Source organism: Pleurodeles waltl, chromosome 5 (assembly GCF_031143425.1).
Source record: "Pleurodeles waltl isolate 20211129_DDA chromosome 5, aPleWal1.hap1.20221129, whole genome shotgun sequence".
Classification (NCBI taxonomy): Eukaryota; Metazoa; Chordata; class Amphibia; order Caudata; family Salamandridae; genus Pleurodeles; species Pleurodeles waltl.
Genome location: NC_090444.1, coordinates 1,303,344,408 through 1,303,416,496, shown reverse-complemented (window position 1 = coordinate 1,303,416,496; position 72,089 = coordinate 1,303,344,408).

Here is a 72,089-nt window from a genome sequence, read left to right as displayed (position 1 = left end):
TGAAACACAAAAGAGATACAAGACAAGTTTTCAATACATTTATTGAAACAGTTGGAGTCTAGATTAGAGAGAATTAACTGAGATAATTAGGCAGATGAAACAGAGCAACGTTACCAGCATTATGAACAAGATAAAGATAATGAACAATGCAACCATGGTAAATGAATTCTAGAGGTTATTGAGGTTCCTATCTAATCCTAAAACTATGTTGAAAGCCTTGCTTGTGTACCCCTCTGCCTGGCCCAATCTAAGGAAATAACCTTAACCCAGTACCTTCAAATGCATCAGGTGTCAGCCTTTAGTGTGGATGGCAACCCTCTCAGGAAGCTGGTAGATTAACCCCAAAAGAGCTGCATGTCCTACACAGAATTCGTCCTAGGATTGTCGCGGCTGGAGTATAGTCAATTTAGTGTTGAAAGGTTGCATTAAATAAAAACAAATACATTTATATTTTTATAAATGAATACATATTTTATCAAATAATAATTACATTATAATAAACGTTTAATGCACATTCCATATTAATTTAATTTAATACAAAAATACATATCTTTTATTAATTTTACTACATAGTAATAAAATGTGAAAATACTAGTGACGATGGGATTTCTAAATTTGATAAAAAATTATACATTTAATGAATATATTTGAATAATTTAATATACTTTCAACCTGATTAGTTTGTGATGTAATATTTTACTTTTTTAGTTCTTAGTCAATAATAGGTATTTTAAAATAGCTTGCACTTGTATTAGACAGTAATTGTTTTTGAAATTCTATTGGATACTAAATAAACTTTATTATTTTTCTCCACACTTTAACATGGGGAGATCTGTGCCTGGTGTTGGAGATCTCTGTGACTAGTAGTAAGTCTACACCTAGGTGTAAATCTATATTCATAGATCTACACTTGGAAATGGTGAATAGCAAAAAAGTGCAATCTTACTCCTGGGTGCAGGAGTAAATGTACAACTGAGTAAATCTACTCATGTAAATTACGTTTGTGAATAAGGGCCCCTTGTGACCCTCCTTGGAGGGAGGCATCTTCTGTACACTCTGCTGTCACACATAGCTATTGACACTTGCCTATTGGCTCTATCTCATCACCCACCTTTAGGGTCCCTCACCAGATGCAAGGGACTTTACCCCGAACCAATCCCATTCCTTCAGTGACGTTGCCTAACTTGCCATGTGGAACATCTCTCCCCTTCAAACTCACCCTGACTCCACCATCTTTGCTAGTATATGGGCAAAGCTGCTCTTTCCAGTGCTACAGCTGCCAGCGCATCGGACCTTAATGAGTAAACTTACAATGGGACCTGTATAGGTCAATCGTTTAAGATGTTCTTACCATAGTTCCAGAACAGAAAGAATAATCAATGCACAATAATTAATATCATTAGTCAAATCAATAATCGGTGGAGTCAGTAATTATCACACACCATGACCTGTCAGCCATGAATAACCACACCTTCAGAAAAGTTTAGTAAGTTTATTTCCCTTATATTTTCAATGCTAAAGTCATATAGATTAATCTAAAAATCAAATGAAACACATATAAACACAATACTAGTTGCCCAAAACGATGGAAGAAACGCAATCTAATCAAAGCCTGAATCAAAACACATTCTAAAGCAACAGTACAAATCAATAGCAGAGTCAGCTGAAATAGTGATCTATGATACATAGAATTCAGCAATATAACTCTTCAAACGGTTGTCTCTGTAATTCGTCCGTCGTCATATGAATAGCCTCAACTAACCCCAGATTAGCATCAGCATGTTGGTCTTCATGCAAAACAATTTAGAACACAAACTTAGGAAAACATCTAGCTAGGGAACTATCTAGACAGTGCAGTTGGTACATGGAAAGGAAAGGCCTAAAATTCATAACAGTCACATTGTCATATCTACCTATCCATGGTATGGGTCAGCAAACAGAATCGGTCTTCGTCCTCAGGTCATCAATCGATCAGCAAAACATCAGGCTCTCAGTCAGAGAGCATGAGCCCAATCATAGAATCTCGTGTCTCTTCTTCTTCTCAATATCGCATCACAAATCGGAATAATGTCTGCCTAAAATCTGAATAATTCTCCTCCGTCGTGTTGTTATATCAAATTCACCTAAACTGTCGGCTAATTTCCTATTGGTCAATTAAACACTGATTAATAAATTTCTAATTAAGACACCTGCTTCAGCAATCCCTCCTCTGATGACTAAATGTGTCATCACACCAATTACCACTCACAACTTTTATCATTCAATTTCTTCAAAACGTTGTCTTCTTCTTGAATTTTCCCTGTAAATTCTTTCCCTTTTTATTTTCTTCCCTCCTCTGATTATTCTTAGACTTTTTCAATTGAATTCTTTTACATAATTTGCATAATCCCCATATCCCTAATAGACAACCCATGACAATTAATATTTCCTGTAATATTTTCAATAGTACCCCATTCCAAATACTACTATGCCAATTTCTCAATGAGGCAAACCCCTTGCCAACCTTTTCCCGAACACCTGGTTCTTTTAATTCCTTCAAATCACTACTTGCATTAGTCAGAGTAAGTAAGTCTCTTATCTCTTTACTATTGTTAGAAATGTATGAGCAACAATGCCTAGAGTTAATCATTTTACAGACTCCGCCATCCTTTGCTAAAAGAATGTCTGAAGCAAGATGATTTTGAAGCTCTATCCACAGCCAATTCAGTATCTATCAGGAGTATAGCCCCTGAAACATTTTTCAGCATGTTATCCACACTAGTAGACAACTTTCGAATCTTGATCAAATTCAGAATGACTCCCACTGAAGAAATCACCACACCACTTATATCTCCCACTATCGCAGAAGAGGACTCCCCCCTCCGTCTCTTATGATGCAATTCAGTCACTTTCTGAAACTTTTTCAAATCCTCCATCTGGTAAATCTTTGGAAAAACTATACCCAAATAACATGCCCCATACCATCCTATTGGAAGACGGTAATAAGCATTAAGTCCACAAATATCATATATCCGTGGAATCGCAGGGTCCTGCCCATTCAATATAAATGTCCATTTACTCTGAAACAAAAACACATGCCTGCCTTCACTTGTACCCACAAATAAAGTGTCAGTGCGTGATTTTGGCCTATATATACAAAGCTTTCCTACATGTAGTGCTTCTAAAGCTAATTTCCCTTGTGTTTTAATTGCGCTTTAAGTATAATCATTCTTGTAAGTCCTTTTCTCTATGCCTTTTCCTAATTTCTCCTTCAGCGCCTTTCTTCTATCATCAGTATGATATAAGAAGCTTTTCTTTAAAGGTGTACGCAAGCATGTTAGGTTGTTCTTATGCGGATATGCTGTACCAAACATTAATATAGGTTCAAATGATCATCTAACTAATACTATGTCATTATCCTTAGCTACTCTACTCAAATATCTAATAATAGGAGCAAACAAAAACACAAGATCATGATTAGAGTAGAAATACTGAATATACTTCTGAATATAGAATCTTGTTAGTAACAGACTACAACTCATTCCATATGTTAAATGTAAGCTATGACAGGTGACTGCTTCTTCAACTGATGAAGGAATCTGCGTACACACAAAACAATTCTTCGCATCCATCGTCTCAACATACTCACTCAATGAGTGATAGAAAACATTAGAAGAAAGTATAATTGTATAATCATGCAAATACTTTTCATCTAACTTAAACCTCTCTAAAGCCGATAGTGTAGTAGTCTCAAAAGCAGAAATATGGTTGGCTCCTTTCGCATCAAGAACATACATACCCACAATCAATACTGTAAACAAAATTCCACACATAATTGCCAAACCAATGCTCATATATTTACAGCACCTAGCATCTCTAACCTGCTTATCAAAATCAGCCATGATCTGTAAAGAATCATGAAAGCAGAAGTATGTCAGAAAACGTGCAGCAAAAAATAAAAAATAGACAACTCTTCTTTCAGCAGTTCAGTTTCGTTCCAGGAACCCTTCTTCCTTGTCAAAATTGGTTAGCAGCTTGTCAAAATCAGGTTTCAAAAGTCAAATCAGGTTATCAACGTCTTTTCCGGTTACTTTCAACAGTCTCTTTCTCAAAAATATTTTTCTCAAATTGTTTCAACAGTTCAGTTCATCAATCTTATTCACGTCACCTCAAAATATTGACTCGCAACTTCCCTATCAAAACAAAAAGTCACAAACTATTCCTGTTATTCGTTTGTAGTTACATACACCCATTCAGGCCTGCGTATCTTCGGCTTGCTATTCTCTTTCTTTTCAACTTTCGATCACCATTCAACTCTCCTTCACTTAGTTCTTCTTTCCTTGTAGTATCTACTTCTTCCTCTATGGTTGATTGGACAACCACCTCTTTCCTTTTCTCCACTTGTGATTTCTGCCACTTATCTCCCTTCAGTGAACCTTCTGTCAGTATTCTCTTCAGGATTGAACTCAAACCCTTTTCTTTTTCTGTGGTGTTTTGTCTTGACGGGCCTGCAACCAGTACAGAAGGAGTCGTATCACCTTGACTTTGATCCACCTCAACTCCTTCCCCTTCTGGGTCTGGCAATTGCTCTGTTTGTCTCTCTGAATCATCTGCTTCTGGGAGAGCCCCCTCTGTATTAGGCTCTCCTGCTGTTTCAGTTGAGATATGTTCTCCAGCACCTTTCTGGAGGTCTCCACCCTCATCTCTTACAGAAGTAATGGAACCATCTTCAACGAGCTCAGGTTCAGCCTCAGTTCCTCCCTGTTCCTTTTCCGGTGCTGTAATTTGTCTCACAGTTGTTGGCACTCTCAACAAGCTTCTTCATGATCCAGTGGACATGCCACTTTCTTCGTGTGACTCGCGTGAATCCAGTTCGGGATCCCAGCACACTTCACAGCTGTCGTAGTCATTAGGACCACTTGGTACGTTCCCTTCCAATGAGGCTCCAAACACTTCTTTCACACGTACTTTCAGACAACAACCCAGTCTCCGGCTCTCAGGTTTTGCCCTGGGTCATGAATCGGTGGCAGTGCAGTAGCCTCCACCTGCTGAGAGAAACAGCGGACTACAACAGCCAGACCCTTGCAGTAATCACACACCATATCATCTGTAATGTTGACAAGTGCATTTGCTGGTACTGCTGGCAATCTCATTGCTCTGCACATGAGAATCTCATTAGGCAACAATTCTGTCTTCCTGTCAGATGTATTTCTCATTGTGTCAACACCAGGGCAGTGCGCGCTCTATTGGCGACTAGAATGCAAAAACCCAGCACTCTCAAAACAACGTAATTTATGCATTGTGCTGATATGTTGTTGTTTAACCTTTTGCATTGCAGAGTTCAATCCTGAAGACTTATTTTTAATGTGCTTACAAATGCTGTTCATTTGCAATGTATTGCTGCAGGCTTGCAGAGTGTGTTAGGGTGTGGTCCCTTTCCAGGGCCTTCTAGAGACTTTCCCTGCAACATGCCTGGGTGTGGGCTGGGCCAAGACTCTATAAAAAGGAGCCATCCCAGCTCCAGGTGTTCACTATTCAGAAGTCCCGGTGCAGAGCAGCAGCTACTTCCTGAGCTCCTGTCCCGGTGGCCTATTTGATCTTCCAGACATCTGACTTTCATTCTTCATTTGGAGATCCTTGTTGTGGGCGGTAAGACGGTGGTTGGGCTGGCCTCCCGACGCCGTTATCGAACTCTCATGTTCTTGGGCCTAATTCTTTTATCATTTGAAAGAGTATTTTGCGCTTGTGAAATATGCGCGTGAGTGTTTGTGACATTTGCAGGGTGACTTGCGAATCGGCAGACCCGCGATTCGTTTCATGATAATTTAATCTTGTTAATTATTGCGCGCTACCATTTCTTGACATTTACATGGTTGCTTAAGAATCGGCAAGACGCGCGATTCGTTTTATGGTGTTTTAACTTTGTTGTTCATTGAGCACTACAATTTCTTGACATTTACATGGTGGCTTAAGAATCGGAAAGACGCGCAATTCGCTTTATGGTGTTTTAACCTTGATGTTCATTGCGCCCTACCATTTCTTGACATTTACATGGTGGCTTAAGAATTAGCAAAAGACACGCGATTCGTTTCATTGTACTTTGATCTTGTTATTCACTGTGAGCTGTTATTTCTTGGCATTTACATCGTGGTTTACGAATCGGCAAGACGCACGATTCTCTCCTTGAGTTTAATTCATGTTGTTTATTGTAAGCCACTATTATAAGATATTTATCATATACTATTCGAGTTGACAAGTTATGTGATTTGTTTTTCCTGAATCCATATTGTGTTATTCATGGTGCACAATCCTTTTATGGTGTTTACTATATATATATATATATATAAATCTACAATATGCGCAATTTGTGTTGAAACATTTTAAGAGTACACAGAAGATCAGAGTGTCTAGATGCAATATTGTGTGGTCCTAGTATGCATTCTCAAAAAAGGATTTATATGACTGGTTTAAAATTTAGTCAGAACGTTTTTCTGATTCTTATGTAAAGGAAAGTACTTGAATAAGAAAGTTTTCATTTGATCCATCTTGATTCCCTTACAGGTATCCGGCCATCTTGAAACTTAGGGGGTCATTCTGACCCTGGCGGTCCATGACCGCCATGGCGGTGGGCGGCGGAAGCACCACCAACAGGCTGCCGGTGCTTCCTGGGCGATTCTGACCGCGGCAGTAAAGCCGCGGTCAGAAAAGGGGAGCCGGCGGTTTCCCGCTGGTTTCCCGCTGGCCCAGGGAATCCGCCATGGCGGCGCTGCTTGCAGCACCGCCATGGGGATTCCGACCGCCTTCCCGCCAGCCTGTTTCTGGCGGTGTCCACCGCCAGAACCAGGATGGCGGGAACGGGTGCCGTGGGGCCCCTGGGAGCCCCTGCACTGCCCATGCCACTGGCATGGGCAGTGCAGGGGCCCCCTAACAGGGCCCCATACAGATTTTCACTGTCTGCTTTGCACCCGTCGCACCCCTGCAACTCCGCCGGCTTCATTGTTGAAGGGGCTTTCCCGCTGGGCCGGCCGGCGGTCTTCTGGTGGTCGCCCGCCGGCCCAGCGGGAAAGCCGGAATGGCCGCCGCGGTCTTTTGACCGCGGAGCGGTCTTTCGGCGGGAACCGCTTGGCGGGCGGCGACTGCCGACCGCCGCAGTCAGAATGACCGCCTTAGTCATTTCAAACTTAATTCTTAGATTGTACATGTTTTCAGAATTACTATGCTTAGAATCATAGTCTAGTATTGATTTCAGGAGATATAATTTTCATATTGTGTGTTCTAACCTTTTTCTTACTACAGGTCTCTTTCCCAGCTGTTTCCTTTCCTAACCCCCTCTTCCCCTCTTGAACTCTCTTAGCCTCTGTGATTTATCTATCAGAGTCTTGGAGCTGTTCAGTGATGGACGTGTTGGGAACGTGCGCAGACCCCGAGGATCTGGTGACTCTGACAGAATAGTGAGCCCACAAATTATTATCCTCCTGGTTTGTGTATGTTCTCAGCATGGCCAAGCTGGACGAGTTAGTCAAGGCTATCACCCAGCTCCAGGCAGAGGTGGTATCATCCAAAGAATTGACAACTAGCTTAGCTGAGAGAGTGAGTAGGTTGCAAGATAAGGTAGAGAAGAAGGAACAAAGTCCCACAGGTGTGTCCTGGCCAGGTACTTCTTCTCAGGCTTCTGGAAGTAATCCGACAAACATTTCCCTAAATGTTCCTTCTGCAATTCCTTTAGCTCCCCCAGAACGTTTCTCAGGTGACCCTTTGAAAGCTCAATCTTTCCTGGTTCAAGTGGGACTACACTTCACCTGCAGACCACATACTTTCCCCGATGCCCAGTCCAAAATAGCTTTCTTGTTATCATATTTGGCTGGGGATGCAGCTACTTGGGCAATTCCTCTTGTGCGTAAAAATAGCCCCTTGTTGTACAACTGGAGAAATTTTGTTCATGAGTTTGAGAGAGTTTTTGATCGTAGAACTGTAACACAGTCAGCAGATCATGAATTATTAGATTTAAGCCAAGGGAATCAAGACCTAGTGTCGTATTTAGCCAACTTTAACCGGCTGGTTGCCGAGACATCCTGGCCTGAAGAAAAACAAGCGGTCTTGATTTACAAAGAACTCAAAGAGGAACTAAAAGATATCTTAGCGCAAATCGACCCACAACCTACAGACTGTCAAGAATTAATAAACCTTGTCTTGAGGCTTGATCATTGTTTAGCAGAATGTAAAGGAATGCGCAATAAGATTGAAAAATATTCATGGCGTGTTCATGATACCAGAGACTCAAGAACTCCGAAAGAGAGAACGCCGGAACCAATGGAAATTGGAACCACCAGAAGACCTTTGACCAAAGATGAAAAGGACTTACGCAGAAAAAATAGACAATGTCTTTATTGTGGTCGGAAGGGTCATTTTGCCAAAGATTGTCCAATCAAACCAAAGAACAAGCAAGGTCCAGTTCAGAAGGTAGCAGCCAATGCACCAGTCGAGTTGGAAAACTAAAACACCCAAGATGCAGAGAAGGGTTACTCTTGGGTGTCACCGTGGACCCTTCACAATCTAGACATCTTAAACTGGAAATAAGAGTTCAGGTCAAGAAAAAGATCTATTTCAAAAAGGCTCTAGTTGATTCTGGGGCTACTGGGAACTTTGTTGATGTCCAATTGGTTCGTGCATGGGGGATCCCATGTATTGAAAAGAAGACCCGAGAAATCATCCAGGCAGTTGATGGAAAACTCTTGACTGGAGGTCCAGTAACTCTTCAGACTATCCCCTTGTCGATGATTTGTGAAGATAAGAATCAAAGAAAGAAACATAAAGAGAAAATCATTCTTGACGTGATCCATGCTCCCCAATATGGGATTATCCTCGGCTTGCCATGGTTAACTCATCACAATCCAGAGATCAATTGGGCAGAATGAAAAATCGTGTTCTCATCTGTGCTATGCAACGAACAATGTCTCCAAAAGATTCAAGTACCAAAAGTTTGTAACTCTTACATAGCCACTGCCGCGGAGAAAGAAATTCAGCTGCCCAAACAATATTCATTTTACAAAGATGTATTTGATGAGAAAGGAGCAGAGACTCTACCTCCTCATAAATCTTATGACTGTCAAATTGATCTATCCCCAGGTGTGATACTTCCCAACTGTCGTGTATATGCCCTGTCAGAACATGAAAATCAACATTTACGAAAAATACCTAGATCAGTTTTTGGAGAATGGCTTCATTCGCCCCTCTAAGTCTCCTGCAGCTTCACCTTTGTTTTTTGTTCCAAAGCTAATGGAGAACTTCGAACTTGCATCAACTATAGGGGTTTGAACAAAGTCACCATCAAGAATAAATATCCTTTACCCCTAATTCCGGTATTATTGGAACAAGTAAAGAGAACAAAAATCTACACAAAGCTTGACCTTCGAGGTGCTTATCATTTGGTCAGAATGAGAGAGGGTGATGAATGGAAAACAGCGTTCAATACAAGATATGGCCTTTTTGAATACACCATCATGCCTTTTGGTCTGTGTAATGCTCCAGCAGCATTTCAATTTTTCTTGAATGACGTTCTAAGAGAGTACCTCGGCATATTTGCCATAGTCTACATCGATGACATTTTGATCTACTCTGACAATGAAAACGAACATGTCCAACATGTCAAGAAAATTCTTGCAGCCCTTCGAAAGCACCATTTATATTGCAAACTAACCAAGTGTGAGTTTCATGTTACCACAGTTGAGATTTTAGGGGTTATTCTTACCCCTTAAGGTTTTGTGATGGCAGAAAAGATAGTAAAAGCCGTATCTGATTGGCCCATCCCAAAGACTGTTCGTGATGTACAATGTTTCCTGGGTTTGCAAATTTTTACCGGAGATTCATAAATCATTTCTCCCAGACAGTGGCTCCAATCACTAAGCTACTAAGAAAGAAAGAAAAGTTTGTATGGTCCCCAGAAGCTGATCAAGCCTTCTCGACTTTGAAGAAAGCTTTCTCCACTGCCCCAGTCTTGACTCATCCTGATGCGAATCGACCTTTCATAATGGAAGCTGATGCTTCAGATGTAGCAATAGGAGCCGTCTTATCACAACAAAATAAAGACACTGGTCAACTTCATCCTGTAGCTTATATGTCTCGGAAGTTGAACGAAGCCGAACAGAACTATGTCATTGCTGAAAAAGAGCTTCTGGCGATTTGTGACGCCTTTAAAGAATGGAGACATCATTTGTTGGGTGCCAAATACACTGTCACAGTATATACTGATCATCGTAATCTTCAATTCATGAGTTCCGCCAGACTTTTGACCCCTCGGCAATTACGCTGGATGCTGTTTTTTGCCGAATTTGACTTTTTAGTAACCTTCCGGCCTGGTAAAGATAATCGCAAAGCTGACGCCTTGTCCCGTCACATTTTTTTGTGTAAATCCCTCCCTACCCGACTTTTATGACACATCGTTTAACTCTGAGAGTATTATATTTTCCTGTGTAAAATCCCCCCTTACTTTGATAGTTGTCCCTTTGGTCTTCTGTTATCGCTCCACGAGAAAGGCATGTCCTTTCTTAGTGTTGATGCCCTTGGCACCATTAGGTCAACCCCTTTTTTGTTCCTTACTCTGATTGGACGCCGAGTTTCCCGGAGTCCTTTATCTCCTAGTTACTGTTTCTCTGTTTTACGTGGAGCACACGCAGCACCCAGAAGACGAACGAGGTCTCAGAGGAGCAGTGCTGTAAGTTACACAGCTTTCTACATTGACGATTCTGTCTGTTTCATCACACGAGGGAGACTCGTCCCCCTCGTATTTCTACAGTCATGTGGTGGGGTCGGACGGCATTGTAATTATACTAACCGGGTCCTAGATGGGTATTCTCCGGAAGTGCAGCTTCAGGCTCAGTAGACACTGTCTGCCCAAGCTTGCGCTCCCGTGTTTCTAGAATATCGCGACCCTTCCCCTGCTTGCACCGTCTAGTAACCACTGACTTTGATTTTTTTAGTATCCTCAGGGCTTGACATGTGCCATATAATATTAGCATTATATACGACTTGTTACAACGTGATCTGTTCGGGCGAGGCAGCATTACCAGCCGCATTTTAACAACATCGCTTTTTTCCTGCTTTATTTCCTGGCTTCATCACTGTATACAGTTTGAATACAGACACTATTCTGAAATCCAGCCAAACAGCGTTTTTGCTCATAGCTATACCATTTTTAGTCCTTGCTGAGTAGATGGCGAGATAACATGTAATTTTGTTATTGCCATGATTTTGTCTTTAATATATCTTTCTAGAACCAACAATTGCGTGCTAGCTTGCGCATCCCAGAAAATGTTTGCACAAAATATTAGTGGTAAGCATTTCTTTCAATTGTTTCTTCCTTAATACTGCCATGATGACCTTGAACATGCAGCACTAATTGTGTAACTCTCCTGTAATAAGGTGGGCAATTGATTAATGCACTATTTTTGTATTACATTATTTTGTATCATATACATTTTTTTTCTTTCAATCTGTTTTGACTACAGGTATGGTTCAGTTGTAGGAGCCTACTGAGCATTGTTGTGAGTAAAGTCTCACTATCAGATGCTTGGTTAAAAAAAAAATTTTGACCGCATAATATTGTTTTCTTTCTATATTTGTTGGAGAAGATTTGACTTAGTCCTGTTGAAGCGCCAGTAATTCCATGTGGACATTGATAGGCGCGAAACATGTTGACTATTAGAGTGGTGCAATAGACATTCTTTTAACCACCCATCTTTAAAAGTAAAGGATCATTGTTTCCCTTAACACCCTTTTGTTTTTAACTTTGACCAGTGCCCCTTGACACAAATAAAAGAGTTTTTTAAAGGAGTGTTAGAGCCAATTTTAACACACTTTTTCTACCACTCCTTCTGTTTTTTCACCCTATATCTAATGTATAGATTTTGGCTTAGTGGCCCCATTAGGGTCCCGTCAGGCATTGCAGTACCAGTCTGACGTGGAGCAAGCCCAATGATGAGGCATGAGGGCCTTTGCTTCTGAAGTAGGACATACCTCAAGACAGCCAGAGATTTTCTGGGGTTGTCATGATAGTACCTCGCCATCTGGGACAACAGGCTATTTGGCAAAACCATTTGACCCTCCTCAGAAACCCAAGATTCATCTTGTCTTTGAACACATTTCATTTTACTCTATGAACGTTTCTCCTCTTTGTCAACTTTACTCTGCAAAGATTTTAACTCTTCCAGAGTGTCAACCACTTTTAATGCATAACTCGTACATGTTGTGTCTTCTTCAGATAACAATTCCCACTTGTCTTTGAATGATATACAGTTCAATGCGCAAAACCTTGCGACTTGATCTGCATATCCATTCCCTAAGGACATGTAGTCCTTCGACTTTAGATGTGCACTGCATTTCACCACGGCAATTTATTCAGGCAGTTGAATTGCATATAACAGCTCGTTTATTCTCTCACCATTTCTCACTGGTGATCTTGTAGAGGTCAGAAAACCTCTCTGCGACCACAATTGATCAAAATCATGAACTATTCTGAATCCATGTTGACTATCCGTATAGATAGTGACTCTCAATCGAGCAGAAACATGGCACGCTCTAGTAAGAGCGACCAATTCCACCACCTGAGCAGAATACACTCCTCGAAGCCAGGAAGTTTCTAAGGTACCTGTAATTGTGCACACAGCATATCCTGCTCTCAGTGTCTCTGTGTTGTCTCTCAGACAAAAACCATCAACAAAAACAATTTGGTCATTTTCTTCCAATCAGGAATCTCTAATGTCAGGTTGCGGTTTTGTGCACAACTTAGTTACTTTGCGACAATCATGTTCAACATCTTCCTCCTTTTCAATTTCAACAGTATCACTTGGTTCACTGGGTTCAGCACTGTACATCTTTTCGGGTCACATTTGGTGCTCCCAAAATATTCGTCTCATACCTAGCTAACCTAGCACCAGTCAAGTATTGGGTTTTTATCCTTGTCAGTAAAATCTCAATCAAGTGAGGAATCTTTACAGTCAGGGGATATCCCATCACCACGCCTTCACACTGTGAAAGACTCTAACCAACTGCGGCAACTGCACGCAAACAACCTGTTAAGGCTGCTGCAACTGGGTCCAAAGTAACTGAAAAATATGCTACTGGGCGATGAGCACCTCCATGGACCTGTGTCAAGACAGACAATGAACAGGCCTCACGCTCATGACAAAACAATGTGAAAGGCTTCATGTAGTTACGTGTACCCAATGCTGGACCTCTTCATAAACTCTCTCTCAACTCAGTGGATGCTCTCATTTAATCCTGATCTAACACTATGCGATCTGTGACATCCTGATGAGTCAACTTCTGCAATGATCTTGAAATCTCTGAAAAATTCGGGATCCATTGGCGACAATGGCCCACCATTCCCAGGAACATCCTGACATCTCTCCATGTAGTCAGGGGACTCATCTGCAGTATCATTGTAATCCTCTCTCTGGATATTTTCCTCGACCCTTTCTCTATTTGGTGACCCAAATGCTTCACTACCTTCTGACAGTACTGCAATTTCAGTGGAGACACTTTATGACCATACTTCCCCAAATGATTCAAAAGGGCAATCGAGTCATACTTACACTTGTCCCTTGTCTTGGATGCAATCAACAAGTCAACAATGTACTGCACTAAAGTCAATTGAAAAGGTAATTCTAATGACTCCAAGTTCTTTTTCAAGATCTGGTTAAACAAGGAAGGTGATTCTGTGTACCGTTGAGAAAGTCTACACCAGCAGTAGACTCTATCCAGAAATTTGAAACAAAAGAGAAATTGACTATCCTCATGAAGAGGCACAGAAAAGAACACTTGTGACAAATCAACGACTGTGAACCACTCTGCATCTCATGGAATCTAAACATTACCACAGCAGGATATGGGACAACACTTGACCACAATCTTGTGTATTTTTCTCAAATCCTGAACAATCCAAACCTTCCCACATGGCTTCTTCAAACCCATTATTGGTGAATTACATGGACTGCTCAACACTTCCTTCCGAACTCACTGTTTCACAAAATCTGCAATTATCTAAACCACTTTCATCAAGACATCTTGTGTCATGTTGTACTGTGGCAGTTGAGGAAAGACTGCGTTCCGCTTCAAGGTAACCTTAATTGGCTCCACTTCTTTGATCAAACCCACTTCTTTCCCTGTCAAATCCCACACATTCTCTTGTACTGTTCCTTGCAAATCAGAATGAAGCTCTTTCACTGTGAACATCGGGAAAAACACAATCAATGGGTACTCCTCATTTGTAGTTTCACACTGTTTCTGGAGCCTGATCCCCCTCATCATCGCTATTTGTCTGAATCTCAATTCCATCATTTGAGCAGGTAATCAAACACCTTGTCTTACACAACAAGTCCCTTCCCGGTGGGGACACCAGACTTGAATTACAGAATACAAATTTATGCAGTCCCTGGAAATTGCCAATCTCAACTTGCACTAGATCTGTGATTGGGTTTGTCAGATACTGATTCGCTACCCCCACAACCTGAACTGTTCTTCCTGAAAGGGGCAAATTCTGAACCTCTGCTCTTCTCACTGTAGAGCGTGTAGCTCCCATATCCACCAGGAATTAAACTCCATGACCCATTACCTTTCCCCTCTCATAGGGTCCCCTCTGATCTACTTCTAAAGAAGTTGCAAGCACACATGGCTCTTCATCTGAACTGTCACCCATCCATTCACCATTTATTTCATCCTCACTGTGTAACGGGAATTAGTGCACTGTGTTACTACTTCTGTCTTTTCTCTGACCTGTTGAAAAAGCATCATCTGTTGCTGCTCCATCGGGGCTTGAGGTATCTGCATTTGCTGTCTAGGTACCATGGGAACCTGCTGCTGCATCGGCTGCAACTCTGTCACTTGTGCACAAGGCATTTGCACCTGCTGCATGGGCTGGAACTATTGCACCTGATTCACATTATTCTGAAAGTTTGGATTAGGACCCCTTAATCTTGGTCCTCTCACATTCTAAAATGTATTGATGTCATTACCTTGCTGAACAACACCCTCCTGCACCATCATCTGACACTCTCTGCAAATGTGACATGGCAATAGCTTCTTCATCTCCTGCACATCATTCTGAACCACTACAGTATTCAAATCCAGACCATGATTCATATTGGCTCCACGACCTATACCTCTCATCTGAGGCTGAAACATGACATTTACCTGCTGCTGTGGTATCTGCTGCGCAAAACTTCCTTGTACTCCTGCTTGAGCTGCCTTAATCTGCATCACCATCGCCTTCTCTTTCAACTTTTTCTGCTTCAACTCAATCTCATCCCTACAGTATTTTGTATACTGCAACACTTCATCAAACGTCTTTGCTTGCCAGCAAATAAAATGACTCTTAATCATCTGACCTATCTCAGGTCTCAATCCTTCCACAAATCTGAACACAAAATGCAGCAGGTCCTTTGGCTCAATTGCTTCTTTGCCACTGTACTCCTTGAACGCCTTCAACAATCTCTCATTGTATGCATGTATTGATTCCTTTGCTTCCTGCACTGTCCTATCAATCTTTTGCCAATCAATATTTTTGGGCATAATACCGTGTTTTTAAGAACTCAATCACCTTATAGTAATATTTCATTACCTCAGGAGACGTTGCACCTGTATTCTTATCCCTCTCCGGTTCACTTGTTGGCCAATCTACAGTCCTCTTGCACTCATCCCACAAATCAGCTGGAACCACAATTTCCAGTAAGGTGTTCAAGTCATCCTACAAACACTTTGCGAGCTTCACAAACCTGTCTGTCTGCTGATACCACTCTAGTGGCTTCTCTCTCAATTTTGGACAATAATTCGTAAATGATAGAATATCACTCATACTCTAAGGAACGTGAACAATACTTCCCCCTGGGATTTACCTCAATGGTGAAATCTTTACCGGATCCTTGACCTGTTGTACATTCATAGTCACTTCTAGAGAATCTCTTTTCTTCTTGTATCTTTTCTTTACCCATCTGCCTTCCCATTTCTCTAAAGTTCCCCAAACCTGAGCTCTCTGCAATAGTTCTTTCAGGTGCGCCTTCATTCTGGCTGATCTCCTGTGTTCAAAATCCTTTGCCTCAAAATCTAATCTGTAACTTCTCTTCAAATGCTTTGTTTTCTCAATTTCTATGCCATGTTTTTCTGCCAAATCTGACAATCTCTGATGCACCTTGCCCACCTCCCTTGTAATCCTTGGGCATAAGTATCTCAACTCTGCTTCTGTGTAGGACTCTAATCTTTTCATCCCCATTGTTCCCTCAACTAATTCACCCACTTCCATGTTTAGCCTGACACAATTTATTTGCTCCTCCCCCTTAGAAGCATTCTGTGGGGTATTCAGCTTGTCTAACCATTCAGTTAACTGCTGAGCTGTCAGTCCCTTTGACAAAATGTTACTTGCTTGAACCAGTGGCACCTGCTGTACCACTGCACTCAGAGTCTGCGGTGTCAATAGTTTCAGGCTCTGATCTGCACTTGGTCCATTCACAGCATCTGGAAGTGCAACAAGTGGACTGAGATCTAACAATGATCTTGATCCATCAAAAGTCTAACCCACGGAAGAGACTACCTGAACTTGTTCATTTGGTACCCTCCTCATTAGACTCAGGGACATTGCTCCCTGTTCACTCCCAATTGGTTTCTTTTGCGCAAATAATGGTACAGTTGGACCAACAGTAATCGGCAGCGATATTGCATCTGAGGCTGCTCTGGCACCTTTACTCTGTGGGAGAGTAACTCCCATATTCTGATTCATTACTGGAGTCAAGTCTGACTGTGTCCTTGTCATTGGCGTAAATCTCGGCATTACCTGCGGCTGCACTTGGGGCACAAAATCGGAGTCGGCTCAGTTTGGACCAACATTGGTCTCGGAACCACTTGCTCCATAGGCACCACTATGTTCGAAGTTGTCTCTCAAATAGGCACATCAGGATAAATTCTCTGTATCGGTGGTGCCTGCATCTGCGCTTGAACTACAGGAGTAGTCAACACATTAGGACCACCTTGCACCGCACTCTGTATCAGGTTAGCATTCACCTGTGCCGGACTCACTGTCCCTGTTGCCTGTGCTGGGGCTGTTGGATCAGCGCTAGCACTCAGACCACTCTCATGCACTGCATACGGTGGTGGTTGATCTCTCAATAGCTGCGTAACAAGGTAAAGCGGTAAAGCCGCGGTCAGAAAAGGGAAACCGGCGGTTTCCTGCCGGTTTTCCCCTGGCCAAAGGAATCCTACATGGCGGCGCTGATTCCGACCCCCTTCCCGCCAGCCTGTTCCTGGCGGTTTACACCGCCAGGAAGAGGCTGACGGGAACGGGTGTTGTGGGGCCCCTGGGGGCCCCTGCAAGTGCAGGGGCCCCCTAACAGGGCCCCAGCAACATTCTCAGTGTCTGCTTGGCAGACACTGAAAATCGCGACGGGTGCCACTGCACCCGTCGCACCTCAGCAAATCCGCCGGCTCCATTCGGAGCCGGCTTCATCTTTGCTGGGGCTTTCCAGCTGGGCCGGCGGGCGATCTTTTGCAGATCGCCCGCCGGCCCAGCGGGAAAGTCGGAATGCCCCCCACGGTCATCTGACCGCGGGGCAGTGTTTGGGTGATTTCTGCCCGGCGGGCGGCACTCGCCGCCCGCCGGGGTCGGAATGACCCCCATAATCTCCTGTTAGTTGGTTCACACGGAACGTTTCTGTTAAGCACTTTTAACAAGACAATGGACATTTCACAGTTTAGCTCACTCTGTCAGCATTTTGTTAAGTGCTAAGAAATACAGCTTCTGCATGAGGACTAGCAAACCTAGGCCAAGACACTTGCTAAGTTAAAGCCTACAGTTAATAGCTAGAACGTACTTCATAACCCTTAATATGACATATTACTACATTAATCTAATTCATTTTTCAATATTTCATAAGTATTAACCATTAATTAGTACATTTCGTGAACATTCTCAGAGGTCACATTTTCCAAACGTGTGCATTATGTCTCTACATTATTCATTTTCTACATAATTCATTTTTCAAAACACATAAACATTCATTAATAAATTTCTAATTAAGACACCTGCGTCAGCACAGCCTTTCTTGGACTCAACCACTGTTTGTGGCCTAAAGTGTACACCTTGACTAGTATTCTGTGCACACCTCAGGAACACTAACATTTCTACAAGGGCCTTCATTGTGTTTACGAAGTTGCTTAAACACTAAGATAAGTGTTATACTCTTGAAGGGAGACCAAGAGCATTGGACAATTCAGTTGTCTTGCATATTGTATAGTGTATTCTTTCAGTTACCTTTGCTTTTGTCATAATAGCATTTTCCATATGTGTGTTCGTTTTTTGGTTTGCCCTATATAGGCGTGTTCCGTATTGTGGAAGGCATTTTCTTAGTATTCAGACATTTACTAATACAGTTGGTCGCAGATAGCCCATCTTTCTGCAGGAATATCATCTTCCATTCTGAATAATCGCGCCTAATTCCAAGATGTGAAGCCCTCCCAAACTTCCCTGGTTAGTCAGTATACCTGAACAAGTCGCATACTGTTCACCCAGGTTTAAAAAAAAAAATAGGAATGCACCTTTCCCCAGAACCTCCGGGGAGGGTCAGACTTGCCATAATATGCGGGCTGGCATTACATCATTTTTTTTTATTTCAGCCCCATATGATTTAAAACAAAAACAGTCTCTGCATGGCTCTAAAATTTAGCTCCGTTCCGCCCTGAAAGCATACAAGGACGCGGGGACAGGGGATTACGTCATAACCTTCATGTCAAATTAGCTCTGCAGCTATGTAGTCTCTCAAGCTTGGTGATGTTGCTAAGCAGAGCGGGAGCAGAAAGTATTCCATTGGATGGATACATGGAGGAAATCCTCCTTCCGTCCGCGTTCTTATTTATACGGCTATTCATCACCTTAAAAATGACAAGAGGAATCAATAAAAGAGAAAGAACTTCATAAATGTATCCTTTCCTAATTGAGAGGGTCTTGACGTGGATTTTGCAATAATAATAATACACTTTAGCTTGACCTACTTATCCGTGTAAAAAGTCACTTTCTGGCTGCTGGCTTCAGTCTTTCATTTGGCCTTCCTGGCGTACCTTTTTTTCTGCTCCACGGAGAGAAGCGATATAAAAATGATCAACGCGGGCTTTTTGATCAAGGAGAAAGGTTTCATACTTCAGAAGCACACGTAATGGAATTGGTCAGATTTAAAGAGCGGGAGCACATATTCCTATCTTTGATATTTCATCCCTTGCAGGCTGCATAGTAATATTTCAGTAAAATACTGCAGCTGTAGCTAGGAAACTCATTAAAGAAGCCAGTGTATATTTTTTCACATCTGACACAATCTTGTTTTACTTAAAAACACACCGAGCCGCGAACTTAAACATAAAACACATTTTCCATATAATTGGCTCTCGTGACAACAAGTGGTGGTCTGCTGTAGAGATTATAAATGTTATTGCTGAAAAGGATGCTCCCTGAACGCAAACTTTCCTATTCCAATTACATTATGATAAACTAAAGGTTTCTTTCACAAAGGAACACCAAGAGCCACAGTAGTAAACAAACTGATAAACAACGCGTTGAAGATCATGCTCAGAATCTGGTCAGCGGGTGGGCATTCTTTATGCCAGATTTCAGCTGTGTATGCATCAGTCTGTGGTGAATGTTCATGAAAATGTACCTTTACATCGGATTCGAGGAGATTCGAGAAGCTTCGACCTCAGAAAAATGCAATCTGTATTTAGGAGAGCCTCCATTTTCATAAAATCTGTTAAAATAGTTCCTGTAAACACCGAAAGGCCTGGAGAAAGACGTGGCCGTACATACCAAAGGGATTTGCGTTTGCATGGATAATCCCCTATCACAGTTTACTAAAAGATATTACAAAATAAGTAACTATTAAAAAACCTTTCAGAGTTGCACGTAAAAGGTGGTGTAAAGAGTTGATCCCCTCCTGCGAGTCGCAAAGACGAAAATCGATGAATTGTGATTCCTCATGATGTCACACAGCTTTGCACGAGCACTAAATGGGAACCTCTTGCCATGGCCAGTTAAATGGGAAGCTTTTGCTAAGGGCAGTTGAATAAGAACCCTTTGTCCTAGTCGATTAGTAATCATTTGCCAGGCAGCTTACACTGGGTGAGGTACAGCTTCTGGCATTGCTGGAGTGAGTAGCAGGCCAAGGGACCTTTGCATGCTCACCTAAAAGCCACTTCACGATTTGTCATTTTTTGTATTGGATACCCTTTCCCTCAAATGGACGGGAGTCATAATGCGGGCACACTGTAAAGAACCACGAGAAGATGAGGTCTGCTTTCCATTGCCTTCATCTTTGCATTCACAGACTTTTTTCTGGGATCACAACAGTGCAGTAAACGACTCATTTACATAGTGCTAGATCAGTGCATCCTCTGCAGCTCGAATCCTGTATCCATCATTAATTCTTTCAGTTTAAAATCCCTGATTCAGGATGGAGGATAGCCCCCATTTTTTAAGAAATCATGAAGTTTACAATACAAGCAACAACTCCATGACTTTGTGAGTAACCATGCACTGTAGCGTGCACAGACAGACAATATGAAGTAGTAGTTACTGTATTGTGTTTATTAACATCGGTGTTTGGAACTCATATACCAATGGATGACTTGATGCATATGCTATTAACTGCACAACTTCTTGAAAAGATGGCACATGGCTTCAATATGAGTTCGTGCACAGACCTATCAATACTTTGCCACAGTGCAAGGTCACAAAAGTGATGCAAACCATCACAAAGTGTTGATAAAGTATTTAGGGGCATATTTATACTCTGTTTGCGCCGGAATTGCGTCATTTTTTTTACGCATTTCCGACGCAAAACTAACTCCATATTTATACTTTGGCGGTAGACGCGTCTAGCGCCAAAGTCCATGGAGTTTGCGTCATTTTTTAGCGTGGACACCTACTTTGCGTTAATGATATGCAAGGTAGGCATTCCCGTCTAAAAAATTGACTCCGAGGCATGTGCGCCGTATTTACACTCCCGGGCAAAATTCACACCCGGGAGTGGGCGGGTCAAAAAAAATGACGTTCGGCCGCTTTTGCGCCGTTTTTTAGCGCCTGGTCAGGGCAGGCGTTAAGGGACCTGTGGGCTCGGAAGGAGCCCAGAGGTGCCCTCCCAAGCCCCCAGGGACACCCCCTGCCACCCTTGCCCACCCCAGGAGGACACCCAAGGCTGTAGGGACCCATCCCAGGGACATTAAGGTAAGTTCAGGTAAGTTTTTATTTTTTATTTTTTTGTGGCATAGGGGGCCCTGATTTGTGCCCCCCTATATGCCACTATGCCCAATGACCATGCCCAGGGGACATAAGTCCCCTGGGCATGGCCATTGGGCAAGGGGGCATGACTCCTGTCTTTGCTAAGACAGGAGTCATTTCAATGGGGGTTGGGAGTCGAAAAAAAAGGCGCAAATCGGGTTGAGGCGAAAAATTTGCCTCAGCCTGACTTGCCCCATTTTTTGGCGCCTAAGCTCCATTTCCCCCTACGCCGGCGCTGCCTGCTATACGTCTTTTTTTTCACGCACACCAGGCAGCGCCGGCGGCTAACGCCGGCTAACGTCATTGAATAAATACCGCGCCCGCATGGCGCTTCAGAATGGCGTTAGCCGGCGCTAATTTTTTGGACGCAAAACTGCGTTAGCGCAGTTTTGCGTCAAAAAGTATAAATATGGCCCTTAGTTTCCAGTGTTAAACTTTTTTTGTGTGCTGTAATAGCTCTAAAAGTAATGGAAATAGCACTTTTTGCTGCTTTGTGTAGTTTTGTGACAAAGGGAGGTGATGTGGCCTAACGGATAGAGCTGCAGACTGTGATTCTGTGCAAATCATCTATTCTACCCATGTACAAAAACTATCGCCGGACCGGGATGAGCAGGGGACCCTAGAGGGTATGGCGGCTACCCCCCATGGGGCAGGCAAACAAAGGAGACAAAGCAACGTAAAGGGCCAAAAGAAGCAAGTGATCACCCAGTGACCAAGGCATGCAGGCTTTAAATGATACAATTCAACAGGAGGGGCGGGGCCACATGTGTGACAATAGGCATCCAGGAGAAGCGTGCTCCAACATCGTCACCAGGATCAAGCAGATCACAGGGAATCGCCGTCTGAGTCACAAAAGCGCTGCCTTAATCTTCCTGCTGCTGGATTATACCTTTAGCTGACTGCAACTCCAGATTCAATTGGGCAGTGGCGTGGCTTGAAGCTCGCTGCCCTAACAGTTTTTGGCACAAAACAGAGTGGATTTCGACAAAGGCAGCAGCGGCATTGGGGAAGTGAGCGCTGGCGGAGCAGTAACTGCTTATATGGCTTACGAGGGCAGCAGCATGGATGAAGCACACTGCCATCTGGAGAATAATCTGTGAAGCGGGCAGCAGCGTGGTCGAAGCATGTTGCATAACTGGTGAACAGTCTGCGAAGTGGGTAGCAGTGTGGAAGGAACACACTGCCCGACCGGTGAGCAATCTGGAAAGTGGGCTGGGGCGTGGAAGAAGCACACTGCCCAACCTTTGAGAAAGCTGGGAAGCAAGCAGCAGCAACAAGGGAGCAAGCTGCCCGACCGGTGAGCAAGCTGTGAAGCAGGCCATGGCATAGGACAAACATGCTGCCTGACCAGTAAGTACTCAAGCTACTGGCATCTGAATTTGGGTGGACAACAGTGTGATAAGGAGGGTGCTTCCCTGAGCACATAACTTGGGACTTAGCATGACCAATGGCCTGAACCTTCGGGAGCCCTCTCAGGACCCGACCATCCTCTGTGTGGCAGTCCGGCGACTGTATGCATACAGATAACCACACCCCCTCCCGCCTCCTTTAAAGAGACAGAGCTAATTTTCCATCTGACCAGCACCGGCACTAGTGGCTAATGTAGCAGGCCCTGGGCCCAAGGGGCAGCTCACAGCAAAGGAAGATGACGGTACCTTGCAGCAGAAAGAAAGGAAGCAGCAGCAGCCAGAGGAGCGCCACCATGGACGCCAAAAGACTCAACCAGTGGAGCGGCACAGAAGAGGGTCTGACAGCAGTTGTAGCTCAGGGAGCAGCATCCAGAGGACAAAACGAAGATGGAGCGACCACAGGAATGTATATAGCAGGTGCATGAGCAGCAGCACTGATTCTGGACACATACCACCTACGGGACATACAGCCAATTCGGTGGCCCCTTAAAGGCAACAGTGACCGCGCTCTGCCACGGATAGCTTGGAGGGACAGAGCAGTAAAATGGAGTCGGTCTCTACATGCTACCAGCGGGCACATGCAGCCTACATGGCAGTGCATTTGGCAGAGTGGAGAATACGGAGGGCCACTCCCCCTCCAGCAGATGGTAAGACACACCCTGCCAGCAAGGTTTGGAGGTGCGTCGGTTAAGCATGGGTGTGGGACACAGGTGCAGGAAGGGGATGCACAGCAGGGGAGCACAGAGGCTAGCCCCCAGCACAGGTCAGGAAGACATCCAGATGCAGTGCGTGGTATGGCCAATTTTGGAACTCAGGTTGTTGTAGTTAACAAAGCGAGCATATCACCAGGACAACCCCTAGGGCCGGGGTAACACTTACACCCATGCTATTTCCCCCAGCATGGTGGCCATGGCAGAGGGTGGGAGGCTTGGGAACACTGCCTCCCATCCATTCCATTGGCCAGGCCATTATTACTGGCCTGGCCCCCCGCAGTCCTCGGGTCTGGGCGATACAGCACCTATAACCATTAGCAAGAGCGCTGAGGTGCAAGCGCCAGGGCAGGCATGTTCAGGTCAGCCGGTCACCCACTCAGACCAGCAAGGGGCACAGGGGGCCAAGGCGCAAGGAGAAGGGCAGCAGGGCTCACAAGGATCAGGGACAAGGAAAGGTAAGGACGTAGACCCAACGGCATCATTCAGAGTTAGCACCACGCCAGGTGGGTCAAATGGAAGCCAGCCAGCGAGTATATTAGGCCTTCTCCTGGTGACTCTCCTAATATAGCGAGTGAGACAGGGCTGGCCAGCATGGTACCCTTGACCATAAAAGGAGCGAGTTTGGCACAAGGAATTTATTGATAGATTTTCACTGCTGAAAGCTAGACAAACAAGGCTGGACTTGACACTGCAGGACAAAATAGAGGATAAGCCATTTGAGGGCCACAGGACAGGTTAGAGAGGTTCATTGAAAACTGATTGTATGCATTTTGCACCCTTGTATGCATATTTGTTGAGAAGTATCCTGGGGCAGCGGAGGCATTGTTCGTGTATGAGCAAAAACTCCAGGCAGCGCAGTTGAAGTATCGGGGGAGGCTTAGTTAAAGTATGATGAAAGTTTCAGGCTAAAAAATATGGTTGTGGGCCATCATTGAGTGGGATCATCAGGATGTGGCTGGTTATGGAGCACATGTTCACGGCTCGAGAAGGGGCAGATTCACACGAGCAGTTCTTTCAGTCATACGGGGCAAGCAAAAATCAGAATAGTACCAGCAGGGCAGTAAGAGGAATCAGTATTCTAGTAGCAGAAGGCCAGGTCACAGCCGGCGGCTTGCTGGAAGTTTGAAAAAGCTGACTGCAAATGGGGGGTGGTCTGCAAATTCAAGCATGCCTGCCACTGTGGGGGTAGGGGTTGGGGATCAACTCAGCCACTGATGGCAAAAGAAATAAAGGGAGTAAAGAGAAAAGGGTCCCCTTCAAGACGTAACTCTAAGATGCCAAAAGAGTACATGGGGGTAGGGAGACTGGCATCAACACCAATAAAATACCAATACCTGGTTCAATTATTGAACCATTACCATGAGAAGGCTGATGCACAACTGTTAGCAGATAGTTTAAAGAATGGTTTCACATACCATATATGGGGCTGGTGGAAGGAAGGCTATGTCAGAACCTTAAGTCTGTTGCAGGTAAAATCAAGGTAGTAAGACGAAAGTTGACCAAGGAGCAGGAATTGGGCCACGTGGCGGGACCTTTAAAAAAAAACACTGCTAAGAGAGTTCATAGTGTCCCCATTAGGGGTGGTCCTCAAAAAGGAACCAGGCCAATTTCAACTCATACATCACCTGTCAGAGAGAGGTTAATTGAATGAGGGGCTAGATTAGGAGAAATGCCACCCAGAATGATGCAATTGACATGGTAAGGGCACTGATTAAAGGAGCCCTCATTGCAAAAACAGACATAGAGTTGGCCTTCTTCCTCCTCCCAGTGTATCCTGACAGTTAGCATCTTCCAGACTTTCAGCTAGGTGGAGCCTTTTTCTACGAGAAATGCCTGATCATGGGCTGCTCAATATCACATGCTTACTTTGAGGCCTTTAGCACATTTCTGGAATAGAGTCTGGAGGAGAGGTACTGGGAGGAACTGCACTACCTAGACGACTTCCTATTTAACGGGGCACATCAACATCTGAGCAATATGGGAGAATGATTGAGAAATTCAAACTACTGTCCGACCTGCTTGGGGTCCTATTAGAACAGAATAAGACACAGGGCCCCTCTACGAGCCTTACCTTCTGGCTATAGAGCCAGATTCAGAGGAGGAGATAAGCAGGCTTCCGGGACAAAAGGTAGAGAACCTAAAGGAGGATATAGCGAACCTCCTGGACAAGAAAAAAGCAACACTCAAAGAACTGCAACAGTTGCTAGGGAAGCTCAACTTTGCCACCAGGATAATCCCGTTGGGGTGCACACTGGTAAGGCACCTAGTTGGCTGAAAAAACGTAGCATGCAAAAGTACCACAGGGTTCGACTTACCATGGGGATCAAGAGGGATTTGTGACAGTAGCAGGACTTCCTATAGAAGTTAAATGGGAATCTGAGTGTGGCTGGAACCCTGGGTGATGGCTGAGCCTACACCCAGATGCAGCAGGTAGCAAAGGATTTGGAGCCTATTAGGATCAGCATGGAACACATCCAGGTGGTCTACGAGTTGGCATGAGAAGGGATTGACTTTGAATGTAACACTGATGGAGTTACTCCCAATAGTTGTAGTTTTCACGCTATGGAGAGAGTGGCTGGTGAACAAACAAGTGACACTATGGTTGGGCAACCATGTTGTAGTACAGGTAATAAATCTGGGGACAGTGCATTGCCCAACAGAACTAGGACTTCTGCAGCAACCGTGGGGTGCTAGCTGAAGAACAACACAGAAATTAGAGCTAGCACATGTCAGGATGTGACACTGGTATCACTGATGCGCTCTCTTGTTTTCAGTGGGAGAGGTTCTGCCAACTGGCACTTTGGGCAGATGAGCAGCTGATGCCCTTACCAGCAGACATGTGGGAAGCAGGAGAGTTGATCTGGTGGTGCTCGTCGACAAGGCCTTGGCCCCCAAAACTGCGACAACCAATTGTAAGTATCTGGAACATTTCAGGAAGGCGACTGAGGGGGGAGTGAGAACCTGCACCAGTGACAAAGTGGAGGAATCTATCAGTTGGGCATTCAAACAGGGCAAATGCAGTACTTGAGCACAAACACACCAAAATGCAGTAGCATACCACTCAAAGATGTATGTAGGCTGGACCCAAACAACACATGTTTTTGCCGTGCGTCAATGAGAGGCTGGGGCCGCATGCAGCCAAGATTTTGCAACACCAGGCTACCAACTGATCTTGATATTTTAAAGGTGACCATAACGGCCCTGCCTGGGATCTGCAGGTCCACCAGGGAAACTCACTTGTTCAAGGCTGCTTTTGCAGTGACTTACTTTGGGACTTTCAGGGTGGGCAAACTAGTACATAGGGCATTAACCTGCTCTCTCATAGCGCAATAAGCACATCAACTTTGGTTGCTGCCCTGTGTTGTGCTACACATTAGCAAAACCCCCCCACAGTTTCTAAGTAGAGCATATGACCCAGCCTGAAACCTCATGTGGTAAGGACTTTAATACAAGCTAATGTGTATTCTGAAGACTACTGATGTCTGGGGATTGAGCAATGAATCTATCTTTCCTGCTTTTATATTGAACCTTTAACAATCAAGCTAATAAATAACTTGATTGGACACAGCTGTTTTCCTACTGGGGCAAAGATTAAACTTTATGCTTATGATGAAATGTTCCTCACCTCACAAAAAGCTACTAAAGAAAGAAATTTCAATCTGATTTCTAAATATTTAGCGGAGGCAAGGTACAGAATTGATGGCACTTACTCTGAGGAATTCCTGTGCTGATCTGGATGGAATACCTTCCTGTAGAAATGGTATTATCAATAAATGATGCTACAAAGTAGTACTTGGCTATTGAGTGTTGGAGTCAAACTCCAATAGTCATCTGAACCTCAATATTTGTATAGGCCAAAATTCTATCTAAATGATCCGGCTCCAGTCTCTCAAGTTCATCTAGCAGTTAGAGATTGCTCTCCTAATTAGAGTACCAGAATATAGCGGAGTTAAAACAGAAATTCATATTAGATGCAAACAGCACTGAATTCTAAACCAAAATTAAAGCAAAAAGTGGTCTTTTAATACAGAAAAAGTTAAATGTGGTACAGAGAAAATATGCACGAAATATCCTAAATGCTCAAAATAAAGACATACAAAAGAAATGCAAAATAAATGCAAATTCATAGAAGATATTAGTCCCTAGCTAGCAAAATTCAAGGCAGGTTTCTAAGCGTCAGACGCATAAAGACTATGGACACATTCCTTATAGTGTGTAAGGCCAATGGACATAGAAAATAGAGGGCCTGATTTAGATATTAGCTGAAGGGTTTCTCTGTTACAATGTTGACAAATATCCCATCCACCAAAATCGAAATCCCATTATATCCAATGGGATTTAGATTTTGGAGGACGGGATATGTGTCTCTGTTGTGACAGAGTGTATCTAAATCAAGCCCTTAGTATCCATTCTCAGCAGTCTTAGTGATAACTGAAAAATCCATCAGCCAGAATCCCAAAAGGATCAGCTTAATGAAGCTAAGACTAAACTTGAACATTTAAAGTCCAATAACTTTTATACGTAAACCACACTTTCAAAAGATAGATTCTGCAAATTCAACATTGCATGATCATAGTTAGGGTTGTATTGGCGAAACAGGAGCAGGTACATAATTAAAGGAACATTAACACTAACCTGTTTGCTAAGACAACAGAAATCTTCCATCTTCTCCCTCAGCCACCACCCTTCAGAGATGATTAACACAAAATGAAACGTCCTATTCAAAATGGTTTATAGTTTGTGCATGTCTACATCCACACTTCCAGTGGAACTCCTTGAAATTTATACTTTGAGTTCAATGGTGGAAGCTTTACTCACAATGCTGACTTTCTCAGAATATTTACATTACTGTCATATTTATGTCATTCACTTGGTGTTCCGTGAAAACAAGGGGAGAGATGGCTTTACTGCGGGATACTAATGGGCAAGGGGATGAGCAGGAGCAGGTTGAACAGAATATCAGAACCTACACACACATATCAGAAATTATGGCACCCCTCACAAAAATGTGACTTAACTATTAGTCTCATTTTCTACCCTTCTAAATGGCTTAGGCAATTTATTTGATTTGGTACATCTATTAATCGGTTATGACTCTATGTATTACAAAAAGAACACTAATTATGATAAATAATTTTCATACAATTTTGTACATTTTCATATTTTTGAAAATGCTATCACAGGAGTATCCAAACAATACATCCTGATTTTTTTACTCCTTCAAAACAAAGGAGCATATTTACACAGAAGTGGTGCAGCGCTTCACCAAAATTGGCAGCACTGCGCTGTGTTACTTCTGAAATGCAGAGATGCTCTATATTTACACAAATAGGGCTCACCCCCATGTTTGCCCTAGCGCTGTCGCTAAATTTAGCTTCCAGCAGCAACACTGGAATCCTTGCACATAGTGCAAAGGTGTCTGCGTTGAAGGGAATGATTGTTTATGTCTAGGAAGGTGCCTGATTTGTTACATTCATGGTGCTTTGCTCTTTCTATGTGTGCTGAACCATGAAACACACAGACAAAAAGCTAAATTGAGGAGAAATAAAAGTATTTCTCCTCGTTGTGCCATGCTATCTCCATTCCTGGGGTGGCATTAGTTTTTGGTGCTGCCTGAGGTTTACAAATTCTTGTAAATCTGGGACAGCGTCTAAAGCAATGGGTGTTGCAGTGGAAAGTCCACAGCAACACCCATTGCATGTCCCACTGCCGCAGAAAACAGTGTAGGAGGGGATCAGATTTACAAGGCGGCATTAAGCTACAAAAGGTGGCTTAGTGCCGCCTTGTAAGTATGGTGCAATGCACAATGCCACCGGAGCGTCACAAAAAGTGATGTTCTGATGGCAGTAGGGGCATGCAAACATGCCCCATAGTCTTTGTGCAGATGCCTACAAATGTTTGCAAAGAGCTACAACCCAGTGACTGAACAGCCAATGTTCAGGTCAGAGAAATAATTTACTTGCCCATGAATTCTCGTGGCTTTCTTTGAGATAAGCAACGTTTGTTGACTTAATATTTGCTTTGCATATCTTTTTATAGGATTGTAGCTCTGGTAGATTGTCTTGAGTCTGATTTATATTGCCATTTTCTTTGAGACACTTGTATGCAAGCTTTTCTTTCCTGTGTTTAGATCGGCAGAAAACTGTGCAGCAGGCTCCTTCGTTTTTCTCTTTTCAGATTTAGTGGGGCTCATTCATCAATGATTTAAGTCATTTGTTGTGGTAGAAAGAGTGTTTTTTTCACATCGAATAGTGATAATATAGGGTAGTTATCCTTGGCCGTTTGCATGTTGCGTGTTTTTACCCAGCTATTTTTCTTTCTGTGATGAAAGGTGTATTTCATTTTTCTCTTCATCGATTCACAATGAGCCCAATCCTTTCTTCAATCAATCAACTCTGTAAGGGTCTTTGGCTTTAACACAACCACTTGCAAATGTAGATCCCTGGTCTGGTTGCAGCTTCTTGCAATGTTGATTGAGAGCATTTGAACTCAAAAGGGATCTGACAGAAGAGAATTGAGCATCAGAGTCATCGCTCTCTTACAAGTTGAATTCTTCAAGGAAAAGGTTTTCTGATGATTTACTTAATTGAGTGGCTACAGCATCAACATATTTCCTTACAAATACATTGACCACCTCTACAAGGTAGAAATAAGACTGGAACATAGAGACATACAGCCAGATTTACAAGAAAGTGGTGCATCGGTCCCATGTGCCACTTTTCTTGCGTCGCTCCTGCCCCACCTAACGACACACCATGGTGGTAATTTCTACAATAGCATAAAAATTTGTGCCGCTACTGGGGTGCTTTGCTGGACTAGCACCATAAATAATGGCGCTAGTGCAGGCATTAAAAATGATTGAAAAAATGTTGCAGTAAAATCTTGTAGATTTCATTGTGCCATTTGTTGTGGCCTCCTAACGGGGGAACGCCCCCCCTTCACACATTATGCCTGGTACAGGCATAATGTGGCAGAAGGAGTTACAAAGTGGTTCATTGCAAGCATAGTGCCACTTTGTAAATATGGTGCGGGGAAATGGCCTCCTTAACAACCACATTAGTGCCAAAAAAATTATACTAGTGTGGTGCAAGGAGGTGCAAGGGCCTTGTGAATCTGGCCCATAGAGTTTTTGTGGGACTATAGCTGAGACATTCAAAGGAAAAGAAACCTGAGTACAAATCTGTTTACTCATTTTTGTGTAAAGCTCATTTTTATGGATCCTTGCAGACCGGCCTGACTTGGCTTCCAAGCCAAGAAGGATGATGGATAAACTCTGGGATAGATGGAAGTCCATGAGGATCTGGGTGACTGGGTAGATAAATGTTTTGATGAGGAAAACCTCTTGTGTGTATTCTGTCATAACATTTGTTAGTTAAACGTAATGGGCTTCACCTACACTTGTGGAAGAGAGTAGAACCGCTTTTAGACTTTGGAATATGTGCTAAAAGGGGGGTAAATCATACTGCCTAAGCTATCCGGTGCACAAAAAGTAATAGTGCATTCAAAATTGACCCAGTTAATATTTGCACGTGTTAGGGCTTAATGATAAACTGCATTTTGTACTACTTGAAGCAGTACTATAGCAGTACTACTCACATACTATAAAATGCTTTCACTAACCAACAGGTGGAGATCTCTGCTTCTAGCTCTTCTGTCTTTTCTATGTAGATATCTCTGCAAAGATGGCAGAGATCTTTGCACACAACTACATGTTCTTGTACTAAATAGAGCAGGAATCGGGGTAGTGGTTGGAAAATGAAAAAACTTACTGCTATATGAGTGATTTAGGACGGCGTAAGGAGAGGTTTAGGAAAAGGTAATGAAGGCCATGCAAATGTAAACACCTACTCAAAAAAGTAAGTCCATTGTTATTCACAAACTACACTTATAAATTTACTGTAGCTGAAAAAGCCACAAAACAGTTGGAAATGTACTCCAGTCTTGGAGAAAGTCAAACACTACACACAGCCCCCAAAAGTAATGCAGCACACTCCCAGAGGCAATAATGGAGACATGGACTTAAAGTAAAACCCCATAGAAAACAATGTGAAACTAATTAAATAATATTGACTTTACTATTAACTGTATTTATAATTGTTGTTAAAAAGTTATATTACATAAAAAAATATTAAATGGGGGTGAAGTCGAGCTGAGCCGAGGAAGATAGTGGATCCCTGGCTTGCTCTGCTGCATCCTGTCTGCTTTCTGCATATTCTGGCTGCACCAGCTGTCTCTTGGGATAAGCGGATGGCTCCCAATTTTGCAGACCGAACTGAGACTGGCTGCTTTCTCCCCCGCTTCACTGGAATGGGTCACTCTGTGGCTCGCTGATAGGTTGCAGGCCACACCTGCTCCTCCCTGGTTCTATCCCACGGATCACTGCCTGGGGGGCACAGACAGATGATGCTGTTATCAGTGGCAGTCTGCTCCAGTATGCTATCTGTCCATCATCGCTGCAGTTCCCCCTTTCCTACTGAGGGACTACCTTCCGACCAGTTCTCTGACACCTCTGGTGGCCATTTCCTTAATGTTACCAGTCCCTATTCTCCTCCCAGTTTAGCTTGACACTCATTACTGTGTCAGAGGTTTCCAGTGGATAGTACTCCTGGGGGGTGTGCCTGCCCCGTGGTAAGCTGCCCGTTGACCTCCCCACACTCCTTACCACTTGCCTTGTGGGTGCTCAAGCACATGCATCAGTGACTTTGGTGGCCATTTTAAACTGGGGTAACCTTCTCTAGTTTTGGACTTTTATCTATAGGGCCCTCAAACCCTTTCTTCCTGCAATTCATTGGGGGGCCCGCCTATAAACTTAGCAACACCACCTGCTGCTCCTGAGATTGTGCCTTCCTCTCACTCAACTGGGGAACCCTTTCTTCATGTGTACACAGGCTTGGAGCCAGCACTTCGGACTTTGCAGCAGCCTGCGAGGCCCACAAGGCCTCCATCGTTGCTCTATCCCACTCACCCTTCTCTGTCAAACAGTCTGTCTCTGCACCAGTAGTGGTGACCTTGCTACTTCTTCCTCCCTCCCTGAGTATTTGGGGTATGCCAAAGCCCGCTGCGAAGGCCCTATGACACTTTTCTTCTAGTAGGCAGTGACTGGCCATCACCTTTTGGTGGAGCATACCCCCTTTGTTGCCTTGGACCCAACGGTACTTGGCTTTCTCAACCTGGCAATCATATTTATCATGTTCAATGGCATTACCCACGAAAACACTGACTCTACACTCCTGGAGTGGTTTCTGGAATCTGTTGCTTACCCAGCAATAGAAACTGCTGTAACTAGTACCCTTACACCCTAGGTAGAACCCCATGCAAGTGCCTAAACCTCCTTGGGCACAATGCAGGATCCCCACCACTCATCTAGATACTCATAAAATAACCACCCAAACTCCACCAAACCCCATTGGTGAAGCAGACTGTCTCTGTCTCTGTCTCTGTCTCTGTCATCTACCTGGTGACAGAGACAAGTCCAGATCCCAGCTGAAACTGACCAAAGATGTTTGTGGGGCTGATCCCTGACTGCTCCAGTGCGTCCATAGCATCTCATTTTTTTCTTTTGCAGGCCAGCTGGGGCCATTACTAGCTAACTACAGTTCACTCAACTGCATCTTCTGGCATGGTACGACATCACCACTTTCTCTCACCTCTTTTCTCAATTCCTGCTTATTTCAGGACAGACACTCTCCAGAGCACTATTTCTCCTGAGAATTCCTTGTTTCTGGCCACCCAAGTCAAGTCCTGTCAGTCAGGCGACCAGGCAGTGCTTTCCTTTAACAAAATGCAAAAAGGTGTTGTCATTCCTGGCTACCAATTATCTGGATATTGAGAGACTTGATGGGGGCAACAGTATATGCCAGCAGCTCCTCCTCAAGGAAAGGGGGCAAAGCTATACTGCTATACAAATGGTTGGCTGCTAGGGTTATTTCAACATGGTCAGACAAGGACAGCCGTTATACCATAGCCTAATTGGCCATACATTTGTCTGATCTTATTATGGGGAGGAACTATGCTCCCAATGATTCCAAAACTATGTTCTTTTTTGCATCTTCATCACTTGCTTGTGGATTCTAGGTGCATAGTAGTTCTTTTGGACGGGGTGAGATAGGAACAGTGATTGGAACATTGCTCAAGACCTTATTCTTGACAAGTGGCACTGTCAGATCTGCTTGTTTATCACTCCCTTTAGGTCACTTGGCAACTTCTGCACCCTAGGGATCCTGCCTATGCCTATACTGTTTACTCACACCCACATGCCACAAAATCTAGGATAGACTTTTTTCAGCTTGCAACTCCAAACCTGCAATATAATCCCAGGTATAGTCTCTGGCCATGCCATCATCCGAGTGCTCCTGGACCTGGATGTTGTCCATGTGCCCAGAGGCCTATAGAAGATACCACCAAGGAAGTCCAAAGACCCAAAGTTGAAGCAAACTCTACAAGACCACCTCCAAACTTACCTGGACTCCTACACTGTATTTGTGGACTCCTCTCAAACTCTCTGGGCTTCATGCAAAACATGTATACAGGCCAAATAATACTTGGAATCCACTCATTACGAATGCAAGTTTTCCTCCATAAAGCAACGACTGGAACAGAGGATACTTTCTCTACAGGCACCCAAACAGACATGCCCAACACAGGACCTCTTCCCACAACTGACATAGGCTAATCTGGATTTGAACTCTATGTACACCTTCATTGCTGAAAAAGTATTAGCCTAAATTAAACAGTGACGCTATGACTTCGGAGAGAAAGCCAGACGACAACTGGTGCACCAACTTAAACAGGCAGACTCCCAGAGGTCTTTTCTAGCCATGACGGCAGCTAGGAGCCTCCTCACCCATCCCCAGAATATCTCAAAAGAATTTCTCACCTTTTATAAGAATCTCTGTACAGCCTGCACTAAGGAGGAGCTCCCTTGAGCAGAACACACATTTTTTGGCAATCTGCATCTGCCCAGACTCAAGGAGGCTGCTGCTGAAGAACTGGAGGTTGCTATATCCTTTGAGGAAATTCTGGAAGCTATCAAGCTAATGCCCACTTGTAAAGCACATAGGAAAGATAGCCTCCCCATTGAATTTTACAAGATGAACACTGCTCAGTTAGCCCCCCTTTTGGCAAAGGTGTTCGCTCATATGTTGGAAACCTCTTCTCTTCATCAAGAATTCAATGCAGCGACCATCATTTTACTCCCCGAGCTGAACGAAGACCCCCAACTATGTGGCAGTTATAGACCCATTTCATTGACCAATGTCAAAATGAAAATCTTTGTGAAGGTGCTTGTCACCTGCCTTGAAAGCTCATACCTCATCTAATCCACAAATCACAAGCGAACTTTGCGTCTCTGAGATCCTCTACCAACCATACAAGGATGCTTTCCCATATCATCTGGCAAGGACTCAGGAGCGAGGAGGAGCAAGTGGCAATTTCCCTTGATGACAAGAAGCCCTTTGACTGAATCAAAAGGCCATACCTCTTCCGCATTCTGGAGAAGGCGGGCTTCTGTAATCACTTTATTCAACTGGCCAAACTCATTTACATCTCTTCTTCTGCAATGGCTTTATCTTGAAATAGTTTTGTATCTCTAGAAGGATGTGATAAGGCTGTCCCCCATCACTGCTCCCTTTTCTACTGGTTTTCGAGCCCCTAGCAATAATGATTCTAGCTACTGCACAAATCTCAGTTTCTGGCTTTTTTACTCTGGCAGGAGAGCTTAAACTGCTGGTCTACGCTGATGAAATCCTTATGCTTTTATCATGAGTTGATACCTAATTTTGGATGCTAATGGAGCTGATGGTTGCCTCTGGCCATTTTCAGGATACAGAGTCAATTGGGCAGAAAAGTGAAGCTTTTCCACTTAACCAGCACACCCACATTTTTGTTGAACACCCCAGTTTCAGTGGATGGACGGGATGATAACTCACCTGAGCATTCGAATTGGAAATCATCTCACTAGTGCAGCCCATGAAAATATGAACTTTCTGCTGGCTGCCACTGGCCAGGACTTTCAGAAATGGTTCCACTTATCCCTTTGGGGCTGCATTCAAATGATCAAAATTGTCACAGCACCACAATTCAACTACTTATATCTCGAGATACCTACTTTTTGAATTGAACAAGATCATGAAGGATTACATCTGGGATGGACAGAAACCCTGCCTTTGCTTTTCCAAACTGGAAGCTGACATGGCATCAAGAAGCCTATGCCTGCCTGACATGGCCCTATCATATAAATCCCACCAGGTGGCCCACCTTTTCTTATTTATTTTTCAAAAGTCTATGAAAACTCTGATTGGGTCCCAATGCAACAGTGGCTCCTGGGTGGCTTGACCATCCCTAATCTTCTGTATTGGGCCTGAGCTCTGGGCGAATGTGCCTCAAATCCTCTCTTACAGATGATAGTCTGGGACCTAAACCTTAATGTACATGCCTAATTGCACGAGAAGGCTACTATATATACCAACAAAACACTTTGAATTAATGAAGAGCCTCTTCACTTGAAGACATGGATCACCAAACGCATCTTTACATTAGCCCAATTATTTCACTATGGGACAATGAAATCATCCCTTCCCTCTGGGAAGAGTACAACCTCGATGCAAGCCAGTGTTGTCACTCCCAGCAGTTGTCCCATTGTGTGTCCGTGGTACTGTGGCTGCTGCTTCTTGCCTTCCCTGGGTCTGCTACCTAGGGCTATCTACATCACTGGAGTTCCTACACTAGAGTTGCTTCAGTACTGTATAAAACACTCCTTTAGGAACACCATTTGAGATCTCTCTGATTGCTCCTGTAGGAGAAATGGTGTGGGAGGCTAGCTAAAGACTACCCGGATGAGGATTGGAATGAACTCCTGCATACCTAAAATTCAATCAATCAAATGTTTTAAAATGTACTACTCACCCATAGGGTCTCAAGACACTGAAGGGTGTGTCCTCAGAGATCAGTTGAAGAGCCGGGTCTTGAGGTCCTTCCTGAACTGAGGCAGTGATGGCGACTTCTCTGAGATAAAGGGGTAAAGTGTTCCAACCTTTTGCTGCTAGGTATGTAAAAGATCGTCCTCCAGTTGAGGACTTCTTTATGCGGTGTACATTGGCGAGTGACTGCTGAGATGAACGGAGAGGTCTGGAAGGGGAGTACCAGGTCATGCGATGATTGAGGTAGCTGGATCCGCTGTCATGGAGGACTCTGTAGGCATGCACATGGAATTTGAAATGGAGCCTTCGAAAGGCATACCTAACGTGGCCGTTGCCACCTCCCACAAACAGACCATTTACTGCTTGCAAGACCAGCTGGACATTTTCTAGGACATATAGGGCCTTATTGCGAGTCTGGCGGTCGACAGACTGCCAGACTCACGGTAGAGGTTAGCCCGCTGAAGTTGTGGTGGTCCGACCGCCGCATTACGAGACTGGCGGGCAGACAGGGTTGGCCAACCTACCGATGTCCCCATCATGATCACCGATCCTGACGGGCTGACAGCGGTGCAGGTTGTAATCAGCCACAGTGGTGCTGAAGACAGCACCACCCTGCTGATTACAACCTTGTTCTCTGCCAGCCTTTTCATGGTGGTATCACCGCCATGAAAAGGCTGTCAGAGAACAAGTGCCGAGGGCCACAGGGGGGCACATGGGCAGTGCAGGGACCCCCCTGCCCAGCACCCTTGAAATGCACACTGTCTGCTGTACAGACAGTGCACATTTCGATGGTGCTACTGCACATTTTCCCACCCATCAGCACAGTGGGAAAGTCATTATAATGTATTAATTAATTAATCAGTGAATCTATACACGAAAAACTACCTTTGGGGATAAAGCCTATTATTGCCCATTAATTTATATATGAGTAAACAGGGCCCCAATTCCATGACCAGACCTCATGCAAAATCTTTTTGAGCAGAGTTATTGGCATCATGGTTTTGTTTTGTTCCCACTGTAAATAAACCTAAATTAACCACTACCTAATTATGAGTTCCCAAGTGAACTCTAATATGTAGGGTAACTCAGTATACCACACATATTGGAATTATGAGTTTTGAAACAAGAACCACATTCTATGAGTAAGGACCGAAATCTACAATTTATCTCCCATTTATTGGGTAAAACTCAACATGGGTGATAATTGTTGCACCTGATAAATCCCAAACATGTTAATGCTGGTTCATAACTGAAGCAAAAGTAGAGTGGGAGTCTGTGTTTATCAAGGCAGTTATGATGTTTAGCTTCTGACTAAGAGTTACATTGCTTCATTACCACAGGTTGTTTTAAGAGTTTACGGGGGTCTATTTTTATAAATTAATTTTCTAGGGAAGATGATGAATTGTTGACATTAAATGAATCAATTGCACCTAAAACGTGTGATCCTCTATCATCATTTTTTCTTCAGAGGAGAGAACGTAGTTGAGCTTGGGAGATTTATCTGTGATCACTGAGTGTGTATATCTGTAGATTTGAGTGGATGCTACTAAGTATGATCAGAGTACCTTGAGGTGGAAGATTAGGTTATTAATACATCTTATTGTAGTAAAGCAATTTTTGATGTATGACAGACTTGGGCCCTCATTATGACAGTGGCGATCTTTTCCTGAAGACCGCCGAGGTGATGGCTGCCAACAGACCACCCTCGGAGGCGCCAATCCGCCTGCCAGATTATGACACACAAACACAAAACCGACAGAAACCAGCCGCAACAACAATTCTGCCAGACGCAACGGAGGCGAAAAACTGTCGGAACAACCACCCTCCCCACTATGCCATCAATACACCGCCTTCCAAATTATGGACCATGAATCACCACAGCAGGCACTCAACACCAGTCAGCCATTGGCGGTGCACACCGCCGCAGTAGAACTGGGCACCCAAAACCAACAGAAGCCAACATTGGCCAGATTGAATAACCCACACCTGACACATAGACACACACCATACACACCTACCAACAGCAATATAAAACACTCCCCACACAACCCACAAGCCTTTGCAAACAAGAAAAAATAACTACACCTTGGCAGCAAAAGATTAGACAAGAACTGCACACAAAAACCACAGCCACCTATTCACCTTTACACGCATCACACACCACACATCGTACCCCAACACCTATCACACTCTGCACAACACACCCACTACACCTACCACAAAATAGGCATGTCCCCACAAAAGAATCCCCATTTCACAATGAGGAGTTGCAGGTGATGGTGGAGGAAATCGCCAGGGTAAAGCCACAGCTGTTCGGTGCACAAGTCCAGCAGACATCTATTGCCAGGAATATGGAGCTATAGGAGAGGATCATAGAAAGGGTCAACTCTGTGGGAACATATCCACACACAAGGGATGACATTCGCAAGAGGTGGAACGACCTACAGCGGAAGGTGTGTGCAGTGGCCTCCAGGCACCAAACTGCCATCATGAAGATTGGCAGTGGATCCCCACCCCCTCTGCCACAGTTCACAGTATGGGAGGAGAAAGTATTGGCAGTCGTGCATCCAGAGGGCCTCACTGGAGTCACCAATACTACCCTACCACCTCCGATACCTGCATTGCATGTCACCCCCTAACCCTGACTCCCTCCACCTCACTCCATCCCTTAGAGTGAACCACCCCATAACCACCATCAAATGTGTATCCCTGCATGCTCTACCCACTGCAAGCACACCCATCCCAGCTCATCATGCACACATAACAGTAATGCATGGCCAGCATCTAGTACTACCAATCCCACAATCCACCAGCATACACCAACCAAAGGTGGGAGGACAACACCTAACCAACAGGGAAAGCAAGAAATGCTGAATATGTGATAGACAATGACTGTAACAAATTTTTCACATGTCCATAGGTACCCCAGCCAATGTCAGCAGTGAGTATGTGCCACGGCAGCCCAGTCCCCCACCAGAAGATGCCCTTAGTGATGACAGCAACTCTGGATGTCCCGATCTGGATGATCACCCTGCCCCATCTGGCACCACTGGTCAGTCAGCTTCCACATCCCATACCCAGTCCACCACAGGGCCCCCATCTGACTCCAACACCACAGCAGCCACCCAATGTCCCCAAACATCTGTCCCCAGGACACATCGATCACTTGTGTACCCACTTGTACAGGAATCTGAGTCGACACCACACAGGCAACACGATGAAGGCCCTGGTGTAAGTGGGAATGGGCACACTGTTCAGGAGACACAGGCAAAGAAGGCCAGTGCCAGTGGGAGGTTAGCTGTATACCAGGGGAAGGCCCAGTCGAGGAAACCAACTGCCCAGGAGGCACTCAGACATGTCCTGGGAGCCTACAACAATCCCAGGACAGGATGGGCCAGGTACTTACCATCTTGCAGGAGAAACAGCAGCTGCAGGGGTACACCACCAGGAGGTCATGCAGCAATTTGCTGGCCTTGAATGTCAACATGACCACCATTGCTGGGGTGCTGGGTAACATGGCTACCATCATGTGTGAGTACACAACACACCAGCAGGCCCCATTCACTAGCCAGTCTACACTCCAGCCAACAACATCTGCTGCAGCTATTCCACAGGAGGACCTGTCACATCATACGCAGGCCACTAACACCCCTCCCCCTGCAGAAGGTGAACCACCCCGCAAATGTTCCCTCAGACCCTCATGCACACCAGATACTGTTGCCAAGACCCCAAAACACCGCCAGAAAATCCCCCCCCCCAAAAAATGTCTCTATGGTGTGCTACTGAGATACCTTGTTCACTTTGGACTGCCAATGCTCCTTTTCCTATGGCCTCATGGATACTGGACCTGTTCAACAAACCAACTGGGCCACTACACAGAAGGTTTTGTCCACCACCACCCCACCCCATTGTACTATCCCATCCTTTTCATCACTACATTAAACACCCTTCAACACAACTGAAGGTTCTGTGCTTTATCATACAACAATATGCAGTATCTTAAACTGTATTATCCTCTGCAAATGTCCTGTAATCTGTGAATCCATCAAACACGTGTGTAAGCAGTCTGTAGTCATCACATTAGTACACAGTTGTGACCACACCAACATCTGCAAAAAGGGAAAGCATAAGTGACAGTAAATTGAGGAGTAAAGGTAATGCTTTGAACAACACAGCAGCCACACAGCAATTAACTGTAGTGGAGGTATGAACAGTAGTACAGTCTTACCTGAGTGTTAATGGAAGTACTGCTGTATCATATGTGTCCTGTTGTCCACATCCTCCTCCTCCTCACTGTCTTCAGTGTCCTCTGCTGCCACAAGTGCATTGTCTTCCCCCTCCTCCTGCAGGTAGGGCACATGGTGTCTGACTGCCAAATTATACAGCATGCAGCAAGCCACCCCTATCTGGCAGACCTTCTTAGGGGCGTAGTATAGGGATCCACCAGTTACATGGAGGCATTGGAACCTGGCTTTCAGTAGCCCAAATGTACGTTTAATAACCCCCCTGGTACGCCCATGTGCCTCATTGTACTGAATTTCTGTCCCTGTCCTCAGATTCCTGACTGGTGGCAACAGCCAGGACAGGTTTGGGTAGCCAGAGTCACCTGGAAGTAGTCCAGGACACACATTACACATGTACAATGGCACACAGTACAACTTCAGGTGGCATACATTGACATACATTGGGTGAAGACTCAGGATCACCAATGAGCCACACTCTCTGCCTCTGTAGTCGTTCCATCACCCCTGAGATGCTGCTATTCCTCAACACATAAGCATCATGCACAGATCCAGGAAACTTGGCAGTGCCATGGGAGATGTATTGATCAGCAAGGCACACCATCTCGACATTTATAGAGTGGTAACTCTTTCTATTCCTGTAGACCTGCTAATTTGTCCTGGAAGGGACCAAGGCAATATGGGTCCCGTCAATGGCCCCAATCACATGTGGTATGTGTCCCATGGAGCAGAATCCAGCCTTCACAGTGGGCAAATCTCCACTTTAGGGGAATGAGATGTAGCTACCCATGTGTTTTAGCAAGGCAGCCAAAACTCTTCCAAGCACAATCGAAAACATTGGCTGTGACATTCCTTCAGCCAAGCCCACAGTCACCTGGAAGGAACCACTTGCCAGGAAGTGGGTCACTGACAGTACCTGTACTGCAAGTGGTGTTGCTGTAGTGCTATGGATACCATGAATCAGATATGGCTCCAATTGTTGACACTGCTCAGTAATTGTGGCCCTGTCTAGACCATAGGTGACAATGATGTGCCGTTCCTTCAGTGTAGCCAAGTCCATAATGGGTCTTTACATGGGTGCTTGCCTCCTCCTCCGCAGTGGTAGGTATCTAAGTAAACCAAACATGAGATGTGTGTGACTACAGGAAATATGGACACACAATATAACAGTATACTGAGTATGTAAAAATGTAGCAGACTGGAATTGTCGTGGTGTGTACCATCGGTATCTATGACGCACATTAAATTGTACGATATGAGTACCAGCATTGGGAATTGACAACCGCCGGTCCTGTATACAGGGACAGGTGTTAGTGACCTCACTCCGCAGGCATTTGTTGTCATGGCGGAAGGCAGTCTGCACTGCCATGTAACTCATCATTGGTTAACATGGAGGACTATGGAGCACAGAAATCAATGATGATCAACGCCGGTGGTGCTGGTGTTCACAGTCATGGATGTGACCGCCATTTTCTCTGTCCCACTTCACTTGATTCCTGACTCTCTAGAGATCAACACCTCCACTACATGTGCTGCTTTGTCCTGTGTCTGGAACCCGTGATGGCCCGTGCTACAAGGGAAAGGGCCCCAGCCTTCACATTGGAGAATTTGGAGAAGCTTGTGGATGGGGTCCTACCCTTTTATGGGCAGTAGTATGGCCCTCCAGGCCAACAGATTAGTACTTTAAGGGTACGTTGGATGTGACATGGCTGTATGAAGATGTATGTGTCTGCTGGTAGTGTGTCATTTGGGAAGTGTATTTTTGCTGCATGCAATGTGAATGCAGAGGTGAGGGTCAAGTGTGTGCTGCATGTGGGATCTATGCAGTATGTAAGCCATTTCTGCTACAGAATGGAGTGTTGAGGTCATGGTTTCCTTCTGTCTGTGTTCCCTATGTAGGTCAGTGCCCATCAGAAGAAAGGGTTGTGGCGTGCCATCGCCAAGGACCTGCAGACCCTGGAGGTCCATAGCCGGCAGAGCAACCACTGCAGGAAACAATGGGAGTACCTGAGATGCTGGGCCTGGTAGACCGCAGTGGTCCAGCTGGGGACAACCTCCCAATGAGGGAGGGGTGCCCGTTGGACCCTGATCCCCTTAATGGCCCGCATACTGGCAGTGGCCAATCCTGAGTTGGATGGGCGCTTGAGGGCAGCACAGCAGCCACAAGTGGGTGCGTACACACTGTGTGGTGTTATTTTTTGCTGCCTGCCATGGCGTTTGGGTGCAAGGTTCTAGTCAGTGAATGCACCAAAAAGCCAGTTTAGATATTATTGTGGAGTCCTGCTTAGCAATATAGGGTGATATGTTAATTTGGTATTGTCAAGTAGCTAGCATACCATGGCAGACATGGCTTAGTGAGTCCCAGTCCTTTTCTTATCCTGTCTTTGTGTGAATTAGCATCATCTGGTGAAGGAGCAGGGGCACCAGCGAGTGCGGGAGCTGCAGCCCACAGGACCCAGGAGGCAGAGTCCACCAATGCCGAGGGGACCAGTGGGTTGGAGGGTGAGGGGATTACCACAGGGGAGACAGGAGCTATGATATCTGACTCAGATTCTTCCTCCGATGGAAGCTCCCTGGTGGTGGCGGACCCCTCTGGGACCACCACAGCTAGAATATCTTCCGCCAACCCCGTACCAGCACAGCCCTCCCAGTAGCCCCCCCCCCATGAAGTTGCCCATACCCGCTCACCCAGGAGGGTGGGCATCTCCTTCTCCCCAGACACCTCAGTCCCTGCCCCAGTCATACCTGCTGCCCTTAGTCAGGAGGCTATTGACCTCCTGAAAACCATCTCTGTAGGGCAGTCAACCATAGTGAATGACATCCAGGGGCTGGCATCCCAGATGCAGCAATGCAATGCCTACCTGGAGGGGATTTGCGGTGGCTTGGCTTCCCTACAGAGATGGTTTCAGGCTCTGCCCTCCTCTTTGATGGTATCCAGTGTCCCTGGTTCTTCCCCCGCCCTCCAACTACCTGTTCCCAGTCCCAAAGCCATCTCCCCCACCCATCCCAAGTACACATTCAGATCAGCATGCCCCCAAGACAACAGACAGGACTCGCACAGACAAGCACAGCCACCACACTTCACTCCACAAGCACACACACAACCAACACACAGAAGCACACACAACAGCCACTGCCTCCAATGTCTCCTTCTCCTCCCTCACAGTCACATCAACACTCACACCTGCCAGCACTGCATCTTCAGTCACAGATCCTGCCACCTGTACAGCCTTGCCCACAGTCACCACAACAGCAGACTTGCAGACTAGCACCCCATTCACCACATGCGCAGTCACCACCACCACCATCACAACCTCATGCAGCATACCCACCTCACTTGCAGACAACACCACAACATACATACACACGTCCTGTTTGTCCTCTCCCACCCTGTCTGCTCCCCCTCCAAAAACACATAAACGCTCCCACTCAGAAACTCAACAGCCATCCACCTCACACATGAACACTGTACGTGCACCTGCAACCCAGTTCAGCACATTTACTTCTCCTACAACCACTATCACTCCCTCCAATCCCAAACCTACTCCCACAACCTGCCCCATTGGACCTAAGAAACCTTTCTTTTCCCGCCTTGACTTCTTAGCTCTTCCTCCTCCCCCATCCTTCCCCTAAGAAGAAGCTCCCTCTACCCCAGACCAGTACCTCCAGCTTCCACTCCACTCATGTCCCTCCCCCTGCAGCTAAACCTGCCACTAAGAGGAACAAGAGTGGCAATCCAGCCCCACACTCCAAGTCGACACCTCTGCCCCAATGGAGCAAGGACCCGCCCCCTCCCAAACCCCAGTCCAAGGACCCCATCCAAAGAAAACCTCCCTCCACCCCCACCCCCCACCCCAACCCCGTGAGGTACCTACCTACCATCAGCATGATGCCCCTGCCCAGTGGAGTGACTTGGGCTGTCAGGAATAAAGTTGGGCCTTGGACGTTGCCCTGTGGCTTTAAGAGGACATTGGACTGGCCAATGGCCCTTTCTGTTAATATGTTTCATTTTTTTATTGAGGTCGCTGTTCCCACTGAATTACAGTAGTTGGACCAAAGGTATGTGTTCTGGCTTTCTTTGCTCCTGGCTTATGTTGTTGTTGTATTTCTCAGCAGATAGTTCTCAGTGTGTGGTATGTTTGTGTTGTGCGTGTGAGTGTGTCACTCTCTCCTCCCTCCCTTGTGTGCTAGGCGGCTGTACTCATCGTCATCGTCTTCGTCTGCGTTGCTGGTCCTGGACTGCCATCGAGTGGTACAGTATTGGCAGGGCTTCCAGTTGAGGTTCCAGGGCAACTGCGGACTTGTGTGTGTCCCTGGAGGTGAGTGTCTCCTTTTTCTATGATTGGTTTCCGCCAGGCTTTTGGTGGCGGTGGTCCCGCCCCAGAAATCCTGGCGGTCTGCTATGTCATAATACGGTGGGTGGTGAATGGTGTTCCGCCAGCCTGAAGATGGCAACCGCCGTGGTCAATCGACGGACGGCACTGCCGATTCCGGTAGTACATTGGCTGCAGATGGGAGAGATCACCGACATGGTCATAATTTGGCAGTCCTACCGCCATTGCTGGTGTGGTGGTCAGCTGACTGCCAATGTTATATTGAGGGCCTCATTGTTTTCAATAAGTTGCTGAAAGTGTCCCATTGGTCGGAGAATACTTTCTGGGTTTTTTTCTCCTAAGATTCTGAGGTCTTCTTCGATGTTCCTACATTTCATGTGAGTAGCAATTAGTCACTTATTGATGGAAATCACATTTCTGTTGGTGTTTCATGAATTTCCTTTTTGGTTGAACTTTTTCTAGTGTTTACATTGATTTCTGGTTGGACCCGCTTTGTGTTTGTAAGTACAAGATCAGAAGTATAGTTACAACTTCCATTGCATGAAGATAAGTTAATGCATGGTTTTAACGATGTGTGCGGTAGAACTCATTAATACTGCCAAGTGAATATTGATTGCAATTCTTTTTTTTACTTGATTAACTTTAATGAGGAAGTTTATAGATTTAGGGCCTGATTACGACTTTGGCGGTCGAACTGTGCTGACCTCCAAAGCCACGGGGAGAAGGCTGCCATCATACCGGCGGCCTCTCCCCCAGTCGTATTACGATGTTTCCAGTAGGCTGACCGGTGGAAACATCGTATTATGAAGTTTCCACCGGTCAGACTGGCAGAAACAGTGCCACAGCATTGGCCTCGCTGAGGCCAGTGTTGTGGCACACCAGCAACCTCGGAATGCACACTGTCTGCAGTCCGGACAGTGCCCATTCCGAGAGTGCTGGCAGGGGGTGCTGGCAGGTGGTGCCTATGGCATGCACAGTGCAGGGCCCTCCCATTGCCACCAGCACCGGCTTTCCCTAGCCTTTTCATGGGGGGCACCCTGCTATGAAAAGGCTGGAGGAAAGAGAACTCATGATCAGCACAGCAGCGATGAACTCACCGCCGCTGGTGCTGCACATGAATCCAACCAACTCCATCCCATTGGGAACCTGTTTCTGGTGGTGGCGGCAGTTCAACCACCAGGGTCATAATCCTGGTTGTCGGACCACCAGGGGTGCGGCAGTCCAACTGCCACCGCAAGTCTAGCGGTCCTAAGACTGCCAGACTCATAATGAGGGCCATAGTCATCTTGGGTACGCATGCAAAAGGTGTTGTTTCCTGATTAGCTTTAGAGGTGGATAAACTGGTGTTCAGGGCTGTACTTTTAGGGGTGTTAGTTTTTGTTTGACTTAAAAAATGAGGCAGAAGAATTCTGAGGTTCACTGATACCTTGTGAATAGATGATTTGTTCTTGACCGGGGAGGCCAAAACATCTATAAAGTGTTTGCCAGGTTGAAATTGAAGGTGATAACTAGGACTACAAGGGTATGAACAGATACAGAGACTTTGTTTTCTATCTGAGTAATGCTGCCGCTTGAGGTGCATAGGCTGCAGTTAGGATGAAAATGACTAAGTGGTCAATTTATTCAGCTTCTATATGTCTGATGTTGTGTTTGGCTGTTTTAATGATATCCAACACTAATGTGCATGCTTGATGTAAACCATTTTTTCTGGGGCTTCCAACTAGATGTTTTGCCTTGGAATGTGGATTTTTGTTTGGTTATAAATGGTGCATGCAGGATGAGAGTAGAAGTTTGCCTAATCACCATTTATGGAAAGCTGATATTTTCTCTTAGACTCTAAGGCCCATATGTACCAAAGCTTTTTCCCATAGACACAGAATGGGTAAAACCCTTTGGTACATCTGGCCCTAAATGAAGTAACAATCCAGGGATTTAGACAGATCTGTGTTTTGTGTTGTATCACCTTACTCAAAACTGTAGTATATACTTGGCAGACTATTGTTGGTTATATACTGAAACCACCTTTTTTTTCCTCATCAGATATATACTTGTCATTGTCTTAATGAAAGAAAGGAAGTTGTTTCTGATCAATATGTCAAGGTCAGAACAGGAAATAATTAGCTTATTACAGAAACAATGCCTTTGATGGTCAGTATGGGTTCTTCCTAATATCCTGTTACAGGATGCCTGGTTGAGTTGATGCATGATTAGGAACGTTACCCTGATTATTTATTAGCAGGGGGAAAACAGTCTGGCTGTGCCTGGGGATAGCAGCCTTCTTGTTCCCCATTGGTGCAATAGCATGGTGGTGGATTTGGGTGAAATGGTTCTCTGCTCTTACTACACTAGATCTGCATAAAAAAATTAGACTAAGATCAAGGTCTATTTATGAAGTCAACGCTCAGTTAAACTGACTGAGCCAGTGTGGGCTAATCAGCGTGTGTAGTAGTAATGCTGAAATGTATTAATGAATATTCATGTATTCTGAGTGTTGAATTTGCTTAGAAAATGTATTAACCTAGAGAAAAATAATGTACACATTTGAATGTGCGACTACCGAGGTGGCCGTCAATGTTCATGAAGTGTACTTATTAATAACTTATTAATATGAAACGTTGAGCTTATGTTTGATTATTGTAGCAATATGTCATATTAAGGGTTACGCATTATGTATTACCTTTATTAATTGTAGGCCTTAACTTAGCAACGTCTTGGGCCTAGTCGTATGGCCTAATGCCAAGCTGCATTTCTTAGGCGACTCATAAAATGGCTGCTTAGAGAATTAAATTGTGATTTTCCACTGTGCTGACCAAGTGCTCATAGCTGAAAGTCATTCTCATGAGAAACTGCTTGCTAGAAGATGCTGTACTCAAACAATGTATATTGTATTATGTGTAAGACTGGCCTTCCCAGGAAAAGACAATGCATGTCCTGACTGGAGTATAAACTGCAACAATATAGATACCTGACGGGCCGAATGACTAGAGCGGGAGAAGAGGAGCCAATCATCGACACGTGAACCATGTAGTAGTAAAACTTTTGATTAAGGGTTTTAGTTTCATTCAACTAAATGCAAACATGCGATTCTTTGACCAATAGGGTCATGGGAAGTAGTTTTAGGAAATCCAGCTTAGCCAGACTGCACCAAGAGTAGAGAAGCCATTCCACGCCATTCTCCTTTCTCTTCTGACTGTTGAGTTATTATTCTTTTCAGAACTGAATTGAAGAGACTTTTCTTTAAAGATGAATCCTGATGACTTGCTGATCGAAATGATGTCCTGTTGACGAAGACTGCCACAGCTTGCTGAACCATACTGAGGACAGGAAAATAACGATATTATTGATGGTTATTTCTATCTGCTTTTGCTTCTAGGTACCAGCCACTATTCTGATAGAGCCATAGTTAGACGTTTTCCAAATTTGTGTCAACTAAATTGTTTTGCATGAAGTCTAAACATGCTATTCTACTCTGCTGTTAGCTAGGGTTCTCACTGATTATGCTTGCCACATATAATAACAGTTAATGTCTTTTCTTTGCTGAATTCTAAATGCATGTTATTTCAATTGTGCATTTATTCTTGCTGTTAATTTGTACTGTAACGGGACCGTGGAATGGCGGTAGCAGGCGTTAAACCTTTTGACCGCAGGTTTGCGTCAAAAAGTATAAATATGGGCCTAAGTTACGTGACATTAGGCTTGCTAATATAGGGAAATAAGTATTCCAACTTTTACATAAAGGTGTGGTTATTCATGGCCGTGAGGTCATGGTGTGTGGAAATTACTGATTTCTATTGATTATTGATGTCATTGATTGTGGTTGATATTTGTACAGGGTTCATAGTGGGAAAAACTCGAAGAGCAGTCAAACGGTCCATCGGCCTATTCACATCTCCCTTGTAAGTTTACTTAAGAAGGTCTAACGCGCTAACAGAGATGGTAGCAGAGAATGGTTTGTCTCCTTAATAGCCCATCATAAAGACCCGGTACATGGTTTGTCTCCTTAAGAACCCATCAGAAAAACCCGGTACATGGTTTGTATCCCTAAGAGCCCACCATATAGTCTGGAGAGAAGTAGTAGGGTATTTGGTTCCTGAGATAGTAACCGAGAAATAACAGGTGTTCCCAGAGATGGTAGTAGGGTAAGAGTTAGTCTCCTACAAAGAGCAGAGTAATTGCAGATTTGGGAAAAATTGGTGAAATTTCAGATTTTTTCAGATTTGATGATACAAAGTGGAAAGAAAATGGTCCTTGAAGTACTTAAAAAAAAAAATTCCCACAATCTTGGAGCTTGCCAATGATTGTTTGCGGTTGTTCCCGGCATTCTAGTGATGGTGTGAATGAGTTAGGTTTTGCGCTTGCACAGCTTATGCAAATAGCAGGTGATTTGTGATGTTTGTAAGGGTTTAGGCAGTTTACATACTCCAAATGAAGTTGTAGGAGTGTGCGTACTCCGAAGTGTGAAAGTAGAGAAGTCATTGAACTTCACATGTGTGCTCAAAAAAATTGTCCACATGGTTGTTGGTATACGGACCCTGCATGGTCTAAGACTATTGAAAAGTGTATGAGACACTTGGTTTTTGTTGTAATTTGTCTGGTTTAATAGGTTGATCAGGCATGGTCAACAAGTCAGAGTGTGAGTCAAAGTGAGTAAAACAGTTTTTAGATAAATATCTGGCGAGTCCTATGTGCAACAGGAAAGACCCACTGATCAGTTGAGAGTGAAATTTGCGTGTCGAATTTTGCTTGCGAATCAGGGAAACTGAGAAAGAAGGAGTAGCTGCTACAGCAAAATGCTGTTAGTGAAAAATCCGTAAAGTTTCTGAGGCAATTGTGTTACCTTACCTGCAGTAAAATGACAAATTGGGTTTTGATTTGTTTAGTGCTCGCAATAATTTTGCATTAGTTTTGTGTGAATCTGAGTATAGGAGGGCAAGCTGCAAGACTTTGCCAGCTGCAATACATGTGAGTGTGATGCCATTAGAGCTTCGCTGGGATAGGTTGGTTAGTGAGAAGGGTCGTGCACGGATAGCACAATTGGTTGAGAAGGTGGGTGAAGAGAATTCTGGGATTAAAAGTCACCTCCTGATTTGATTTAAATAAAATAAAGATCGCAAAAATGAAATTTTTCAAAGCTTTAAAGAGTGGTTTAAGGGGAGATACGTACATTACAATGAGTAAAGGGGATACTGCACAGCCAGAAGGTACACCAGCTTACATTGTAATGGAAGAAAGGGGGCTGCACACTGAAACAGTGGTGCAAAGTGACAGAAAAGAATGGGAGTTTAGCATTTCCTGCTCACAAAGCCTTTAAGTTGAAAAACAAACAGAAGCCCTTCCGAGAGTAGGGAGCAGAGATCCAAAGAGGCTAGGAGATCTTTGACATTTGAGGAAGAGTCAGACGATGATGAGTTTATTTTGTAGTTATTGAGAAATTGTTCCCCACCATATGCAGCACAAGAGAGTGGTCCGAGCAATAGTGTGAATCCTTCAGCTCCAACACAGGTTAAGGAACAACAAGTCCAGTGCATATTAATCCTAGTATGACACCGAGCCCAATGCAGAGCAGTCTTAATGCACCTATTATTCCAGTAGCACAAATTCAGGTGCCACAGTCGAATGTCCCAAGAATTTACACTGATGTACCTATTATGGAAACTGCCACAAACCTAATAGTGCCAAAAGGACAGGTTTTCCCGAAACCAATATTGAATCAGACAGATCCAACTCCACTTTTACTGCTCCAAGTGCAGTCACAAGCAATGCCAAAGCACACTCAGATAATATGGACACAGTCAGATATGCCTGCTCTAATGAGCCAGACCACAGGAATTATGCAACCATAGAACTTGAGTGTCAGACCAAGTTCAGATGCTGTATCTGTACCTGTTACCATTAGTCCAATTGTACCTTTGTTTGCACAAGAGAATAACAGTGCAAATGGAGAGGGAGTCCTGATTCAGAATTCAATGAGGGGAGGACTTTATGAGAATATCTGAGTAGTGTCTCCTGTGGGAGAGACCTTTAACGGATCAAGATCATTGCTAGACCTTAGTCCATTCGGAGTTCCTCGAGATACTGTCATAGGGTCGAATGTTAGTCAGAGCCTGAAATTACTGACACCGCAGTCCCCGAATACAGTGGTGCAACAAGTGCCACATGCCCAGGCCACCAATATTTCACTGCAAGGTTTGACTGCCCAACAATTGACTGAATGGTTAGACAAGCTGAATACCCAGCAGAGTGCTCCTAGGGAAAGGAGTATGTGAACTACACGAGACTAGCAACGGAAGCGGGTGAGCTAATTGAGGAAACAATGGGTGTGAACAGATTAGAATCCTACACAAAAGCAGAATTGAGGTATCTGTGCCCGAAGATTACGAGGGAAGTGAGCAATGTACATCAAAAGCTAGTAGACCTGGCAGAGAAGTATGGCATAGAAGTAGAGAAAACAAAGCATTTGAAAAGGAGCTACAGGTTAGACTTTGACACAAAAGACTTTGAACACATGAGATCTGCAGGAATGAAGGCACACCTTAAGGAGTTACTTCAAAGTGCCGAGACATGGGCAGCATTAGACAAGTGGTAAGGCAGATGGGTGAAGAAGAGAGATAAAAGAAAAATGGATTCTCCGGAGCTTACTGCAAATGTGCAGCAGGGCAAGGATCCAGTGAAAATGTTACCCATGAGAGAAATTCCAGGAGGGAATTTTGTTCATGTCCCTTGGAGCAGAAGTGACATTTTGTCCTTTATAAATGACTACCCCAGGTAGCGAGAGAAGCCAGTAGAATGGTACCAGCAGACAGACAGTTTCTGAAACTTGCCAAGTGCCTCTGGGAAGACTTGAACACTCTCTTAATGATAGTAGTTCCAGCTGATCTGTGGATGGAGTGTAAGAGGAGTATAGATTGGCCGACAAAGGAAACAAAGAGAGATCCTACTACAGGTGCTCCATCTCCTGAAGTAATGGAATATTACCCAAAGTGTCTGAATTTTTTAAAACAAGAATTTCACCCAAAAACATTGACTGGCAGAGAATAGACAGGACAGCTAACGAAGCAAAATAGTCAATACATGCATATTATGAGAGATTGTTGCAGGCATTTAAGCATTCCAGTAGTACAGAGACAATTGAACCGAAAGACATGATTCATTTTGTGTTCAGATTTGTGGAAGGATTGAGACCTGAAAATAGCCAGATGATGATGAGCCATTTGATCTGCTGGCAAGCAAAGCCGATTGATGAGGTGTTGTAGTATGTAAAGTACTGTAGTGACTAGATTGAATTGAAGCAAAGAAAGCTGAAAGAAAAGGCAATGGTTATACAGATTAAAGCGGCACAAACAAGGATACAGGGAAATTTTCGACAGCAGCAGCAGTAAAATGTGGTGTTTCAAAATTAGATGAGTGGTATAGGTCGTGGAGGTAATGGAAACCGTAGTCCCGATTTGAATACTGCAGTGGTCCAGAATGATGTGCAGGGAATGAAAAGAGTGTTGCTAAAGAGTGTTGCCTTGTCACGCTTGTGGAACGGTCAGGCATTGGAAGCAGGAGTGTCCAATGATGGTGCAGGACAATGTCGTTCAGCAAACAGGTGACATCAATTTGTTCCAAAACATGAGAGGACGGAGAATGAGAGGTCATAATCCAAATGTTCCTCCTAATGTGAGTTAATTGCAAAATGTTCAACCCATGCAGCAGGTGTAAATGCCACATGTACAAATGACACAGTTGCAGCTAATGCAGCAGCAGGTTCTAGTAGTACCTACACGGCAAATTCAAATACCTCAAACCCCAATGGAACAGCAGGAGATGATGCTTCCTCAACAGCTCACAGGTCAGAGGTCTAACCAGAATAATAACACTATCCACCGATTCCCGTTACACAGTGAGGATTGAATAAATGATGATTGGGTGAGCGAGAGTTCGGATGAAAAGGAATGTGTGCTTGCAGCTTCTTTAGAAGTAGATCAGAAAAGCCCATATGTGAAGGGAAAGATAATAGGTCACAAGGTTTCATTCTTGGTTGACACAGGAGCTACACGCTCTACAGTAAGAGCTGCAGAAGTCCAGAATTTGCCTCTTTCCACATTGTAGGAATAGCGAATCAGTATTTGACCAACCCAATTACAGAACCAGTTCAGGTTAAAATTGGCAACTTTAAAGGATTGCACAAATTCGGAGTCTGTGATTCAAGTCCGCTATCCCTACTGGGAAGAGACTTGCTGTGTAAAACCAGGTGCTCCATTACTTGTTCAAATGATGGAATAGAGATACTGACAAATAGTGATGATGAGGATGACCCATCTCCAGAGACAGAGGCCCTCATTACAACTTTGACGGGCGGCGGAGTCCGCCCGCCAAAGTTGCGCCGCAGGAATACCGCACCGCGGTCTGAAGACCGCGGCCGGCATTCTGAGTTTCCCGCTGGGCAGGCGGGCGGCCGCCTTAAGGCCGCCCGCCAGCCCAGCGGGAAACAACCTTCCCACGAGGACGCCGGCTCGGAATCGAGCCGGCGGAGTGGGAAGGTGCGACGGGTGCTACTGCACCCGTCGCGTATTTCACTGTCTGCTATGCAGACAGTGAAATACAAGCGGGGCCCTCTTACGGGGGCCCCTGCAGTGCCCATGCCATTGGCATGGGCACAGCAGGGGCCCCCAGGGGCCCCGTGACACCCCCTACCGCCATCCTGTTCCTGGCGGGCGAACCGCCAGGAACAGGATGGCGGTAGGGGGTGTCAGAATCCCCAAGGCGGCGCAGCATGCTGCGCCGCCTTGGAGGATTCTGACGGGCAGCGGAAAACCGGCGGGAGACCGCCGGTTTTCCTGCACTGACCGCGGCCAAAGCGCCGCAGTCAGAATGCCCTAAGGGGCACCGCCAGGCTGTCGGCGGTGCTCCCGCCAACCGCGAGCCTGGCGGTCACAGACCGCCAGGCTCGTAATGAGGGCCAGAGTGTGAGACTTTAAAGGAGGAGTACCCCAATTGATTTATTTCTGGAATTTACAGTGAAGGAGCTTCCTTCTAATATACAGGGAGCAGTTAAAGAGAAAGTGTGGGATTTGACAGGGGAAGAGATTGGTCTGATAAAGGGAGTTGAGCCAGTTAAAGTTCCCATAAAGACAAATGCAATTTTTCCCCAGATTCTCTAGTACTACATGCCACAGGAAATGCTTATAAAGGTTGCTCAAATAATTGCAGATTTTGTAAACTAAGGGGGCTTGAAAGACACGTTCAGCAGCCCATGTAATTCACTGATAATGGGATTCAAAAAGCCTTGTGGGAAAGTTCGAATTGTCCAGGATTTGAGAAAAATAAATGACATTGTGATCAAATGTTGCAATGTGGTGCCAAATCCAGCTGTGATAATGTTTCAGATTCCATGTGATGCTGAATGGTTCACTGTCATTGACTTGTTACAAGCCTTCTTTTCTGTGCCTCTTAACAAGGATAGTCAATTTCTCTTTTGTTTCAAATTTTTAGCCCGAGTTTACTGTTGGGGTCAAATTCCTTAAGGGTTTTAAGAGTCACCTTCCATATTCAATCAGATCTTGAAAAATAATATGGAGTCGTTGGAATTGCCTTTCCAGTTGACATTGGTACAGTACATTGACGACTTACTGATTGCATTCAAAACGAGAGATGAGAGCAAATATGACACAATTGCCTTATTGAACCATTTGGGAAAGTATGGTCATAAAGGGGGTCATTATGACCCTGGTGGTCCTGTTTCGCCACGCCGGTGGGGGCAGCCAGAACGCCGACAGTGTGGTGGTGCCGTACCACCAAATTATGCCAACCACCAAATTATGTCAACTGTAGTGTACCGCCAGGGGATAGGACGGCCTGGCTGAAGGTTGACCACCTTCGACCCAGCAGTTCACCTAACACAGCCTGTGGCACGTTGAGTATCCTTACTGCCAGGGATTCCGTGGTGGGAGCCCCCCCCACGAAATCCCTGGCGGTAATGATACTGGTGACAGAAATACTCATTCCTAGCACCACTGCTGGACTCCGCCCCTCTATGTAGGACCCTCACCCCACCTCTGACCCCATCAGAAGCCCCCTATCCCCCCAAGCGGTGACACCCCCTTTCCCCTGATCCCTATTCTGAACCCCCACCCTGATCACCATTTTGTACCCCCGATCCCCATTCTGAACCCCCCAAAGCCCCTCTACATCCACGCAGGCATACATCACACATACGTACATGCACACATACACGCACACTCATTCACACACACATGCACACACAGCCACGACACCCCCACCCCCTGCATACACGCATTCACACAAGCACACATACACTTGCATATACACGCACACAAACACACACAACAGCCCCACCCCCTCCATTCACACACATAGCCCTATTCATGCACACAACACTCAACACCCCCCCACCTGTCGGTCAATCACCTTACCTGGTGGTCGTCCGGGAGGGACGGGTCCATGGCACTTTCTGTGCCCCCAGCGCCCATCACCAGAACACCGCCACGCCATTTACAGTGATAAAATACGGCAGGCGGAGTTGTGGTGACGTGGCCGTGGCAGTGGAGCAACCTCCACTAGACCTCTGACTGCCATTTTGGCTGCTGGCTGCTTCCCCGCCTAATAGTGATAGAGAGCAGCCAGCAGGCATAATATGTCAATCTGTAGACCGCCAACACTGGCGGTCATTTGGCGGGCACGACATTGGTGGCCTTTGTAAAAGACCGTCAATGTCAAAATGAGAACCAAAGTGTCTCCACATAAATTGCAGTACTGTCAGAGAGAAGAGAAATACTTGGGTCACCAGATTGAGAAAAGAATAAGGAAAATATGCAGAGAAAGGGTTACAGACATATTGCAGATGAGTCCCCCGACCACATAGAGCGATGTCATGATGTTTTAAGGGATAGTAGGTTACTGTTGCCAATGGATTCCAACTTTTTCAGTCATTTCCAGGCCCTTCCAGAAGCTGACTCACAAAGAAGTCACTGATCCCATAGTGTTAGACCAGGCTTGCATGAAAGCGTTTTCTGAATTGAGAGAGAGTCTGTGCAAGACTCCGGCTTTGTGTACGCCTAAGTACACTAAGGCCCTCATTACAACATTGGCGGTAAAAGACGCTTACCGCCGTGCAGAAGACCACCAACACACCACCGCGGCCGCGGAATTCCGCCACAGCTATTATGACCCACATTTTCGGAATCCGCCAAAATTCAGACACCCACACAAGTCCGCCACACCAAAGGTCAGTGATAAACTGGCGAAAACAAAACCTCCACCGTCACTCCAACAGAAAAACGCCCACACTATCACAACACACGAATCCACGCAGCGGTCTTTCAACCGCGGTATTCCATTGGCGGTACACACCGCTGCGCTCAAAATATACACACTCTTACAAAACACAGCCACATTGGACAATTCGAAATACACACACCTGATACACATACACACACAACTCTCACACACCCATTACAATATAAAACACACACCCACATCACCCACAAACCCCTACGACAAAAAAATCCAAAAGATGGCCAGAGAGAGACAGCACCAGCAAGAACAACAGCATCCACAGGCATACAACACCATCACCCACAGAACTTCCACGCACCTCACACAACACCCCACTTCATATCAGCACACTTATCACCGCACACTCCACCCCACACATCACCTACACTACCCCATGGCACAGCAAAGACACCCCAGGTTCTCAGAGGAGGAGCTCAGGGTCATGGTGGAGGAAATCGTCCTTGTAGAGCCACAGCTATTCGGATCACAGGTGCAGCACACCTCAATAGCAAGGAAGATGGAGCTGTGGCGAAGAATAGTGGACAGGGTCAACGCAGTGGGACAGCACCCAAGAAATCGGGAGGACATCAGGAAGAGGTGGAACGACCTACGGGGGAAGGTGCGTTCCGTGGTCTCAAGACACCACCTGGCGGTTCAGCGGACTGGCAGCGGATCCCCACCTCCTCCCCCACAACTAACAACATGGGAGGAGCAGGTCTTGGCGATTCTGCATCCTGAGGGCCTCGCAGGAGTAGGTGGAGGAATGGACTCTGGTAAGACAAATCTTAATTATTACATCCCCCACCCTACCTGCATGCCAGCACATACCCCCACCCTCACCCTCACCCCCAGCACCCCAACTCCTCACAAATGTCCCAACATCACAAACCACCCATCCCAACACCAAGCCCTGCATGCAACAACAAAGCATGCCCACTGCACATACCCATACAAACCCCTAAACCACCATCACACAAGGTCCCACACAGGAATGCAAAGTACACGGTCACCCACCCATTGCACACCATGACACACACAGATGTAATAACCATCCTTTTATACCCCTGCAGGACCCCTACCCAACGTCACCGGACAGGAGGGTCCACACATTTCCACACCACCAACAGAATAGGCCCACAGTGATGACAGCAGCTCTGTCCAACTGGATCTCGATGACCAGCCCGGCCCATCAGGGACCTCGGGACAGTCGGTTCCCCTCACCAAGTCACAGGCCCCCACAGACCTTCCCCCCTCTGGAAACACCAGCACAGTACCCACCCAGCAGGCCCATACCTCCGTCCCCAGGACACATCAATCAGCTGTGTGTCCACCACTACAGGGAACCCAGGATAACCCACCACCCCAACAACAACAGGGACCTGGGGGCAGTGGCAGTGGGCACACGGTCCAGGGGACGGAGGCCCAGGAACACAGGGGAATTGGGAGGGCTGCTCTGTGACAGGGGGCGGACAGGCCAAGGGAACCCACTCTCCACCTGGCCCTCTCCTCCATCATGGGAGCCTACCACCACTCCCAGGAGACAATGGCAACGGTAATGGCCAAGTTTCAGGAGACCCAGCACCTGCAGGAGGAACAGTATATGGGCTTCAGGGAGGAACTCAGAACCGTCAGCTCCACCCTGGGCACCATCGTAGGGGTGCTGAAGGAAGTACTCAACACCAGGAGGGACACTGTGGCACTACAAGGGGCCCCTGACACTAGCATGGACCATGAACTGCCCACCACCTCTGCTGGCGCTAGTGGACAGGACGCCCCGCCACAGGACCACCACACTAACACCCCACCCCTGCAGAGGGAGAACCACCCCTCAAAGGTCCCTGAGATCCAGGACGAAGACAGAGCACGATGCCAACACCCCCGCCAAGAAATGAGACCACCCTGATTGTTATCCTACTATCCCACTTTGTCACCCTGTCCATACTTAAACTGCCCCAGCTCCACTTCCTATGCCCATATGGGCAATGCTCCTGTGAGACTAATAGACTGGACTCTGCCATGGACATTTCTCCGCCATCACCCCTCACCATTTCACTACCCCCTCCAATATTGAGCACTTAAATAAACACACTTAAAGCACAAAACAATCTGGAGTCTGTCTGTGATTTCGAAATAGTGTATTAGCAATCACAGTGACAAAATGCTCTTTCAATTGTAATGTCAACATACCTATGTCACACAGCTCTAGTCCATGAGGAATCTAAACAGATGTCACACAGTGGGACCCACATCTGTGAAATCGTAAGGGAAAGTGACAACTCAGTGACCATACACTAGGGGAAAACGACAGACAGTAGAGAGGTAGTAGTGTTAAAGTACATGTAGTAGGCAGGTCTGTACTCTTACCTGTGTCTCACTGGAGATATTGCTGGATCACTGAGTCCCTGTTTTTCATATCTTTTTCATCTGCTTCCTCGTCTTCACTGTCCACAGGCTCCACAGCTGCCACAACACCGCCATCTGGACCATCCTCCTGCAGACAAGGCACCTGTTGTCGCAAAGCCAAGTTCTGAAGCATACAGCAGGCCATGATGATCTGGCACACTTTCTTTGGTGAGTAGAATAGGGATCCACCTGTCATATGGAGGCACCTGAACCTGGCCTTCCGGAGGCCGAAGGTCTGCTCGATCACCCTCCTAGTTCGCCCATGGCCCTCATTGTAGCGTTCCTCTGCCCTTGTCCTGGGATTCCTCACTGGGGTCAGTAGCCATGACAGGTTGGGGTAACCAGAGTCACCTGCAAATGGTAAGGGACAACTGTTAGACATGCACTAAGCTGGAGGGATATCCCCAGACAACCATTCCCACTGACTTGCTTCCAGGTGCTCACCTAATAGCCACACACGGTGCCTCTGGAGTTGACCCATCACACAAGGGATGCTGCTATTCCGCAGGATGTAGGCATCATGCACTGAGCCAGGAAACATGGCATTCACATGGGAGATGTACTGGTCTGCCAAACATACCATCTGTACATTCATCGAATGATAACTCTTCCGGTTTCTGTACACCTGTTCACTCCTGTGGGGGGGGGGGACGAAAGCCACATGGGTCCCATCAATGGCACCTATGATGTTGGGGATGTGTCCCAGGGCATATAAATGACCTTTCACTGTAGGCAAATCCTCCACCTGAGGAAAAACGATGTAGCTCTGCATGTGTTTCAGAAGGGCAGACAACACTCTGGACAATAGGTTGGAAAACATAGGCTGGGACATCCCTGATGCTATGGCCACTGTTGTTTGAAAAGACCCACTTGCAAGGAAATGGAGCACTGACAGCACCTGCACTTGAGGGGGGATTTCTGTGGGATGGCAGATTGCTGACATCAGATCAGGCTCCAACTGGGTATACAGTTCCTGGATTGTGGCACGGTCAAGCCTGTATGTGATAATCACATGTCGCTCCTCCATTGTCGACAGGTCCACCAACGGTCGGTACACCGGAGGATGCCGCCATCTCCTCACATGTCCCAGCGGACGGTGCCTATGAAGGACAACAGCGAGCACAGAGTCAAACAACTCAGTGGTACGTACCCACAGTTTACAAAGAACACTATTCATACACAAAAGATGGCCTGTATGTGTGTAGAGTCTAGGCCTAGGTATGTGTGACGCAGTTAAAAATGAAGCCACGTGGGCCCCTGAAATGGTGGCTGCCTGACCTGTAAAGTGGGACAAAGGGATGTCTCAAGCACCGCTGAACAGGGCACCGCCGCCTCAAGCACCGCTGCACAGGGCACTGCCAAGTCAAGCACCGCTGAACAGGGCACCGCCATCTCAAGCACCGCTGAACAGGGCACTGCCATCTCAAGCACCGCTGGCCCATGAGCGGCAAGGGCACTGACGCAACTGAGTCCATCATGGGGTGAATGATGCACTCTGGGCACCATGCCCCCTCCAGAACCAGTGGAGACTGTCATCCACTACCTCTGTCTTTAGCAGGATGAAGCACTCTGGGCACCATGCCCCTCCAGAACCAGTGGAGACCGTCATCCACTACCTCTGTTCTTAGCAGGATGAAGCACTCTGGGCACCATGTCCCCTCCAGAACCAGTGGAGACTGTTATCCACTTGAGAGACTGTGGCTTTGCACTCCCCAGGATATGGCAGTGGGCAACCCACCCACTGTAGAGACTTGAGAGACTGTGGCTTTGCACTCCCCGGGATTGAACAGTGGGCAAACCACCCACTGTAGAGACTTGAGAGACTGTGGCTTTGCACTCCCCATGATTGAGCAGTGGGCAAGCCACCCACTGTAGATACTTGAGAGACTGTGGCTTTGCACTCCCAGGATTGAACAGTGGGCAAACCACCCACTGTAGAGACTTGAGAGACTGTGGCTTTGCACTCCCCAGGATGGAACAGTGGGCATGTGGCCCCTCGTGGATTTGGCGTTGTGCACTCAAGTGGCTGAGGTGCCCCCCCTTTCCCTTCCCCTGAGGTGCCGGTTTAGTTGCTCTCTGATGCCCTTGCAGTGTTCTCTCCGTCATGGTCAGGGATCTTGTGTGGGCCTCGCCCATACCGTGTGGTCCCAGTGTTCCACGGACTTTCTTAGAGCACTACCTGGACTACTATGCTTGGTATATATTATGTACATGGTGTATATATATATTTCTGCCTACTTGCTTTTAATATATTACAATGGTTACACTCATTTTTTATTGTCTTTGCATTCTTCCGGGGGGCTTGGGGGTGTTACTGCGATGTATTGATATGCATTAGTGTGTGTGTTGTAGTGGGTGAGGGTGGGGGTGTTGCGTGTGTGTGTCCCTGTTTTTTGCCTGCTCCCTCCCCTGTGTCGTAGGTGCAGTACTCACCGTGGTCTTCGCCGCCGGCATTCGTGCTCCTGGTAGAGGAGCAGTAAGACTATTGCAGGTAGAGTTTGGAGTTCCAGGTCCATGGCGTCCTCGTTCCTCGTGGGGTGTGTAGAGGTGAGCGTTTTTCCTTCGGAATTCCTGTTTCCGCCGTGTTTTTATCCGTGGTGAATCTGCTCCGGAAAAGGTGGCGGATTGGCCTGTCATAATCGTGTGGGCGGTACATTGTCTCCCGCCTGTCTGTTGGCGGTGACCGCCACGCTGTTTGTTTGTACCGCCGTGGCGGTTGGAGTGTTAAAGTGACTGTCTTTGTTGGCGGTTTCCGCCGCGGTCGTAATTGCAAATTTGTTACCGCCGGCTTGTTGGCGGTCTTACCGCTGCTTTAACACCGACCGCCAGGGTTGTAATGACCCCCTAAGTCTTTCACATTGTTTTGTCATGAGCTTGATGCATGTTCTATATCTGTCTTAACAACGGTCTATAGAGGTGTAAACCTCCTAGTAGCATATTTATCAAATACTTTAGACCCAGTTGCAGCAACTTTACCAGACTTTTTGTGTGCATTCGCAGTGGTTGGACAGAACCTCACACAGTGTGAAGACATTGTGATGGGACATCCTTTAACCATAATGGTCCCTCACTCAGTTGAAGTTTTACTTACCCAAACAAAAACCCAGTACCTGACAGGTGCCAGATTGACTCGCTCTGAGACTAGTATTCTAGGGTCACCTAATGTGTCATTGAAAAGATGTACAGTGCTTAACCTGGCAACCTTACTTCCAAATGAAAATCTTGACATTGAAAAGTTGGAAGACATTGAGCATTATTGTCTTGAAGTAACTGATCTGTGCACAAAACCAAGACCAGATATTAGAGACTCCAGATTGGAAGGAAATGACCTAATTATCTTTGTTCATGGTTCCTGTCTAAGAGACAATATAGGAGTACTGAGAGCAGGATATGCCGTGTACACAATTACTGGTATACTGGAAGTGTATTGGCTTTGAGGAGTATATTCTGCACAAGTAGCAGAACGGGTAGCCCCCACTAGAGTGTGCAATGTTTCTGCCCAGACTAAAATTACCATCTACACAGATAGCCAGTGTGGATTTGGAATAGTCCATGACTTTGGCCAGTTGTGGTCACAGAGAGTTTTCATTTCCTCTTCTGGTTCACCAGTGAGAAAAGGTGAGAGAATTAAAGAGTTGTTGCAAGCTATCCAAATGCCTGAAGAAATTGCCATGGTGAACTGCATTGCACATCTGAAATCGCAAGATTGTGTGTGAATGGGAAATGGATATGTGGATCAAGTTGCAAGGTTTTGCGCATTGAACTATATATCATTCATAGATAAGTGTTAATTGTTACCTGAAGAAGATGAAACATATCCCAGTTGTGCATTGCATGTAATAGATACATTGGAAGAATTGAGAACACTGCAGAATAATTTTGACAGGGAGGAAAAAAAGAACATGGAGCAAAATGAAATGTGTACAGCGACATGATGAATTGTGGGTTTCAGAAGAGGGACAATTGGTTTTGCCAAACAGTTTGTTGTCTCAACTGGCTAGGTATTATCATGGTCAAGCACGTGTTGGGAGGGATGCAATGCTTCGCACTTTTAAGCGGAATTGATTCAATCCAAGGTTTAGATAAGTTGCTGAAACAGTATGCCATCATTGTGTCATTTGTCAACAAATGAACACTGGAAAAGGGACTCTGGTCAATTTGAGCCACATTGCAAGAGCAGGAGGTCCATTCAGCAGAATGCAAACAGATCTTATGGAGATACCTGTCTGTGGAGGATTGAGATATGCGTTGGTGATTGTTTGCATCTTTAGTCATTGGATTGAAGCGTACCCTACACGAAGAAATGACAGTCTCGCAGTAGCAAAACTTCTGCTTAGGGAACTGCTACCATGGTTTGGGCTTCCAATCTTTTTAGAATCAGATAGAGGAAGTCACTTCAACAATGAAGTAATTAAATTGCTATGTGCAGCCTTAAACATTGAGAAGAAGTTGCATTGCAGTTACCGCACTGAAGCATCAGGACTAGTGGAACTGATGAATGGTACCTTGAAATCAAGAATGGCAAAAAGGTGTGCGTCCACAAATCTGAAATGACCTGACACACGGCCTTTTGTTTTGATGACAATGAGAAACACACCCGACGGGAAGACAGGATTGTCACAGCACAAGATCCTCATGGGCAGAGCAATGAGGTTGCCAGTGGTCCCTACAAATGCTCTTGTGAACATTACAGATGATATGGTGTTGGACTACTGCAAAGGTCTGGCTGATGTGGTTCGCTCTTTCTCTCAGCAGGTGGAAGCCACCACATTGTCACCAATCCAAGATCAAGGACACAACCTGAAAGCTGGTGACTGGGTTGTGGTCCAGAAACATGTGAGGATGACGTGTTTGGAACCTCGGTGGAAAGGCCCTTTCCAAGTAGTTCTGATCACTAACACAGCTGTGAAGTGCGCTGGAGTTCCGAACTGGATACACACCAGCCACACAAGACACGTGGCATGTCCTTTGGACAATGAAGAAGAGTTGTAGAGAGTACCAACAACAACCAGACAAGCCTCAGCGCCAGGGGGAGAGGAAAGAGGAACTGAGACCGGATCTGAGCAAGTTGAGGACAGTTCAGTCACTCCTGTGAGAGATGAAAGAGTAGACCTCCAGGAGGGTGACAGTGAGCCAATCTCAATTGAGGCAGCAGGAGAGTCTAGTCAGAGGAGGAGACAAACAGAGCAAATGCCAGACCCCGAGGGGGAAGGAGTTGAGGTGGATCAATGCCAATGTGCTCTGACTCCTCCTGAAACAGTTGAAGGTCCGAGAAGAGAAAATCCTGCAGAGCAAGAAGAAGTTTCAAGTTCAACACTGAAAAGGGCATTGACCAAAGGTCCACAGAAAGGAGCTGAAAGGAGATAAGTGGCCAGAGTCACAAGCAAATAGAAAGGAAGAAGTTGTTATGATGAAGTTGTTATGACAACAATTGAGGAAGAAGTAGATACAACAAGGAGAGAAGACCTGAGTGAAGGAGAATTGAATGGAGACCGAAAATTTAAAAGAAAGAGAATAGCAAGTCAAAGGTAGTCAGGTCCTGAATGGGCGCATGAAACAACAAGTGAATGGCAGAGAGACTTTTTGTCTTTTTGTTTTAACCTAGACATTCCAGGTCAATATTTTGGCACTTGAAGGAAGCTAACGAACTGAACTGTTGAAACAAACTGAGAAAAGTACAAAGAAAGAGAGAATGTTGAAAGTAACCGGAAAATACTTTTTGATAACCTGATTTGACTTTTGCAAACCTGATTTGACAGGCTGCTAAACCAATTTTTGACAAACTTACTGAGTTTTGAGAAAGGGATCCTGGAAGTAAGACTGAAAGCTGTAAATAACTGCTGAAAGAAGATTTTTGTTTTTGATTTTTGCTGCATAGTTTCTAAAATTTCTCTTTACTTTCTGATTCTTTACAGATCATGATTAACGTTAGCCAGCAGGGTAGGAAGAATAGGTGCTGTAAATACATGACTATTGGTTTGGCAATTATGTGTGTGATATTGGGTGTGATCTTGATTGTGGATATGACTGTTCTTGACAAGGGTAAAGCCAACAATACTTAAGCTTTAGAGACAACTACTGCATTAACAGCAATAGAGAAGTTTAGGTTAGATGAGAAGTATCTGCATGTAGGTAATACACAAGTGGGTCTGTCTTCTAATGTGTTCTATCACTTATTGAGTGAGTAAGTTGAGACGATGGATGCAAAGAATTGTTATGTGTGTAGGCAGATTCCTTCATTAGTCGAAGAAGCAGTTACCTATAGTAGTTTGCCTCTTACTTATGGAGTAAGTTGTAGTCTGTTGCTAACAAGATTCTAGAATCAGGAGTATATTCAATATTTCTATTCAAACCATGATGTTGTGTTTCCGTTTGTCCCTATAATTAGATACCTGAGTAGAGTAGCTAAGGACAATGACACAGTATTAGTGACAGGTTTCTTTGAGCCTACATTAACTTATGGCACAGCTTATGCACACAAAAACAACCTGACATGCTTGCTTACACCATTAGAAAAGAGCTTTTAAGATCACACAGATGACAGGAGAAAGGCATTGAAGGAGAAGTTAGAAAAGGGTTTAGAGAAAAGGACTTTTAGAAATGATTATGCTTTTAGTGAAATAAAGACACAGGGGAAATTAGCTTTAGATGCACAACACATAGGAAAGCTTTGCGCATAGAGACATAGATCTAGTACTGACACTTTGTTTGTGGGAACGAGTGAATGTAGACATGTGTTTCTGATTCAGAGTAAATGGACATTTATGTTGAATGGACAGGATCCAGCGATTCCTGCTATATATTACATTTGTGGCACTAATGCTTATTACCATCTTCCAAGAGGATGGTATGGCACTTATTATTTGGTGATTTCCAAAAATTACTGAATTGCATCACCTTAGATAGAGGAGAGAATCTCCTTCTGATATAGTGGGAGATATATTTGGAGCAATGATTCCTTCAGTAGGAGTTGTCTACGATTGTGAATAACATGTTGACAAATTTTTCAGGAGCAATGATCCTGATAGATACAGAATTAGCTGCAGAATGATCTACGACTCTTCAGAACTGCCTTACGTTAGATATTCTTTTAGCTTTTGTTGGAGTTTGCAAAATGCTTAATTCTAGGCATTGCTACTCATTTATTCCTGATAATAGTAAAGAAATAAGAAGCTTACTTACTAATCTGACTAATGAAACTACTGATTTGAAAGAATTGAAAGAACCAGGTGTTTGGGAGAAAGTTGGCAAAGGATTTGCTTCAGTGGGAAATTGTCTCAGCAATATTAGGAAAGGGATAATATTGAAAATCATACAAGGGATATTGATTATTGTGATTTGCCTAATTGGAACATAGGAAGAGTGTAAATTGTGTAGGAGGATTAAATTGAAGAGAATGAAAAATGAACAGAGGAGGGAAGAAATAAAAACTGTAATTTTGGAGACAGAAATGACAGAAATTTAGCTGAAGCTAAATTTTGTGTGGTAAGATTTAGGCCTTCACTACAACCCTGGTGGTCGGTGTTAATGCAGCGGTAATTCCGGCAACAGGCCAGCGGATTTTTTTTTTAATCACAACCATGGCGGAAACCGCCAACATAGACAGCCACTTTAACACTCCGACCGCCACGGCGGTAGAAACAAACAGCGCGGCTGTCACCGCCAACAGACAGGCAGAGGACAAAGTACCACCCACTGTATTCCAACATGCCTATCCGCCACCTTCCGGGGTCGGAACCAACACTATCAAAAGTATGGCGGAAACAATACACAGAAGGGAAACCACTCACCTTTCGACACCCAACGAGGAACCAGGACACCATGGAGCCCGAGTTACACGTCCTACCCATGCTGGTCTTCCTCCTTCGGTTTCAGGGGCAGGACAGGTGCCGTCGACGACCATGGTGAGTACTGCAACTACAACACAGGGGGGGAGGGAAAAGAGAGTGACACACACACGCAACACACAATACCCCCACCCTCACCCACAACACCATACACACAAATACATGCAGCAACATTACATATACACCCCCTTACCCCTCGAAGAACGCAAGGACAAAAGGAAATTATTGTAATGAGTGTTATCAAGAAAAATCAGATAGTAAAAGTTAAAAAATCAGTATATACAAATATGTACACCAACTACACAAGTCCGGATAGTGTACCAATCATTGTCCGTGGACCAGTGGTCCCAAAATGCATGGGTGAAGCCCACACAAGATACCTGACTCGAAATGGAGAGAACACTGCAGGGGCATCAGATCAAAATTAAACAGGCACCTCAGGGGGAAGGGGAGGGGGGCACCTCAGTCGGATGAACGCACGACGCCACTGCTGCACGAAGGGGCTCCATGCCCATTGCTATATCCTGGGAAGTGCAAAGCCACAGTCTCTTCCAAGTCTTTCCACTGGGTGGTTTGCCCACTGCTTTATCCTGGGGAGTGTAAAGCCACAGTCTCTCAAGTCTTTCCAGTGGGTGATTTGCCCACTGTTTTATCCTGGGGAGTGCAAAGCCACAGTCTCTCAAGTCTTTCCAGTGGGTGGTTTGGCCCCTGCTTTATCCTGAGCTGTGCAAAGCCACAGTCTCTCAAGTGGATAACAGTCTCCACTGGTTCTGGAGGGGGCTTGGTGCCCTGAGTGCTTCATCCTGCCAAGGACTGAGGTAATGGATGTGATTCTCCACTGGTTCTGGAGGGGGCTTGGTGCCCAGAGTGCCTTATCCTGCTAAGGACTGAGGTAGTGGATGTGATTCTCCACTGGTTCTGGAGGGGGCTTGGTGCCCAGAGTGCTCGACATGCAGTGTGGCTGGTCCCATTACCTCACATGGGTGTGTGTGCCACGAGATTGCCTAGGAACAGGTAGCACGATACGCCACGGAGGCAGAGACATACCCCATCCTGCTGCGGCTTCGCCTTCCACCTGCAGGTGCAAACAGTGACAAGAGTCATGCTTCATGGAAGCTGGGCATGGTCCAGGAAGTCTCCTCCAGCCTCGGACGGCTGCCCATTGGGGATGAGAGCCATGTCAGCTGTGGAGCCACTGTCTGAGCACGTTGCGGGGCTGGTGGCGGTGCTTGTGGCGGTGTCTGTGGCAGAGGTGCTGGTGATGGTGCATGTGTCAGCACCTGTTGAGGGACACAGCAGGATGTCTCCTGCAGCCTCAGATGGCTGCCCACTGGGGAAGATGCTGGGGACTGTTGCTGAGGCTGCAAACGTGCAGGTGGCGGTGCAGGTGGCAGTGCAGGTGGCAGTGCAGGTGGCGGTGCTGGTGGCGGTGCACGTGGCGGTGCAGGTGGCGGTGCAGGTGGCGGTGCTGGTGCAGGTGGCGGTGCATGTGGCGGTGCAGGTGGCGGTATTCGCTGCCGTACAGGTTGGTGTAGTGGTTGACAGAAGGGGTGACTCTAGTCCCTCAGTCGGAGACACCGTGCCCTGCCCTGACCTGCTCTTCGGCTTGTGTCCCTTCCCCACCTTTGATGGTGCCGCAGGTGTCTTGTCACTGTCCCCTTTTGTTTTGGAGGAGCCCTTGGCGGCTGGTAGGTGCGGCTTCTCCCTCTGGGATGTGGGCACCATCTTCACCTTGGCAGGTGGTGGAATGTCCTTGGTCCCGCTAGGTGGCACATTGGCAGCCCTGATGGGTGGCACACTCAATGACACCGCAGTTGCTGGCACCACTGTGCCTGGGGATTTTGGTGGCTGAGGTGCTGGGCTGGGACCTGGAAAGCCTGGACCTAGGGGAAGGATGGGGGGAGGTGTAGGGAAGAGGTCAATGTTAGCCAGGAAAAGCTTCTTAGACATACTGGGATGGGAAGATGGAGGGGGTTTGAGAGTGGAGGAAGAGGTAGTGGTTGTAGGAGGTGTACGTTTGCTGAATTTGGGTGAAGGTGCATGGGCCGGAGGCTGTTGTGAGGTGGATGGCTGTTGGGTGGGTGTGTGCCTGCGTTTGTGTACTTTCGGAGGAGGGCTCACAGACACACTGGGAGAGGACACTGGGCAAGTGTGAATGGCAGTGGGGTTGTGATTGCATGTGAGCGGTGTGTGGTGATGGGCGTGCTGGTGATGGAGGTAGTGGCTGAGGATGTAGTGCATGCAGGTGTGAGCGGAGACGAGACAAGGAGGGCGGAGGAGGACGTGGAGAAGGGGGACACAGTGGAGGCAGTGGATGTGTGCATGGGGATGGTGCTTGTGTGAGTGCTTGTGGGATGTGTGGTGCTTATGTTTGCCATGTCCACTCTTGTGTGTTGATGAGTGTGCATGCTGGTCTGATGGTGTGCTTGGGATAGGCTGAGGTACAGGGGATTGGGTTGGGGTGGAGGAAGTTGGAGGGGGGAGGCTGGACACATGGACAATGGCTGCCATCAGTGCTGAGGCCAGAGCCTGTAATGCTCTCTGTTGGGCCGCCTTCCCAGAATGAATGCCCTCCAGGTATGCATTTGTTTGTTGCAAATGCCTCTCAACACCCTGGATGGCATTCAAAATGGAAGATTGCCCAACAGTGAGGGATCTCAGGAGGTCAATAGCCTCCTCACTGAGGGCAGCAGGGTTGACTGGGGCAGGGGCTGAGATGTCTGGGGCGGTGGAGATGCCCACCCCCATGGGTGAGCGGGCATGGGACACACGCTGAGGGGCTGCTGGGAGTGCGGTGCTGGTGGGGGGGTGGCGGCTGTACCTGTTGATGCGGTGGGCACAGAGGTGCCCGCCACCGCAAGGGAGCTCCCATCAGAGGAGGAGTCGCTGTCGCTGGTGTATGCTCCTGTCCCCGTTGTGGAGCTCCCCTCGCCCTCCGTCCCACTGGTGGCTTCAGACTCCATTGCTTCATCCTCCAGGGCCATGTGGGATGCAGTTCCCTCCTGCTCCGGTGCCACTGCTCCTTTGCCAGATGATGCTAATGCACGCAAGAACAGGGAGACAAAAAAAAAAGGGGGGAAAGACAGAAGAAACACATGTTCAGTGCATGCAACACCAATACTGGTGGCGGACACAACACATAGGGAGCAGCCCTATGTACTAAGTCATGCACTAACAGTTCTTAGCAAATTGACATGCCCATGGGGGAAGAGGCCTAAGCCCGATTGCTGCAAACCTGGAAGTCACAGGAGCCTGACTAGGTGTAGATGGCTATTACCAGTAGTGGGGTTGGGGTGCCACAGAGCCTGCCTAACAAGGGACCTAGCCTACCAAGTTCGCCCTGGCCTAAGGGAACCCACAGCCCACTTCGACCACCCAGACACCTCGCATCAGCTGAATTAGAGTGTAATCACCCCCTTGTGGCTGCTGTGATGCCCTCAAGCGCACATCCAACTCTTGATAGGCCACCGCCAGGATCCGGTACATCAGGGGGGTCATGGTGCGACGGGCACCCCTTCCACATTGGGAGGCCATCCCCAGCTGGGCCTCTGCCGTCTTCTTGCTCCAGCGGCGCAGTTCCTCCCATCTTTTACGGCAGTGGGTGCTCCGTCTATGGTAGACCCCCAGGGTCCGGACGTCATTGGTGATGGCACGCCAAATACCCTTCTTCTGGTGGGCACTGACCTAGAGGAACAGTGAAGTAAAAATGGATGCTTCTATCCGGTACATTTCATCTCACGCATTGCCAAACACCTCCCACCCTGGCCCAGAAATACATACACACACAATCCTGACATGCTGGCCTGTCCCCCTCCCCACACTCTTCCATCCACGACACTCCATACAATCATGTGCCATCCACCATGCTCACAGTGTACTCACCTGTTTGTCTGGAGGACCGTACAGTTGCATGTACTGGGGGAGGACCCCATCCACCAGTTTCTCTTACTCCTCCGAAGTGAAGGCAGCGGCCCTTTCCCCAGACACATGAGCCATCGTCGCTTCCAGACACAGGTCACAGCAGCACTTGCAGTGTAGGTCCTCTCCTGTTGAAGGTCAGGTACCAAGTAAGGGAGCAGTAAGAAAATGGCAGCCACGTCCGCGGCGGTGCGCACCGTCACCGCCGGCGTACATCGTCATTGGCTCCTGGGACCCATAGGGCCCAATGTTAACCAATGCTGAATTGCGCCGCGTACTTCGACCGCCCACCGCGATGGTGTACAACGCCAGCGCAGTTACCTCATTTCCCCTTGTCCCACCTTACAGGTCAGGCAGCCGCCATTTCAGGGGGCCACATGTCATGGTAAAAAACTGTGTCACTCCTATTTAGGCCTGGAATATTGACAGATAAAGGCACATTGCGAATTTGCAACGTTTTACCAAAAAACACATTGGTGATACCTAAGTGTTGGATGACCCTCTGCTCGCTGTTCTTCTCCATAGGGCACGTCCGCTGGGGCAGGTGATGAGATGGTGGCATCCTCCGTTGTACAGACCCCTGGTGGACCTGTCGACAATGGAAGAGAGACCCATCATTATCACATACAGACTTGATGGTGTAACAATCCTGGAACTGTGTGCCCAGTTGGAGCCAGACCTGATTTCAGCTATCCGCCATCCCACAGGTATTCCCCCTCTAGTGCAGGTTCTGTCTGTACTCCATTTCCTGGCCAGTGGGTCTTAACAAACAACAGTGGCCATGGCATCAGGGATGTCCCAGCCAATGTTCTCTAACGTGTTGTCCAGAGTGTTGTCTACCCTGCTGAAACACATGCGCAGCTACATCATTTTCCCTCAGGTGGAGGATTTGCCCACAGTGAAAGGTGACTTCTATGCCCTGGGACATATCCCCAACATCATTGGTGCCATTGATGGTACAGATGTGGCATTTGTCCCCCCAACAGGAATGAACAGGTGTACAAAAACCGGAAAAGCTACCATTCACTGAATGTGCAGATGGTGTGTTTGGCAGACCAGTACATCTCCCATGTGAATGCCAAGTATCCTGGCTCTGTGCATGACGCTTACATTTTGAGGAATAGCAGCATCCTTTATGTGATGGGGCAACTCCAGAGGCACCGTGTGTGGCTAATAGGTGAGTCCAAGGTCCCAACACAGTTGACATAGGTGTCTGGGTATGGGGTTGTCCCTAAGGGTTAGTGTCTGTCTAACAGTTGTCCCGCGACATTTGCAGGTGACTCTGGTTACCCCAGCCTGTCATGGCTACTGACCCCAGTGAGGAATCCCGGGACAAGGGCAGAGGAACGCTACAATGAGGCACATGGGCGAACTAGGTGGATTATAGAACACACCTTCGGCCTCCTGAAGGCCAGATTCCAGTGCCTCCATCTTACAGGTGGCTCCCTAAACTACTCACCGAAGAAGGTGTGCCAGACAATCGGCGCTTGCTGTATGTTGCACAACCTGGCTTTGCGACACCAGGTGCCTTTTCTGCAGGAGGATGGGCCAGATGGTGGTATTGTGGCAGCTGTGGAGCCTGTCGACAGTGAGGAAGAGAAGGCAGAAGAAGAAGATGTAGACAACCGAAACAACATCATCATGCAATACTTCCAGTGAGACACAGGTAAGAAGATGTAACTGCTTCCCACATCTCATACTATTGTTGGAGCTAGCATAAGTCTGTCATTTTCACTCAGTGTATGGA